The sequence below is a fragment of the Lathyrus oleraceus genome, chromosome 6, assembly GCF_024323335.1.
Source record: "Lathyrus oleraceus cultivar Zhongwan6 chromosome 6, CAAS_Psat_ZW6_1.0, whole genome shotgun sequence".
In the NCBI taxonomy this organism is placed as follows: Eukaryota; Viridiplantae; Streptophyta; class Magnoliopsida; order Fabales; family Fabaceae; genus Lathyrus; species Lathyrus oleraceus.
In genome coordinates, this window is record NC_066584.1 from 433878405 (window position 1) to 433950493 (window position 72089).

General features: G+C 35.9%; 5 protein-coding genes and 1 pseudogene across 7 annotated transcripts in view; 2 read left to right on the plus strand and 4 right to left on the minus strand.

Moving 5' to 3' along the window:
- The first annotated feature begins 32958 nt into the window (after positions 1–32958).
- LOC127093080 (RHOMBOID-like protein 2) lies at positions 32959–34605 on the plus strand. The gene is made up of 4 exons (XM_051031979.1): positions 32959–33370; positions 33640–33803; positions 33892–34306; positions 34392–34605. Exons 1-4 carry the CDS (start codon positions 33081–33083, stop codon positions 34507–34509), a joined length of 987 nt encoding a protein of 328 aa, XP_050887936.1. The 5' UTR covers positions 32959–33080; the 3' UTR covers positions 34510–34605.
- Positions 34606–34901: 296 nt separating this feature from the next.
- LOC127093081 (putative non-specific lipid-transfer protein 14) lies at positions 34902–35458 on the plus strand. Its single transcript, XM_051031980.1, has one exon. It carries the CDS (start codon positions 34904–34906, stop codon positions 35258–35260), a length of 357 nt encoding a protein of 118 aa, XP_050887937.1. The 5' UTR covers positions 34902–34903; the 3' UTR covers positions 35261–35458.
- Positions 35459–35925: 467 nt separating this feature from the next.
- Positions 35926–37213, minus strand: LOC127096109 (uncharacterized; annotated as a pseudogene).
- A 281-nt stretch (positions 37214–37494) lies between these two features.
- On the minus strand, positions 37495–38505 carry LOC127096110 (glutathione S-transferase T3). Its single transcript, XM_051034725.1, has one exon. The coding sequence runs from the start codon at positions 38503–38505 to the stop codon at positions 37495–37497; it is 1011 nt and encodes a 336-aa protein (XP_050890682.1).
- Positions 38506–52858: 14353 nt separating this feature from the next.
- Positions 52859–56157, minus strand: LOC127092151 (protein IQ-DOMAIN 23). Of its 2 annotated transcripts, XM_051030968.1 has the most exons (4): positions 55497–56151; positions 54103–54306; positions 53867–53941; positions 52859–53681 (listed from the first exon to the last, which is right to left on the minus strand). In XM_051030968.1, exons 1-4 carry the CDS (start codon positions 55899–55901, stop codon positions 53052–53054), a joined length of 1314 nt encoding a protein of 437 aa, XP_050886925.1. In that variant the 5' UTR covers positions 55902–56151; the 3' UTR covers positions 52859–53051. The 2 variants fall into 2 exon arrangements, with proteins under 2 accessions (XP_050886925.1, XP_050886926.1); XM_051030969.1 differs by lacking the exon at positions 54103–54306 and having other exon boundaries at positions 55497–56157.
- A 13551-nt stretch (positions 56158–69708) lies between these two features.
- Positions 69709–72089, minus strand: part of LOC127092670 (protein FAR1-RELATED SEQUENCE 5) — a 3896-nt gene continuing 1515 nt past the window's right edge. Inside the window, exons 2-6 of one of the 2 annotated variants that reach the window (XM_051031556.1) lie at positions 71569–72089; positions 70589–71481; positions 70300–70452; positions 70160–70219; positions 69709–70064 (exon numbers count right to left, since the gene is read on the minus strand). The exon at positions 71569–72089 is cut by the window's right edge and continues 870 nt beyond it. In XM_051031556.1, coding sequence (XP_050887513.1) covers positions 69978–70064; positions 70160–70219; positions 70300–70452; positions 70589–71481; positions 71569–72089 — 1714 coding nt within the window. In that variant the 3' untranslated portion in view covers positions 69709–69977. Of the gene's footprint in view, positions 70065–70159; positions 70220–70299; positions 70453–70588 lie in introns of both variants that reach the window. The other variant, XM_051031555.1, reaches the window with a different exon arrangement.

Sequence of the window (72089 nt, forward strand, 5' to 3'; positions counted from 1 at the left end):
TATATTTACTAATCTATTGAATAAATTATGAAATGGACAATAAACATGAATTTATCAGCGGCCAAGCGGTATGAGATTGATCTTTTAACATGATGATAAATATTGTGGGTTCAATCTTCCTTGTTATACTTTTTATTTGGTATAGTGGTTATACTTTTTATTTGGCATAGAAGTGAGTGCAGTAATGTCTTTTTATTTTACGAATACAAAATTATTCTTTCTAAAAAAATATTTTTTTTATTAGTGGTCCATTTTAGTATTTATCACGGGCCTCTAAAAACCCAGACCAACCCTGTGTACAGTGGATGTGCGTAACCATTTGCTGTAACTGTTTTGAAGAGTAGTGAAAGTTTGTTATTTCAATTCTCTCTCTTCTCTCTCTTCTTCCAGCTTCACCTTCTTCATCTTCTGCATCAACAATTGATATCTAGAGCTTTGGTTCAGATTCGTAGGAAAACACAAGGAAACACGAGTGAACGGTGAGACGTTGTGTGATTGATTTTGTTTCTTGATTTCGTGTTGAACTTTTTGATTGGAATCGTAATAAAATCATATTTCTTGATTCTGCGGAATTGAGAAACACTAGTGTTTGGTGAAATATGAGGGAATTGCGCAAGGTTGAAGATTAACGGAAACAGTAATCTGAGTAATAAGCTTCCAATGTTCGATGACAATTACTGGAATCAGTGGATGATTCATATGCATGTGTTGTTTGGCGCTCAAGATGTTCTTGATCTCGTCAACGACAGTTACGTTTTAGTTGCACTTTTGGCAAATACAACGGATGCGCTGAGGAATGCTCAGCGTGATCTGAGGAAGAAAGACCAGAAGGCTTTTTTCTACATCCACCAGTGTGTGGATGCGAGCATGTATGAGAAAACCGTTGATTCGACGACGACGAAGGTTGCGTGGGACACACTGGTACGATGATACAGAGGAGATGCATCATTGAAGAAGGCGAAACTTCAGTATCTACGTAAGTAGTATAAGAATCTCAGCATGAAGAACAATGAGAAGGTGCCTGACCACAACTCTGGAGTGATTCTGATCACAAATGAGATGAAGTCGTACGGAGAAACTCTCTCTGAAGAAAAAATCTTTAAAAATGTACTTAGATCTATTACTCCTCAGTTTGATTACATTATTGTAGCAGTTGAACATTCTAAGGATCTTAGCACCATGAGAATTGAAGAGCTGCAAAACAGCCTAGAGGCACAAGAGTTGCGTATGACTGAGAGAAACTCTAAAATTGAGGTAGAGCAGCATGCTCTGAAAGCAGATTCTGGTAAGAAATATCATAATCAATCTTGGTCAGAAGCCAGGAAGAAATCTGATGGTGTTCAGAAGTCAGAAACCTCAACTTCTGAAAGGCAAAAGAGTGCTCAGAATGGGAATGAAAAGTATGAAAAGAGGAAAGTTTAGTACTATTGTTGTAAGAAGTTTGGCCACTTCGCTGCTTATTATTGGTCAAACAAGGAAAGGAAGTCGAGAGAAGCAAACATAGCCAAATGAGATTCTGATGATGAACATGTGCTTTTAATGGCTTCTGAGTCTGATACTGCATCTCTGGAAGACCGGTGGTACATGGACACTAGTTGTTCAAATCACCTTACTGGAAATAAGAAATGGCTTGTTGAGTTTGAATTTGATAAGAGAACCAAGATCAGATGTGTTGATGATAAGTATGTGAACTCTGAAGGAATGAGAAATGTCATAGTAGTTCTGAATAATGGTAAAATTGCATTGATTCAGAACGTGTGGTATGTTCATGGCATGAAAAGCAATCTGATGAGTGTAGGTAAATTAATTAAGAAAGGATTTTCAAATAGAATAGGGAAGAAATAGAACATTCAAAGTGAATGTTAAAACTGCAGACACTGAATGCCTTAGTGCAACAAGTGTTGTGAAGGAAATTGAGTTGTGGCACAAAAGATTTGGTCATCTGAACTTCAAAAGCTTAGGAAATTTGAATTCAAAGAAGGTGGTACACAGAGTCCCTGCAATTAAGAAGCCATAGAATTCATGCAATGTGTGCACGAGAGAGAAGCAACCAAGACTGCCATTTGCATCTGAAATGCCTCTCAGAATCAAGGTTGAGAATCAGAGTGATTAGAAGCTGAAAGTTCTCAGAATTGATGATAGATGTGAGTATAACTCTACAAAATTTATAGGGTTCTGTGAGGAGAATGGAATCGAGCATGAGGTGAGTGCTTCATACACTCCTCACCACAATGATCTTGCTGAAAGAAGAAATTGAACTTTGCTTGATATGATAAGGAGCATGCTGAAGGAGAAGGAGCTACCTCACACCTTGTGGGGAGAAGTTGTTGCCACTGTAGCATATGTTCTCAACAAGTGTCCAACCAAGAAGCTGGAGGAAGTTATTCATTTAGAGAAGTGGACTGGAGATAAGCAAAGTGTGAGTTGTCTGAAGGTGTTTGGTTCTGTTTGTTATAAACGTGTTCCAGATGCTAAGAGAAGGAAGTTGAATGGCAAAAGCAGAGTTATGTTGCTTGTAGGGTACCATAATACAAGTGCTTATAAGCTCTATTGTCCTATCAATAAAAAGGTTGAATTCATCATAGATGTCATTGTGAAAGAATCATAAGTGTGTGATTGGAGCAAGTCTAAATTTCAAGAAGGTTTGCAGAGTTTGACATGTTGCAAGATACTTAAATAGACTCTGAAGGAGAATTCATTCAGTGCGCCATGTTAGTAGACTCTTAGCTAGTGAGTAATGAAGAAGCTCTCAAGAAGATTGTATGGTTGAAGGTCATGGAAGAAGAACTTGAACTTCTGAAGAGATTTAAGCTGTTGAATTGTAAGATTGTTGTCACACCTTCAGAAACCAATCACAAATTGGATTCTGATTCTGAAGGTGATGATGTACATGCTATAACTTTCAAGTAGTTGGTTGGCTCTCTAAGGTATTTCTGTAATACCATACCTAATATTTTCTATGCAGTTAGAATGGTTAGTAGGTTTTATGAGTAAACCAAAGTGGTCTCATTACCAAGTTGTTGTTAGGACTCTGAGGTATATTAAGGGGACTCTAAAGTATGTATTTTTGTTCCCTTCTTGTGAAAAGGCTAATTCAGAGTTGATGTGTTACTCAAAATCTGATTAGTGTGGAGACAAAGTTGACAAAAGAAGCACTTCTGGATATTTGTTTTAAGTATTTTGGAGGTCATATTTATTTGTGTTCCAAGAAGCAACCAATTATTGCTTTGTCAACCTGTAAAGTTGAATACATTGCAGGTGTTGTGGTTGCATGTCAAGCTGTTTGGCTTATGAATTTATTGCAGGATTTGAAGGTACAGGTAAACAAGCCTCTGAAGTTGATGATTGATAACAAGTATGCAATCAATCTTGTCAAGAACACGTTGCTGCATGTATGAAACAAGCATATTGATATTAAGTATCACTGAGAAGTCAGGTTCAGAATGAAGTGCTAGAAGTTATGCACCGTAGCACCCAAAAGCAGCTGGCAGATGTTCTGATGAAAGCAATTGATCAATTTCTCCACTTGAGGGATGAAATTGGTGTTGTTAGTTTTAATTAGCTGAATATGAATTAAGGGATGATGTCAAAAGTAACTTATATTCAATAGTAGTAGTAGTAGTTTTGTTAAGCTTAACCTAGCTAGTGTGGGTTAGCAGTTTGCCTACGTGGCATTATTGTTGTGTATATAAACAAGTGTAGTTGTCAATAGTGGTGTGTACAGTTGGTGTGTGTCATACCCCAAAATTTGCCCATTAATATTTTAAGACATTTTTCAGGGCATTCCGACTCATTTTTATGACACTGATCTTAAAGGAACAAAGGTCCAGCTCACGAATGGCCCAATCCAGAAAATGGCCCAAACTGGCATGTTCGCTACACGCTCGCCTAGCGAACGTTCGCTACACGTTCGCTACACGCTCGCCTAGCGAACGTTCGCTACACGTTCGCTACATGCTCGCCTAGCGAAGCTGACAGACAACAGAAAATTTCGGGCTTCATTCTGAGCCCATTAGGTCATCAAAGGAGTATTATAAATACCCCAACTCCAGAACGAAAAGAGAACGAAAAACCGAGACGGAGACGGCCGGAAACCCTGGCATAGCAACCCCGGAGAGTAGCCCAGAGAAGTCGGAGTGAAGAAGCCCTGACGGCCGCTCATCCGCACCGAAGTTACCGCCGCCCAACTCAACCCGATACCAAAAGTGACTTGCCAATTCAGCATTACCACTCCATTGCAAACAGGTTTGTGTATCATTATTGTTTTATGCTTCCAATTTGTAAATCTCTAAATACATAATACATCATGATTGAATTTTTGGATATGTAATTAGACTTTGCATGTGAATTCCAGTACGCCTGAATATCCTGAGTGTTTGACTATATTATTTCTGTAATTGAATGCAATAAGGCATGCAGCATGCTGAGATCATACTGTTCTGAAATTCAAAACCCGCAGCCGCTCGCTAGCACATCGCTAAGCGAGCATGTAGCGAGCATTCGCTAGGACCTCGCTAGGCGAGGCAGAGGCGAACGGGACAGCCGTTGATATTTGTTATGTCCTATGCGTAACCTGGTCTATTCTATGTTAATTATGCACTGTTTTGCTTGACATTCATGCTGCTGTGTTTTCTTTTGCGGTGTAATCCTCGATTGCACCCTGATTGGTATTCTAACCCGTTTGCTGAATTTTGTAAAGGTTCACATATCCCAGGAAAAGAGTGTTGTTTAGGCCTTCCACTTTATTTGTGGGATACCCTTATGAAGATCCACCCTAAATTGCTTAATTAATTTTAATGTATTAATTTTAATGTATTAATTTTAATGTATTGATTTTAATGTGGAGATTCATCCTAATCACCTAATTGACTTTAAAATATGATCTTTAAACATGTGATTTTGGACCTCTTTTTGCTGCCCTACGGTATTACGGTATAACGGTCATGTCCCGCGAATGTAGGGATACACTTAGCAAAGATCCTTCGGTTAAATCATCATAAAATAAATCATGGTCCCTCGGATGTTGCCTTCGAAAACACGATTTTGTCCCTCGATGACCCTTCGGTGTAGCCTACGGTTAAATGATGATCGTCCCTTCGAATGCTAAGGTATCCTTACAACTGTTGCCTTCAATGACCTATCGATGACCCTACGATGACCCTTAAACATCCAAAGGGTAAAATTACTTACTTCTCAATAGTAAGGACAGTTTTACCCTCATAAGGATAGGAAACGTTCATAACGACCTTAGGAAGGTATAACTCTCAATTGCTGGATCATAACCTAAAACATTTCCCACCCCTCACACTTTGCAAAATCCTAGAAAATCACCACTTGGTACACATTCACACTAGAATCATCACCAAGTTACATTTTTCTAAACCGTTTTCAAAATCAAACGAGATAAATACTTTGTATACATTCATACGAGAATCATTACAAAGTTAAACTCTCTTTTCGAAACATTTTTAAACAATTCACCAACACTTTTCAGACAAAAATATAAGTGATCCAGCAATTAAGAGCCCATGGATAACCATGGATACAAAGGGTGCTAATACCTTCCCTTTGTATAATGTACCTCCCGAACCCAAAATCTATTGAGGTCTTTCCTGTTCTTTTCCACCTTTCCTTATGGGATAAAAGAAAAGTCGGTGGCGACTCTTGCTATCCGCGACATTGCGATAAAAAGCAAAATACCCCAAGTCAGTTCACCGTATGACAGAACTGGCGACTCTGCTGGGGACACTTTAAAAAGAGAGGTTACCTTAAAAACAAGATCACTTATTCCAAATTGTCTGATTTACTTTTAAGGGATTGCTTGGGTATTTTTGAGTGAAAGATCCTACACCCGGATCTAGTGTACCTTAGGTAAGTAGCAATAGATCATCGCGACTATCCGGCGTATACTGGAATGGTTAAAATGATGGCTACGGTTAATGTGACACTTTGGATGTCCTGATGTTCCTCATGTTCACTTGAGAAAAAATTTGGCTTCCGCGTGGTGTCATTAAAGCATTAACCAGACCTTTAGAACCCTAATTGACTCATCCTGGCCATTAGAAAGTAGTGAGATAACTGACTTCGGTTCCGACTGGGGTTGGTTGAGACTCGATACTACACTCTTTGAGATTGGACTTTAGGGAAGCTTCGGTCAACCACTTGGTGTTGCACTGAAGTGGACTTAAAGGAAGGTCGGTGATTTGAGATCCTTCTAGAACCCGGTTACTATTCTAGGACAGGTTGAACCAACTAAACTTCAGTGGGGAGGGTACTTACCTATGGAACTCATGCAAGCCTCAAAAATTAGGAATGATTGTTGTGTGACTTGCTTATGCGTGTTATTTACTTAACATCATAACATCATAACATCATAACATCATAACATCATAACATCATAACATCATAACATCATTTCAAGGACTTAGGGATTTAACTTTGCTCTGTTTTGTAAGGCTATGGCTCCCAGGAAGACTATCCGGATTAATCTTGTAGCAATCTCTCCTCAACTCAAGAACTTAGTGTCAGAACTTTCCGATCATGCGCAGTTCATCAAGAGACATGGTTCTCTTCTCAATTTAGTTACCACTGGGTTCAAAGAAGATATGATGAGAGTTTTATTCCAGTTCTTCGACCCTAAACATCATTGCTTCACATTCCCAGATTATCAGTTGGTACCCACATTGGAAGAATTCTCCAGACTGCTTGGGATACCTATCCTTGATCAACTACCGTTCAGTGGTTTAGAAAAGGTTCCGAAGTCTGAAGAAGTTGCCGCAGCTTTACACATGACGAAGTCCGACATTGAAGCTAATTGGGTAACAAGGAGTGGAGTTAAGGGTTTACTTGCCAAATTCCTGACAAATAAGGCCCGAGAATTCTTAAAAGTTATGAATGTCCGTGCTTTCGAAGACATCCTGGCATTGCTAATCTATGGCTTGGTGTTATTCCCTAATCCAGACCAATTCATAGACATGAATGCTATTAAGATATTTCTCACTCATAACCCTGTACCTACCTTGTTGGGAGACATTTTGCATTCCCTCCACACTCGTACCATGAAGAAGCAAGGGACTCTCATGTGCTGCATACCTTTGTTGTCTAGGTGGTTTATTTCGCACCTTCCTCAGTCGGTCTTGAAGAACGAGCAGAATTTGAAATGGTCTCAAAGGATAATGTCTCTCTCCCACCCAGACATCTGTTGGTGTCCTCAGTTCAAGGAAAATGTTACCATCATTGACCGTTGTGGCGAGTTCCCTAATGTACCACTCCTAGGAATAAGAGGAGGTATTACTTATAATCCTACTTTAGCTCTGCGACAGTTTGGTTGTGCTCGAAGAGATGGTCCACATGAAATGATCATCGAAGGCATTGTGTTCGACTATGACAACGATTCCCAAGGCCTCCGTCAAAGATTTGTACGAGCTTGGGGCATGGTGAAGAGAGGTACGTTAGGACAGAAAAATTCTATTCCTATGGAACCTTATCTCAGACGGGTACGCGCCAGAGCTCGTGAACTTGTCATGCCATATCTTGCAATCGGACCTCAGATTGTCGAACCTGAAACTGAAGGAGGTGCTCCTCAGATCATTCCTTATCCAGATATGCCTACCAACGTTGAGGAACTAAAGAGATCCTGGATCCAGTTGAGAGAAGAAAGGGATACTTTCGAGACTCAGTTCGTCGCAGAAAGGAAGAAAGTGTTAGAACTTACCAGTCAGCTTAATGAGGAACGAAGACTCAATGCGTATCTTCGCCCAAAAAGAAGTCGCCCCTGGGAGACTTGAGCTTTCATTGTATTTTTATTATTATTCCTTTTGTAATGAACATTGATCAAAGAAATTAGCAATAAACATTTCTCTCTTGTTGGTGATTTACGCAAAGTTAAATTCCAAAAGTCCTTGAAAACATTTCATGCATTGCATAACATAACATAACACTGCATAACAGGTATTCTACAAGTTCAATGTTCTCACGGTCTTCATTACAAATAGAAAAATGGATCTCGAACAAACTGTCAAAGATCTCCAGACTCAGAATGCTCAATTCAAGGAGATGATGCTAAGCTTATCCAAGGGGCAGGAGGAGCTGAAGGCTCTTTTGCTCGAAAAGAAGAAAGACAAGAAAGCTGTGAGTTTCATTAACCCGGGAAGAAGGCGTAAAGGACAGGCCGCAGGAGTCAAGTTTGGAATCCCGAATGGTCCAGAAGAGGGGGTGGAGAATGATTCAGAGGAAGAGAATGCTGATTTCTCCAACCCTGAGGATGACGATGAAGATTATGAAAATGAACAGTACTCTCCAAGAGATGATAAGTACAAGTTGCTGGAAGAACGTATGCTAGCTATGGAGGGTCAGAAGGCGCCCGGTCTGGATTTCGAAAGTTTGGGTCTGGTCTCCGATGTGACCATTCCTCGCAAATTCAAAATCCTCACTTTCACTAAGTACGATGGTGCGTCTTGTCCTCAGATGCATCTGAGAGCTTATGTGAGAAAGATTCAGCCGCATACCACTGACAGGAAGCTATGGATCCATTTCTTCCAAGAGAGCCTGTCTGGCACACAGTTGGAATGGTATTATCAGCTCGAGAGCTCTGACATCCTCACCTGGACTGATTTAGCAACAGCTTTCTATAAACAGTACCAGTATAACTCTGAACTAGCGCCTACCCGGCTACAGTTGCAGAATATGACTATGGGATCTACAGAAAGCTTTAAAGAATATGCTCAAAAGTGGAGAGATTTGGCTGGCAGAGTCAAACCCCCTATGACTGACAGAGAATTGGTGGACATGTTCATGGGCACACTGACCGGCCCCTTCTACAGCCATCTACTAGGAAGTTCTTCATCAGGTTTCACTGAACTTATATTGACAGGTGAACGTGTTGAAAGCGGCATCCGAAGTGGAAAGATACAGGCGGCTACCTCTGCAAGCACCAAAAGGTCCTATCAGGGGAGGAACGAATCAAATGCTGTGTACGGTCAAAAGGGTCGTAACAAGAAAAACCGTGACCACGACATTGGAGCAGTTACGATTGCAACACCACCATCTCAAAACTTCCAGCCCAAACAAGACAGGCCAAGAAGGCAGTTCACCAGGATCAATATGACCTTGGCACAGGCACTGCAGGGAATGCTAAAGGCAAATTTGATCACCCTCAGAGATCCTCCTACGAATCCCAACACTACTTCTTCTCGTTATAACCCTAATGCCAGGTGCGCATATCACTCCGATAGCCCCGGGCATGATACAAACGATTGCTGGTCATTGAAGAATAAGATTCAGGATATGATCGAAGCTGGAGAAATTGAGTTTGAGCCTCCGGAGACTCCTAATGTCATCACTGCTCCTATGCCTAACCATGACAAGACCGTTAATGCTATGGATGACGATTCTCACATTTCCAATGTGGCGGACTTAACATCTCCTCTCCCGATCATAAAGAGGAATTTATTGCAAGCTGGTTTATTTCCAGGTTGTGCTGAAGATTGCAATCTCTGCATACTCCGGCCCGAGGACTGTTTGAAATTGAAGAATGGTATTCAACGGCTGATGGACGATCGTACAGCTCTCTTCGAAAGGATTCCTAAGGCGGAAAACCCTATTGAAGAAATATTTGTGATTGCTAGGTCCAAAGTTCCAGTGAAGATTACCGCTACCAGGGCGCCTGTGAAGATTACTGCTGAGCCCAGGGTTGCTCCCCTAATCATCACTGCACCTGGCCCGATCCCGTATTCCTCAAGCAAAGCTATCCCGTGGAATTATGGCGGTGATGTTTACGTCCATGGCGTGAAGCAAGTGGATAATGCTGCTAATACTAGTGGCATTGTTGGGACTAGTAAAATTACTCGAAGCGGAAGGATCTTCTCTCCAGAAATCTCACCTCCTGTCCTTGAAACTCGAGGAAAGGAACCAGTCAATCCTTCTCAGTCAGAGACACCGGTCGAAGTTACTCCCGAAGATGTTGCCAAACAAGAAATGGAAGAAGTGTTGAAAATCATTCGCAAGAGTGATTTCGATGTGGTAGAACAGTTGGGGCATACCCCGTCTAAGATCTCGATGTTATCCTTGCTGTTATCTTCTGAATCTCATGCCAATGCATTGATAAATTTCTTGAAGACCGCTCATGTACCTCAGGAGACATCTGTCGATCAGTTCGAACATTATGTTGCTCACTTGGCTGTTGACAATGGCCTAGGCTTTTCCGACGCTGATCTGACACCAGCAGGAAAGAATCACAATAAAGCCCTGCATATCTCCATTGAGTGTAGGGGAATCACTTTGTCTCATGTGTTGATCGATAATGGCTCTTCCTTGAATGTGCTGCCGACAACTGTGCTGGATAAGCTGGATTGTAAAAGCATTGAACTGAAACCTAGTGACATTGTGGTACGTGCTTACGATGGTGCGAAGAGTGTTGTCCATGGCGAAGTAGTCCTTCCTATCAAGATAGGACCTCAAGTCTTCAACACTACCTTCCATGTAATGAACATTCGTCCTGCCTATTCCTGCTTACTGGGACGCCCTTGGATTCATGGGGTAGGCGCTGTAGCCTCGTCTCTCCATCAAAAGTTGAGGTATCCCGCAAAGGGCAAAATTGTCACCGTGTGTGGAGAAGAAGAGTACATTGTCAGTAGTGTGCATACCTTCAGATACGTCGAGATGGATGGTGAATTCATTGAGACTCCTTGTCAGTCATTTGAAGTAGTTCCTCCGACCAATCCTGTCCTTAAGCCAACTTCCTGTGTACCCAAGGTTATTCGTGCTCCTCCTGCTATGATTTCTCTGAAGGACGCTCAAGCTGTGGTTGAAGATGGTGGTCGTACTGGATGGGGTCAATTGATCGACGTACCGTACAAGTCTGACAAATTTGGCCTGGGGTTCAGCTCTGACAAGAGTCAAATTAATGCTGTAGAAGATGCTGACAGCGATTGCGACCTGGATAGCTGGATTTTCCCAACAATTGGTGACGGACTCAATAATTGGAAGGCTGAATACACTATCCCGATTTCCTTTAGTCAGGAGTAATTGTTATTGTCTATTTTAGTGTTGCAAATTTTTGTTTTTGAACTTCTCCAAGCGTTGTGTCTATGCCCGGGGCACAATAGCTAGTTTGTTAAGGGTTTTGTCATTTTCATAAGCATATTCATATTCAATAAATCAATGGACTTTTTGCATTCAAATATTGCGCTCTTTATCTTTTCTGTCATCTTCCAAACGAGCTATGTTTTCTTACACACACTCACGTAACGAATTGCAGATCCATACCCACTCTGGATCCTGTTGACAATAGTTCTACTACTGTTCATTATGACTTTGAAAATCCGATCTACCAAGCCGAGGATGGAAGTGAGGAAGATTGCGAAGTACCTGGAGAACTTGCCAGACTGTTACTGCAGGAAGAAAGGACTATACAGCCACACGAGGAGTCAGTTGAGACTGTAAATCTGGGTACCGAAGTAGACAAGAAAGAAGTCAAAATAGGAGCAGGCTTGGAAAACAGTGTCAAAAGAAGGTTGATTCAGATGTTACATGACTATGTAGAGATTTTTGCTTGGTCTTATGACGACATGCTAGGACTGGATACTGATATAGTAGTACATCGGCTGCCAACGAGGGAAGATTGTCGTCCTGTTAAGCAAAAGGTTCGTCGCATGCGTTCTGAAATGTCTGAGAAAATCAAAGCCGAGGTGATGAAACAATTTGATGCAGGTTTTTTGGCTGTTACTTCTTATCCTCAATGGGTTGCTAATGTGGTACCAGTGCCAAAGAAGGATGGTAAGGTGCGAATGTGTGTAGATTACCGAGACCTGAATAAAGCGAGTCCCAAGGATGACTTTCCACTCCCGCACATTGATGTTCTGGTAGATAACACCGCTCAACACAAGGTGTTCTCATTCATGGATGGATTCTCAGGTTACAACCAGATTAAGATGGCGCCTGAGGACATGGAGAAAACTACGTTTGTGACGCAATGGGGCACGTTCTGTTATAAAGTAATGCCATTTGGTTTAAAGAATGCAGGGGCAACGTACCAGCGTGCTATGGTGGTTTTGTTCCATGATATGATCCATCATGAAATAGAAGTATATGTGGATGACATGATAGCCAGATCTCATACTGAGGAGGAACATCTCGATCATTTATACAAACTGTTCGAGAGGTTGAAGAAATACAAGTTGAGATTGAACCCGAACAAATGCACCTTTGGAGTAAGATCCGGTAAACTCTTGGGATTTATTGTCAGTGGCAGAGGAATCGAGGTTGACCCAGCCAAGGTGAGAGCTATTCAAGAAATGCCAGTTCCCAGTACAGATAAAGAAGTCAGAGGTTTCTTGGGACGCTTGAATTACATTGCCCGATTTATCTCCCATTTGACCGCCACCTGCAAACCCCTCTTCAAGCTACTGAGGAAAAATCAAGAGATGATATGGAATGAGGAATGTCAAGAAGCTTTTGACAAAATCAAGGAGTATCTTCAAAAACCTCCCATTCTGATGCCACCAGTTGAAGGAAGACCTTTAATCATGTACTTGACCGTGTTAGAAAATTCAATGGGGTGTGTGTTGGGACAACATGACGAGTCTGGCCGAAAAGAGCATGCCATATACTACCTTAGCAAAAAGTTTACCGACTGTGAAACAAGATACTCACTGCTCGAGAAAACTTGTTGTGCTTTGGCCTGGGCTACTCGCCGACTAAGACAATACATGTTGAATCATACCACTTTATTGATTTCTAAGATGGATCCTATCAAATACATATTTGAGAAACCCGCTCTCTCCGGAAGAATAGCAAGATGGCAGATGATTCTAATAGAGTACGACATCCAGTATACTACCCAGAAAGCAATCAAAGGAAGCGTACTAGCCGATCATTTGGCTCATCAAGCAATGGATGATTACCAATCTATGAATTTTGAGTTCCCAGATGAGGATGTCATGCTTGTTACTGATTATGAAGAACCTGGACCGGATGAAGGACCCGAACTAGGATCCCGATGGACTATGGTTTTCGATGGGTCTGCTAATGCATTGGGCAATGGTGTTGGTGTGGTAATCATTTCTCCCGAGGGTTACCATACGCCTTTCACTGCTAGACTATGTTTTCATTGTACCAATAATATGGCTGAGTATGAAGCATGTATTTTGGGACTCAAGGCTGCTATAGACCGGCGGGTCAAGTTTTTGAGTGTGTACGGAGACTCAGCATTAGTAATCAGTCAGATCAAAGGAGAATGGGACACTAAGCATCCGAATCTCATCCCTTACCGAGAACGGGTGATGACATTAATCCCATACTTTGAAGAGATTACATTCGAACATATCCCACGAGAAGAGAATCAGTTGGCGGACGCATTGGCTACCATGTCATCTATGTTCAGAGTCAGATGGGACAACGAAGCTCCCATGATCACCATTGGGCGATTGGATGAACCAGCACATTGTTATGAGCTTAATACTGATGAAGTGGAAGAGAAACCTTGGTTCCACGAAGTAAAAAGATATTTAGAAACTCAGGAGTACCCTGAGGGGGCATCTATCAATGATAGAAAATTCCTGAGGAAGTTCTCTGCTAAATTCTTTTTGAGTAATGGAGTATTATACAAACGTAACCACGATTCGACTTTGCTTTGCTGTGTGGATAAAAAGGAAGCAGAAAAGATTATGGAAGACATGCATGACGGTATTTTTGGGACTCATTCTAGTGGGCATACGATGGCCAAGAAGATTATGAGATCAGGGTATTATTGGTCTACCATGGAAGCTGATTGCCATCATCACTCCAGAACCTGTCACAAGTGCCAGATATATGCGGATAAAGTACATGCACCTCCTGTTCCATTGAACGTGTTGACTGCACCTTGGCCCTTTGCAATATGGGGCATTGATATGATTGGGGAGATTAAACCTACTGCTTCTAATGGACATCGCTTCATCCTTGTCGCTATTGATTACTTTACAAAGTGGGTAGAGGCCGCCTCATTTGCTTCTGTCACCAAGAATGTGGTGGCACGGTTCATCAAGAATAGTCTTATTTGTCGGTATGGTATCCCTGAAAGGATTATCACCGACAATGGTACTAATTTGAACAACAAGATGATTACTGAACTCTGCACGCAGTTCAACGTAAAGCACCATAACTCTTCTCCGTACCGACCAAAGATGAATGGCGCTGTAGAAGCTGCTAATAAGAATATCAAGAAGATCATACAAAAGATGACGGTGACGTACAAAGACTGGCATGAGATGTTACCGTTTGCTCTTCATGGCTATCGCACTTCAGTACGCACTTCGACAGGAGCAACTCCTTTCTCTTTAGTCTACGGAATGGAATCCGTTTTACCAGTGGAAGTTCAGATTCCCTCTCTAAGAATCATGAAAGAGGCGGGCTTAGATGAAGAGGAATGGATTCAGACTCGACTCGATCAGATAAACTTGATTGATGAGAAGAGACTTGCGGCTGTTTGTCATGGACAGATATATCAGAAGCGCATGACCCAGGCATTTAACAAAAGAGTCAAGAGACAGGTATATCGAATTGGCGACTTGGTAATAAAGCGTATCATTCTACCACAGGGTGATCCCAGAGGCAAATGGATTCCCACGTACGAAGGGTCGTTTGTAGTTAAGAAGGTATTCTCTGGTGGAGCCATGATACTAGCTACAATGGACGGCGAAGACTTCCCGCATCCCGTGAACGCAGACATAGTCAAAAAATACTACGCATAAAAGAGACCTGCTAGGTCGACGTACCTAGGCAAAAGTAAGGGCATCCCGGCGAACCAAAAAGGTTCGGGCAAAAATTAGGGATAAACATAAAAAATGTGCACCCGACAAGTCGAAAACCTGAAAAGGCGGCTTGGGCAAAAAGGGGTAGCCTGGGGGATTGAAAACCTGAAAAGGCGGTCCAGGCAAAAATTAGGGATTAAAGCGTATGACTATGTCCCGTTCTCAGACAGCTTCATCCAAGTTCAAAGGACTGAACAAGCTAATCACTTCTATCCGACAGCAGGAGATGAGAGGCTTGAAGACATAATGGCAGTAGTGGAATTAAAGTCAATAGGACGTTTTCGGCATAACTTTCTCTTTGTTTTCTTGACAATTTCCTCTTACTAGGATTTTTGTCTCCTTGTACACAAATTGCCTGTTTATAGGCCCTCTTTCGAAATCAATATAATTTTAGTTTAAAAAAAAAATGCTCTTGTTTTACTTTCTCTGTTTTGTTTGCATAAACGTCCATTGATTTAATTCGAATTAATATATGCATTTGGATATGATCGATGTTTACCAAAAATGCATGCATAAAATAGAAATAGCGATTACTACTAGGCTTCAGGATCGAGGAGAAGGTCTAATCATGCTTTCCAATGAATCCGTTGCTAATCCTATTCCCCAGCAAAGCCAGTCATTCCCAGAGGAGAGTGGCATTACTAGACAAATGGGTCATCTCTTCCACCCCCAGCCCGGCTTCTGTTGAACATTTCTACCATCAGACAGAAATCAAGCATCCCCGGCTAAGAAAGGGTCATCAATACAAATATCTCCGACCAGAAGACTGAGATTTATTTTCCCAGTAGAGTCCCCTGACACATAATTCATTCATTTCATAACATATACATGCATACAAATGTTCGCATTTATTTCAGACGCATAATTCATTCATTACATCATTTCACAGCACACGCATGCATACAACATTTGCATCTCATGCGTCATGGCATGGCATGGAGCTAATTTTATTTTTCAGGTTAATTATCCTCTTGATACAATCAAAACAAAGGTCCATTCAGACGGACATCCTTATCAATTACATTCAGGATTCAACTACATCTTTCAGATATACTCCATGTCAACATTCATTCTGACATCCTCCTAACGATGGCATCTATAAGCCCATCCCAGACATTTATTACAAATACAACATATACAAATACTATCAGATATAGCCTAGCGTACGGTTCATTCTGATTCAGCTCAACATATAACTCCTTCCACTCAGATACGATCTAACGGACGATCCATTCTGATCTTCAACTACTCCAACACGGTCTAATGTACGACCCAGTTGGACCTTCATTTCTCAGGTACTGCCTAGCATACGGTCCATCCTAATTCATCTCAACATATGACTCCTTCAACTCAGATGCGATCTAACGTACGATCCATTCCGACCTTCAACAACTCCAATACGGTCCAGCATACGACCCATTTGGACCTTCAAGGCCTCGGGTGCTACCTAGCGTACGGTACCTTCTGAAGTGTAGTCTGGCGTATGACTACCCCTTTATTATCAGATGCAGCCTAACGAACGGCTCGTTCTGCTACTCAGAGACGGTCTAGCTTACGACCCGCTTGGAGGTTCATCCCCTCAAATGCTACCTAGCGTACGGTACATTCTGAAGTGTAGTCTGGCGTATGACTACCCCCTTCATCATCAGGTACAGCCTAACGGACGACTCAGTCTACAACTCAGATACGATCTAGCATACGATCCATTCTGATCCTTCACCCCCAGTAACGATACAGCCTAACGAACGGCTCGTTCCGCAACTCAGATACGATCTAGCGTACGATCCATTCTGATCCTTTATCCCCAGCGGCGTATGACCCATTCTAACTCCCCAGTGAAGTCGACGGCCTAATGAATGACTCACCATACGGTCTGGCGTATGACCCAGTGACACCCATGACTTCAGATATCTTCTAACGTACGACGTACTCTGAAGCTCTCATCATCAAACTTCCTAGATGGCATCTTTAAGCCCATCTCCATCAAGACTAACTAATTGACAAGTGCAAATTTTTGGGGCGTTCTAAGTGTTCAATAATCTTCCACCTCCAGACCACGAATGGCATACATACCATTCTGACTCTCTCGGTTCAAGAATATTGAACAGGGGCAGCTGTCATACCCCAAAATTTGCCCATTAATATTTTAAGACATTTTTCAGGGCATTCCGACTCATTTTTATGACACTGATCTTAAAGGAACAAAGGTCCAGCTCACGAATGGCCCAATCCAGAAAATGGCCCAAACTGGCCTGTTCGCTACACGCTCGCCTAGCGAACGTTCGCTACACGTTCGCTACACGCTCGCCTAGCGAACGTTCGCTACACGTTCGCCTAGCGAAGCTGACAGACAACAGAAAATTTCGGGCTTCATTCTGAGCCCATTAGGTCATCAAAGGAGTATTATAAATATCCCAACTCCAGAACGAAAAGAGAACGAAAAACCGAGACGGAGACGGCCGGAAACCCTGGCATAGCAACCCCGGAGAGTAGCCCAGAGAAGTCGGAGTGAAGAAGCCCTGACGGCCGCTCATCCGCACCGAAGTTACCGCCGCCCAACTCAACCCGGTACCAAAAGTGACTTGCCAATTCAGCATTACCACTCCATTGCAAACAGGTTTGTGTATCATTATTGTTTTATGCTTCCAATTTGTAAATCTCTAAATACATAATACATCATGATTGAATTTTTGGATATGTAATTAGACTTTGCATGTGAATTCCAGTACGCCTGAATATCCTGAGTGTTTGACTATATTATTTCTGTAATTGAATGCAATAAGGCATGCAGCATGCTGAGATCATACTGTTCTGAAATTCAAAACCCGCAGTCGCTCGCTAGCACATCGCTAAGCGAGCATGTAGCGAGCATTCGCTAGGACCTCGCTAGGCGAGGCAGAGGCGAACGGGACAGCCGTTGATATTTGTTATGTCCTATGCGTAACCTGATCTATTCTATGTTAATTATGCACTGTTTTGCCTGACATTCATGCTGCTGTGTTTTCTTTTGCGGTGTAATCCTCGATTGCACCCTGATTGGTATTCTAACCCGTTTGCTGAATTTTGTAAAGGTTCACATATCCCAGGAAAAGAGTGTTGTTTAGGCCTTCCACTTTATTTGTGGGATACCCTTATGAAGATCCACCCTAAATTGCTTAATTAATTTTAATGTATTAATTTTAATGTATTAATTTTAATGTATTGATTTTAATGTGGAGATTCATCCTAATCACCTAATTGACTTTAAAATATGACCTTTAAACATGTGATTTTGGACCTCTTTTTGCTGCCCTACGGTATTACGGTATAACGGTCATGTCCCGCGAATGTAGGGATACACTTAGCAAAGACCCTTCGGTTAAATCATCATAAAATAAATCATGGTCCCTCGGATGTTGCCTTCGAAAACATGATTTTGTCCCTCGATGACCCTTCGGTGTAGCCTACAGTTAAATGATGATCGTCCCTTTGAATGCTAAGGTATCCTTACAACTGTTGCCTTCAATGACCTATCGATGACCCTACGATGACCCTTAAACATCCAAAGGGTAAAATTACTTACTTCTCAATAGTAAGGACAGTTTTACCCTCATAAGGATAGGAAACATTCATAACGACCTTAGGAAGGTATAACTCTCAATTGCTGGATCATAACCTAAAACATTTCCCACCCCTCACACTTTGCAAAATCCTAGAAAATCACCACTTGGTACACATTCACACTAGAATCATCACCAAGTTACATTTTTCTAAACCGTTTTCAAAATCAAACGAGATAAATACTTTGTATACATTCATACGAGAATCATTACAAAGTTAAACTCTCTTTTCGAAACATTTTTAAACAATTCACCAACACTTTTCAGACAAAAATATAAGTGATCCAGCAATTAAGAGCCCATGGATAACCATGGATACAAAGGGTGCTAATACCTTCCCTTTGTATAATGTACCTCCCGAACCCAAAATCTATTGAGGTCTTTCCTGTTCTTTTCCACCTTTCCTTATGGGATAAAAGAAAAGTCGGTGGCGACTCTTGCTATCCGCGACATTGCGATAAAAAGCAAAATACCCCAAGTCAGTTCACCGTATGACAGTGTGCGTAACCATTTTTAAGAGTAGTGAAAGTTTGTTATTTCAATTCTCTATATTCTCTCTCTTCTTCCATCTTCATCTTCTTCATCTTGTGCACCAACATGTGGAAGCTGGCACAACACATGACGAATAATTTTTGTTCTGGGGTTTGTGATTCATCTACAAAGAAGTGGGAAAGCCTTCAAATGGGGACCTTGAGTGATGACATGAGATTTATGCCTAGGAAAAATGTTGATGACCCTGACGAGGCTCCCAGTTGGAGCTAACCCCCGTTATGTAGCCACGTCGGAACCTCTAGTCAATCTCCTTTCTATAAGGCTTCTTTCGTGGAAGCATATGTATGTTTCCTTGGGTGGTAGAGTGATCCTCCTTAATTATGTTCTTAACATCATTCCTATTTTTTTCCTTTCTTTTCTAAAGATGTCTGTCAAGGTTTGGAAAAAGATAGTGAATATTCATAAGAGGTTTCTTTGGGGAAGTGTGAAAGGGGAGTCTAAGATTTCCTAGGTCAAGTGGGAGAATGTTTGTAAGCCCAAGAAGTTGGGGGACCTTGGTGTTCGTGACCTTCGATTGGTTAACTTGGCCCTCTTGGGTAAGTGGAGATGGAACCTTCTCTTCGGCACCTCTGCCATTTGGCGTGATATTCTTACTGCTAGATATGGCGTCACCCACATCTCTTCTATCTTGGGTGGAAGAATCGGTTTCCTTAGATCTGCTTCGCCTTGGTGGAGAGGGATCTCCCTTTTGGGCTCTAGAGTTGGAGACACTTTTGACTGGTTCATGGATTGGCTTTCTCTGAAAGTCGGTTTCAGTTTCCTTACTTCCTTTTGCGAGTATACTTGGTTTGTGGATTCCCCTTTTAGCCTTAGATTTCCTAGACTTTTCTCGATCAATGACCAGTCTTTTAGCTCCGTGGGGGAGGTTGGCACATGGGAGGCGAAGATTTGGATCTGGGACCTTAAATGGAGGAGACCTTTTATTTTTTAATGTGAGTTGGCCCTTTTCATTGATTTTCAATCTGCGATTAGGGGTTTCATCTCTATTATGGAGAGGGATATGTGGAGATGGCGTGAGTCGAGTGATGGATTTACTCTGTGTCCTCTGCTTATTCTCACCTTTTGGTGCGTTCGTTTCCCCCTGATGCCAAATTGGTTTAGTTGATTTGGCTCTCCTAACCATTTGGTATAGTTAAGCCCTTTCTAAAGTCTTAGTTTTCTCTTGGCAGCTTCTTCAGGACCGTATTCCTACCAAAGTTAACTTACTTAAGAGGGGTGTCCCTCTGACCTCCGGAACTATTTCATGTCCCTTATGTTCCCTTTTTGTTGAGTTTGGCTCTCATCTTTTTGCGACTTCTGAGTTTGCATCGTCCGTTAGGTATATGATCTTTAGGTGGTTGGGGTGGTACATTGTGCTTCCCGATAAACTTATTATTCTTTTTTAGATGTTTAGCACTCCTTCTGGTTGACGATGGTTTGACATGTCGTGATTTGGTCGATTTGGAAATCCCGAAACAATATAGTTTTCTCTGAATCTTCGGTGATTCAAAAAGAAATAGAGGATAGGTGCATCTTTTTGGCTTGGAAATGGCATCTTAATAGGTCAACTGACAATTCTTGTGTCTTCTCGGCCTGACTGGAGAATCATATCCTGTTTCTTAATCTTTAGAGAGGTGAGCAGATTCAACCCCTATTGGTGGTGTTCTTGTTGCTTCCTTTTGTGGTTCCATGGTTCTTTGGGCGGTCTTGTATTGGTTAGCTCTAGCTTTGTGTTTTATTTGGATCTTTTATTTGCTTTTTTCCTGTAGCTGTTTGTGTGTGCGAGTGAATTTTTTTGCTTGGGGGGATTTTTCTTTCTTGTATTTTTTTGTGTGTTGTTTCTTTTGTTGGTTGTTGGTACTCCTCGTGCCTTCCCCGAAATTCTCTGTATTATTGGCCTTTGTGTCTCTCATTTATTTATATCCTTTATCTGTTTGCCTTTAAAACAACTTAATCCCTCTCAACTTTCCCTATAAATTTTCAAGAGAATTTCTCTAATTTCATTCCCCCAATACTTGTTTGTAAAACTAAAACCCTAATTTTTGGGTTCAATTCTTCATTTCCACCTAATTTCTCTCCATCTTCCTAAGTGTTTTCCTAATGTTCTCTTTGCCCTTCCATGCGAGCCCCTCCATCCTCTCCCACTCCACGGCTCACTCTCACCCCTCTCACTCTATTGGTTATTTGATAAATTTTTCATCATAAATGATAAATGGCTTTAAGAATAAAAAATTGTAGCTAAGCACATGATGGTACCCAATCGGAAATTGTAATATGTCTATTAAATGAAATTATGTTGAAATAATTTATTTTAGATGCTTATGATGGTTATTTGGATGTGTGTCAATTATGTGCCTTTTCTTCTTGACTTTAGTGAATTTTTTTTGGTTTAATTCGGTTTCAGGTATGCTGTTTTCTTTTGCTTCAGCCCTGCGGTTCTAGATTATGTTACATGTAGCATTTCAACAAGTTTTCTATCCTTCAAAGTTCCATTTCATAACTTTTTTTCATGTATTCATTATTGTCCTTTAAAAGTCCACTACAATGATCACTTTGCTACAAGCAAAAAGGAGGATCAAGTTAAGCTACCATATCATGAAGTTAAGTCATCAAAAAGTCATGACAAAAAAATTCTGCATTTTTGCTAAATAAAATTATGGTTTCTTCAATGCATTTCAAAACAATTCTCTGACAGAAAAAAATCAGAAGTTGGTTCATGAGTTTACACCATTCAAAAGTCCTCTTTTTAACATGTAAAAGTGCTTTTAAATGGCCATGGAAGAGCTTAATCCTACAACTTTTATCCATGATTAATTCATCAAAAAATAGTCAAAAGAATCAAGCTAAAACATTTAAATTCAAGTTTATCAATAATGACATTTTTCCTTACATCCTAAATTGGTGCTTCTCCAAAATTTCAACTATTCTACCTCTAACTATCTCATTGCTCACAAAACCCTCAATTACATCATTACCCTTAAACTACCTAGACCAAATCAAAGTTTAACTAACTACTAACTTCCAAACTAACACAAATCCTAACTATCATTTTGGGGAACACTCTCAACCCTTGATAAGATTCTCCCTAGGATCACTATCCTAGGGCTAGAATCATTTCATCCATAATCACTCCCTCCCTTTGAAAAACTATAAAAACCTACTATTTTTCATTATTCTAAAACCATGAGTTCATAGTAAAATAATTATGTCAAAATTCCTCACCATCATCTAAAGCTCATAAACCAAGTTCATGGAGTTTCATCACTTGAAACTTCATTCGATAGAATATAAACTCCTATCATTTTTCCATAACCATCTTCATTCTAAACTTATCCAAAATGCAACATTTTCATCACCATTCACAAAATTCAGCATTACTTCTATCAAGAATTCAAGGGCTTGGATCAAATTCATCAAGGGTTCAATCTTTCTATCCTATATTCATCAACAAAAAATTCATCAACATATTTATCATCTAAAGTTTAATTCAACAAAGTTTCAAGCATCATCAATATTCAACAATAATTTACCAAGGCTTTCCATTTAAGAATAATCATTATCATCCACAAACATATGTTCATCAAAAGCTTGAAAATTAATTGGATTAAAGGAGTTTACTTTGAATTTTTTTGAATTTCTCGTCGGTAAATTCGTCGGCGATTCTCAACACTAATCGGGTCAAACCTCCGCTCCGTCAGTAAGATATTTCACCTCTCTTTTCCGTATTTTACATTACTGCTTCCGAATTGGTTAAAATATTTTATCGAGTACCTTGCCTGCAATAGCACAATCTATATTTTTCTTCAATTCCATCGGCAGATTCTCATCTCATTTATCATTAGAGTTGTATGTTTGTTGTCTGTTGTGTTCGAATAAAAGTTTACATCAAAGTTAGCCTCGAATAGCATGTAATTCAAACTGTAATTATGTCGAAATCGTGAAGATCTAAAAATGAGAACCATTAAACCGAGACTGAACTATACGCGGAAAATTATGCACTGAACTGGAAAATTCTGCACAAAACGCAGAAAATTTTACACTGAACCGAAAAATTCTGCACTACACATGAAAAATTCTGCACTAAACCGAAAAATTCTGCATGAACCGCAAAATTCTACACCCAAAATTCTGCAATGCACGCGTAAAAATTCTGCACTAAAAAAGAAAAAAATTTGGACTCATAAAATTTCATTTGAGTCACGTGTACATAATGTATTATTTTTCTTCAATTATTCCAATTGAGTTTTATATTGTTATTATATGAGTGATATATATGTATTTGTTGTTAATAACATAAGTCATATAAAAACACATGTAATTATACAATAGTTGTGTATGTAATTATACAATAGTAAGTATATGACTAACACTTAAGTATGTGACAAATTATCAACATATATAGCCAAAAAAAAATTATATTTTACTACATGTGCTACTTTAATTGGTAATAGGTTTAAATGATACAAATAGTTTTATGCTTTTGTTTGACTCATTTTATTCTTTTATTCATTTTTTTATTAGCAATATTATGTGACTAAATTTTATTTTTTAGGTGATTAATTTTGCTAAATAAGATGAATTAACTTTCAAGTGATTAATTTTGACAACTAATTTTAATTAGTTTAATTTTAGTTTTCAACTTGAGGAAATTCAGTTACTATGTGATTCATCTCCCCATTTTTATTTAGTCATTTAATTAATTCTTTTGATTGATTGATTAATTAATTAAATACATGACAATATTATGGATTATTCTCATTTAATATCATAATTTTCTCACGACATTTTCTCATCCATATAAGACTAAAACTCTTTTTTTAATTTCCATTTAATCCCCCTCAACTTTCCCTAAAATATTTCAAGAGAATTTCTCTAATTTCATTCCTCCAATACTTGTTTGTAAGACTAAAACCGTAATGTTTGGGTCCAGTTCTTCATTTTCACATAATTTCTCTCCATCTTCCCAAAGTGTTCTCCTAATGTTCTCTCTATCCTCCCATGCGAGCCCCTCCATCCTCTCCCACTCCACGGCTCACTCTCACCCCTCTCACTCTCTATTGGTTATTTGATAAATGATTCATCATAAATGATAAATGGCTTTAAGAATAAAAAATTGTAGCTGAGCACATGATGGTAATTAATAATTTAGTATAATCAAATAAAAAAAGTGAGTATGATCTATATATACTCTCTCCATATGCATCTTTCAACTAATAAAAATCAAATAAAACAAAACACTCAGCTTAGATACTTCTCTTTTCTTTCCTCTGAATCCCATTTACCTATTTCTTATTTACGTGGAATCAAAAGAGTGCTTATTTTTTGTTTTTAATGAAAGAACTAGAGGGCTGTGTTGATGTAAGAAAAAATAATGGAGTTTGTTGTGCAGCAAGGTCATTCTTATGCTGAGACACATATATATTTAGTTGTATTTGTTGTTACTGTCATGGTCTTTGTTTTCTTCTTGGTTAAGTGTTCTATCTACTATTTTTGAAAGGTAAACAAACACTCATTCATACTTATTATATGATTAAAAGAATCCTCTCACTTTACTATATTTTTGGATTTGGAACCTTTAATCAATTAACCACACTCATTTTAAACTATTTGCATGCTATTTTGTAAGATAGATAGGCAACAGATGTTTCTATTACCCCAAATCAGACAAATATTCAAGTTTATATCCTAATGAAGATAGAAGAGAGGAACATTAGAAAGTTATTTATTTTAGATATGTTTTTGTGTATTTTTATTGTTGTAGTATCTATTTTGATGGTTGTTATTATATAATTGACATTACTTTATTATTTTCATATGTTTCTAAAACTTGCTTTTTTGATAATATAATTAAAAATTTCTTTGATGTTAGTGTAAATCTTGTGCGATGCATATCGAAAGTATTATCAAAATTTGACTATTAAAAAAATATTAAATAAAGGAAAGAAATATTTGTAAAAAAAAAATAAAAACATATACAAACAGCTAATTTCGTCCTATATCGACGGAAATATGTGGCGGATAAAGTTATTGAATAGTGTAATTAGTCGTTGCTATAGCCTCAAAATTTTATCCTGTCACAAAAAAATTGTCTTTGGTACAAGATATTGGAACAGAAAATTGTCGTTGGTATAGAAAATTATAGATGATGGAAGCAAATGTCAGTATGGTATAAGTCAGTTTTTGGATCTTTACCAATGGAATTTTGCAGTTGGTACATGTTAAATTTCTTGTACTGAGCCGTGTTAAATTCTTTTGAGGGAAAACTTCGTTCATTGTAGTCCTTCCCAATTTAAGGAATTAGTCTCTACAATTGCGTATAGAGAATATTTTATTTCTATCAGAAATTCTTTTATTATAGATCCAATAAACCATCTGCTATTAAATTGTTACTATCCTTCTTTTCAAATCAAGATCTAAATTAACGATCTTTAATTCTAAGAGATATTTTAAGTGTTCTACATTGAATGAGATGGACGAAACACATCTATAAAATAATCTTCATCTTATAAGATTATTTTGTAATATCATCTCATATAGTGAGACTTTTAAGTTTCATTAAAAAAACTAAGATGTTAAAAATTAAACCATACCCTTTATTTTAATGTATGTTTTATTTTTCGATGAGAAAATTTTGATTTTGAATGACTTAAATATATTTAAAAACAAGAAAGGATAAAATATGTCTTTTATTATAGGAAGATATTTCTGGAATTTTTTACATTTTTGTGAATATAAGATTCTTTAAAATTACCATTAGAAATGATTTTGAATGACCTCAATATGTTTTAAAAAAAGGATAAAAATATGTCTTTTATTTATAGGAACATATTTTTGGAATTTTTACTTTTTTTATATAACATTTTTTTAAAATTTCACATAACTACAATTGTTTTGGGATATGATCTCCATATATTATTTTTATAAATCTTGTATATTGAAAAAGAAAATAGGTACACAAAATAGGGGGCTAAGCCTTACCCGTGAGCAAGCAAAAAGGCCAAAAGGTTAAGTAAACCTAAAATTTGAAATACCTAGCCTATTCAAAACAAGATATTTTCTAATGTCTAAAGGAGGATTATTCCACCAAATAAAGTGAGTAAGAGATAATCCTAATTTGGCTAAAATATCAGCATAGTGGCTAGCTTCTCTAAATATTGAGTGAGCATAAAATGCATTGACTGAGCTATAGATATATTGTTGCACCATCTATTGTATCGTTGTCAAGACACCATTTGCGGGTTCTTGAATGCTAGAGTAGCAATTTCGCAGTCTATCTCTAGTTAGAGGAAATTCCAGTTTCTCTCATAGGCATTCTCAATGGAAAGAATGATGTTCATGAGCTCAGTAAAGAGGGAGTTTCAAGCTCTAAGGTTGTCAGCAAAGTAACGTATGCATGCACCCTTGTTATTTTTGTAGATGCCAGCACAAGAGAAAATGACATAATTTCAAAAGGATCCATCAGTGTTACATTTTCTCCAGGGAGCCATAAAGGGATTCCAAAAAACTTCTCTGATCTGAGAAGCTCTAGGGTGGTGTTCTTACACTTGAAAAGCTTTGAGAATCGAAAAATACAGAATAGAAGGACCCGTTGCAAGCATCATATCGTTACTTGTGAGAGAAACATAAGAAATGATGCCAGATATTATTGTTGTTTAGACATTTTCTTATTGTTGAAACTTAAGTTGTTTATATAAAGCCAAATACTTTTAAATAGCCAAGATTGCAGCAGCTATAACCAAGGAACATTGAGAAGCCCGTTCTTTTTTACAAATGTTCATAATTGAGGAGAATGTGGTAAAGTCAATTGTGTGTTGGATGATGCATTAAAACCAATTCAGTAGATATTTGGAGAAGTGCAAGACACAAACAATTATGTATCATTGGAAACCAAAAACTAAAGTTCAATCTTTCATTGGCACCCTCATAAATTAAAAGTACAATCCTTCATTGAAAACAAAAATTTAAAAGTCCAATCTTTCATTGGCCCCCAAATGAATCAAAGCTCAATATTTTGTTGGCACCCTCACAAACCAAAATCCAATTGTCATCGATACTCCAAAAATCCAATTTTTCATTGGCACATCAAACACTAATTAATATGGGTATTCCAAAACCCATATTTGCTTAACCTTTCATAAGAAAGAAAATCAAGCCCCACAAAAAGTATAGTCACCCATTTGTGTTCCTACATGCATTAATCGTATCACTTCATGTATCATTTCATGCGTAACATATCCAGTGAGGTGGAGCATTACACCATACAAATCAAACATGCATATATAGCATAAGCCAGGATCTGAGATCCTTCGTGAGAGTCCAGGCCAATCCTCAGTCGAGTCAGTGGTATTTATCTAAGTGAGTTTCTACCCTGCATATTTTCTCATTGGATATCCCCAATGAGCCTATTTGATGATGATAATTGTAACACCCTAAACTCTGAAACTTATGTATTAAGAATTATACAAGAATTTAAGGTGTCACCAATGACAAACCTCTAAAATCATTCAACGGCTAATAAACATGCAGCGAAATATACTAACATCATACAACAACTGTCATTGCACACTCATATTCACTTAGGATGTCATTGTGGCGGTATCGATCATAATTGGATAAATAATCATAAACTCAACATTTCGTCTTTAAGACTCATTTAAATAAAACTTCTCCAAAAACAAGAGTCATTAACTCAACTCTTAAACACTTTGTCATACCCTAAAATTTGCCCTCCATTTTTCACTTCTACCTAATTTTTGGTTTGGGATTTCATATGCATATCCATTAGCATCATAGTAGATTCATTTTCATTAAGAAGAAAAAATCATGGATTCAAAGGTCTTGATCACACAAAGCATTGAAGGGAGGTTGAGTCCTAAGTCAGGGTTCTTCCATGACATGCTCGTATTGGTGAGTCCTTCATCTTGGTTGTCTTTATCATGGAGCATGGCTTGAAACCCTAATTCTTGGACTATGGTTGTGGTCATGGCATTGGTGATTTGGATATTGGATGGCAAGCATCATCATGATCAATCAAATCCCTAAAACCCTAAATTCTAATTGTGGCACTATCATCCCTTGTGTATGCATCTAAGTTTGAGGATTCATCTGATTCATTTGGTCCATTGTGAATGATTCATTTGCTTGATTAGAATTCATTCAAGGTCTTACTTGTTTATGGTCCTAATTGCTTGACTAAGGTTCATGGCATGGTAAGATCCATTTCATTCTTGTTCATGTTCCTATTGCTTGATTGAGGTTCATCTGTCCAATTCTATTTCAATGGCATAATTCATTTGGTATAAGGGCATTGTGGTGTATACTTCACTTCAAGGTCTACTTCATTCATTCCATTAAGTGATGTTTCATTCAAATTAATTCCATTAAATACATGATCCAAAATCCATTATTCAATCCAAGTTTGTTTGCATTTCAAATAAAGGGGATTTCATTACAAAATATCATTAAAACATTACACCATAAGTCATTACATATTATTCCATACAAAAAAATACATTTTTCCACCTAAGTTGACTTTTGGTCAACAATTGACTTTTTGGTCCACTGATTATTTTGCCCATCCCAAACCTTAATTCCTTTTCACTTTTCCACAAGTCATCTTTGTGAATCTTTAAGGTCCATTTTCTTTTAATACTGCATTCACCATGTTCTCATGTGTCTTCATGCTTAGGCCTTATTCAATTCAAATCCCCACTTTTGCATACGCTACAAAACAAGCCAATGTACCATGCTACATCAGACATTCATCATGCATATTTTCACAAACCATGACATGTTCAAAACATCAATCTGATAGTCCATATACATTATTCATCATAACCAAAACTCAAAGCATTCACAAGCCATAACATTTATTTCATCTATCACATACCAACATTCAAACCATGTCAATAGCATAACCATCATTCAATCAGTGCCAAGACATTTAAGCATCGCAATCCTTAACAGCCCAAGCAGACATCATCACAATACATTTATTTCTTCACAAATTTTCGTTGTGTCAAACTATGTCTCTTTAATATGTAGGCCAATAATCCTCCTTTGCTACCACGGGAAAGGTATTGTTGTACACATTTCATATGTTTATGACTTTGTAAATGGCGGATAGTAGGTTGGAAGGATCCTGGCGAGCATGTGAACATGTCGATATGACATGGGTGCATGGCATACGAAAGGCTTGAAATTTTCCTTAAGCGCACAAACCTCGATCTATTTCAACTCGATAATATCCCATTGGCCTCCCCTTATTATGATCCATTGTCTCATATACATTAAACCAACATCTACTACGGTCAAACATTATAACCACATGTGTGTTAGATTTGGCAGTTTCCTCCTTAATAAATTTCATACAACTTTTATTGAACAATTGCCCCGATTGTAACACTGAACTCCATTTTGAACCTCTGGTCTCAAATAGTGACCCTAACCTAAAATAGGTTGCTCTCACCAACGTGGTTATCGGTAGGTTTTTGATTCCTTTGAAGACAAAGTTCATTGATTCCACAATATTTGTTGTCATGTGGTCGCATTATTGACCGTTATCGAATGCCCTGGTTCACTTCTCCACTAGAATATTATCGATCCACCTTAACGCATATGCATTTATCAATCTGATCTATTAGAGGTAGTGTTGGAACGATGGTTCTGTTAATGCATACCCTGCGTTCACAACTTTTTTTCGAAGCGTCTCATCTTTGATCTCCCACATGAAGTTTTGTGCGATATGTCTAATGTAATAGATCTGCGTAAAAGAAGGATCTTGTCAATTGTTATCAAGGTTATTCTATGCACTCTCAACAGATGAATGTCTATCTGAAATAAAACATAGGTTGGGTTGCGGAGCAATGTGTAATTGGAGATTCCTGAGAAAGAAACCCCCATCACTAATAATCTCCACTTCAACCAGAGCGAAAGGAAATTGAAAAAATATTATTGTTGTTATCTTGTGCCATTGCCATGAGTAATGTTCCTTTATGATTCCCATACAACCATGTTCTATAAATTTAAATAATAAATTTACAGAACGCAAAACCTTTAATGATCGATATGCCAAGAAGAGTCGATGGAATATTCTATTTCCACTAGCACAAGTTTTGTTTGGGGTAAATGTCGATAGTATCTCCAAAATTGCAGCAGTTCTTATAGCATAATGCTTAAGTGCCACACAATATTGTGGAAGTTCTTCGTACGAATCTTCTCAATTTCCATATACTCGTTCACATACCTTAGTCCTCAGCATCCATGAATTCTATGTAAAGATATGTGAGATCATTGTACTCACCTTCAATGACATATCCTTGCTAATGATAGGCAATATTTCTTGGCATATTATTTAGGAGCTTAATTTACGATGATCCTTCATTAGATTGGTGATAATGCAAGTGTGAGGTGGATCCATATAACTTATTTCCCAAGAATCACTTCTCTTTCGGTAAGATGTTGCCGGCCAAAACATGCAGATTACGTTACGACACGAATTGACCAAACCCAACAACATTGCCAACCCACCCAAACCCAACAGCCAACCCCGCCACATTACCATACCGTATACACCCAACAACCAACCGAACATGATTATGAAACTACATACAGCCAAACTCGCAACCAATTCTTGTCACACACCCAAACATAAAACCAAGAGCATGACTCATACCACTAATAATCATATGTTGCCGTCATATCTTACCATAGCACCGATGAGGCATATGATACCATCATATCCTACCATAGCACCCAACAAATATACACCCAAACATCACACCACCAAAGCACCCAAACATCATACCTCCAAAGCACTCAACCAACATATGCCTATCAAACACCACAACAACCATTGCTTCGTTTCCAAAATGAATCAATGTTCCAATTCAACCAACCAACCCAATCACTTATAATCCAACCAACACGGCCCAACTACGACAATATGGACACCAGACTCGATTACGGTAGTGCATATAACTGACAAGAGATGCTAGGTTTCATTGATGACACTAATGTTTAGGGACCTTGCTCCAAACACCTCGGGTGAATCCTGGGAGGCACCAAACACCTCAAATGAATCCTGGGAGACAACAACCACATATGGGAAATCGTGTGCAACCTCAACAGCAAAGGACAGAATCGAATTGTGGAACCGATGACCGTTATGATCATGCGCATCGTTAAAAATTATTTACAAAGTTTTCCGCGTGTAATTCTATTTAAATGTAACAATATTAGTATTTTCCTTTTATGTACAATTGTTTTATTTTTATATATTTATAACTTTAACTTAAAAAAAACACAATGCATGCATGTGTCAGAGGGAATGACACGTCTTCTTAAGGCATGCATGCATCATAAGCATTAATGTCACGTCCATAAAATGTATGTGATTGGACTTGATGCTTGAAGTCAATTTAGAGGGCATTCGCCACGGCTATTGGCGCATCCTCTTAGATGTGATTTTATTTTTTTCGAAACATGAGTATTTTGATATATAATTTGAAATGTTTGTTATTTGAAAAAAAAAATCTTTTTCCAATTTGTTTTTGGAGTGTTTAATTAGAATATGAGAGTTTTTTTTAACGTTGTTTTAAGAGATTCGAGTGGTGCTTTATTAAACTCATTTAAATCTATCTATTACCCCGCTTCTTCTCGTTTTGAAGCTTTGGGAATTTTACTCGTAAAAATTTGAATAATCTCGATATAATATAAAGAGGAATACTAAGCTGTTGTTGATATTTGGTGTAGTAAAGAAGAAGTTGTGTATGGCTGTGTGTATTCATGGTTAAACACATAATAAAGAAATTGTAATAGAAGTGTTGGTAGAATAAAATGGAAATAAAATGAAGACAAGGCCAGTGATGTTTGTAGTGTGATAATGATAAAATGCAAGAGTAGAATTAGAATAACCTATAAAAGGATTTCAGTACAATAATGAAAACTTCAAATTGATAGAGTTAATTTTATTTTACTAAAAGACTTTTTGTTTGATTTCATTATAATTTTTTTAAATGTTATACCCAATACACTATTCTAAATACATCTAGCTATACGTACAGTACCATAATTTCAAATGTCTTAAAAAATTCTAAAACCAATAAAATTTAATATATATATATATATATATATATATATATATATATATATATATATATATATATATATATATATATATATATATATATATATATATATATATATATATATATATATATATATATATATATATATATATATATATATATATATATATATATATATATATATATATATATATATATATATATATTATTTCATAAATTAAATCATTATAAACCCTTTATCAAGTATCACATAAATCTCTCTATTTTTCAAACTAGTTTTCAAAGGATTTACCTCCAAAAATTCATATCTTAATCTGAAAAATAATATATCTCATCATTTAAGTTTAGATAATAGATAGTGAGTTTGATAATCTAATATTCCTATACCTAGTTTTATATAAATTATAAGATATATTATTTTCAAATCAAAGTAAGTTCCAGCTAAGCTTTGCCATATATAGAACGAGTAGACATTAATATATATTCTCTTTTTTGGTAAGCCAAAAACTTAATATATACTCTAAACTAAAATATAATTAATACTCTTTTCTCATACTCGTCACTTAGTTAGTTCTCTTAAGTCTTAACACGCTTTCATTTGATTTTATTATAATTTTCTGTTTGTCCCTTTTCACTAGAAATCACATAACCCAAAAATATAACTAATATTAAGAAAACAATTTACACATGTAATTAGCATAAACCCATTCAAGCACAAAAGGGAAGTTAACAACGCGAACACGGTCACAATCCACTGCTACCACCACTACATACACCTAACCAAACAACCCAATCAAATTCATCCACGTCATCAACAATATCAAACTCCTTAATCACGTGACATTCAGCCAACAACGTTAGTCGCAGGTGTTTCAAAGAGTGTTGTCTTTTTAGGATTCAAATTGCGGCAGTTAGTAACACGTCACATATTACAATGATTAATGATTAATTAGTGAAATGAATTTGGGTTAATCACTCCACTAATTGTTGTATTTAAAACTCATCCATTCACCAACCTCTTCACGTTTTACAACCAAGTTTCATACTTTAGATATTGTTTGTTTTCTAGAACAATGAATTCTAGGAGAGATGTTGAAAGAGGTGGTGGAGGGACAAAGAACACCTACACTTATTCTGCAGCAAACTCATCTGCATATGTTTATGTTGCTGAAAGTCGTAGGAATCCATGGCTTGTACTTGTTTGTGTGCTTGTTAACTTTGTTGTTTTCATTGTGGCCATGGCTATTAACAATTGTCCCAAGGATAATTTTGGTTTTCAAGGTGATTGTGTTCCTGGCTTCTTTGGGAGATTCTCTTTCCAGCCTTTGAGGGAGAATCCATTGCTTGGTCCTTCTTCCTCAACGTAAGAGATTGAAATTTGTTCTATTTTACTTTTGTATTGATGCTGGCTAATCTATTGCTCTTTAGTTCGGTGAAGTAGTCTAGTGGCTTGAATTCATCCGATAAATAAATAAGATGTTATGAGTTCGAACTTACGTCCTGATAGCTCCTGATAGCAACTGAGAACTTTATTGTTTTTTATTTACATAAGAATGTTAATAACATATTATTATGTTTTTAAAGTATACTTAAATGATTTGAAATGTTTGGTTACTTGATGAATTTTTGAAGATTAACTAAGATGGGAGCTCTTAAATGGGAAAATATTGTGCACCAGCATCAAGGGTGGAGACTCTTCACTTGCATTTGGTTACATGCTGGAATTATTCACTTGCTACTAAACATGACATGCCTTATTTACATCAGCATTCGCATCGAACAGCAATTCGGATTTCGTAAGATTTTTCTTCTTTCATATGAAATTTTGATTTTATTGATTTCAGTAACATTATCTAACATTTTTACTTGTCCAACTTATGACAGTGAGAATTGGATTGATATACCTATTGTCTGGATTTAGTGGAAGTGTACTTTCTTCTCTTTTTATCCGAAACAGCATCTCCGTCGGTGCTTCTGGTGCGATTTTCGGACTTCTTGGAGCAATGTTATCAGAACTTCTTACAAATTGGACTATATATTTCAATAAAGCTTCAACTTTGCTCAATCTTCTAACTATCATCGCCATCAACCTCGCGATAGGCATTTTGCCGCACGTTGACAACTTTGCGCACATTGGAGGGTTCGCCACCGGACTTCTACTCGGTTTCATTTTACTTCCGCGTCCTCGATACAGTTGGTTAGAGCAGCGTCGTCTTCCTGCTGGTATTCGTCTCAAATCAAAACTCAAAGCTTACCAATACATCCTAGGAATTGTGTCTCTAATTCTGTTGATCGTTGGGTAAGATTCTTTATACTGAAGTTTCTGTTATTGTTCCGAAGCAGTTGTGTATGTTAAGCATTGGAACTTATTCTTTTGAATGCAGATTATCGATTGCGTTGGTGATGCTGTTCAAGGGTGAGAATGGAAATGATCATTGTCATTGGTGTCACTACCTAACTTGTGTGCCAAGTTCTGAATGGGATTGTGACAATGAGAATTAATCTGAGATAGCTTATGTTATATATGGTTTTAACTAGGAATGTCTTTTCTTCTATGTATATCTACAAGATTGTTAAACATCAAACATTCACGTCTTATTTCGTTTGTTTATATTCACGCCTTTTTTATAAATAAAAAATATAAGAAGGATTTGAACAGAAGATCTTTAGTGTGTTAGACTTGCGTGACAACAAATAAGTGCCAACAAATAAAATTGTATGTTTTAATTATATCATCTGAAAATAGGTGTGTTATATCATGTCATGATAAGTTGAAAGTCATTAAAAATTCATGTGAGTAATATAAAACCACAAGTTCCACGTTGCGCACCAACCAAGCATTTTCCTCTTATATCTAACTTTATAATTGATTTCAAAACAAAGAAGCATATTCAGAATGGGAAGCTTCAAGGTATTAAGAATGTTTGGGATTTTGATGTTGCTATTTTCACCCCCATTAGTGTTTGCATACATAGAATGCACCACAGTTGCTCAACTTTTTTCTTCATGCTCTATTTTCATCCGTTATGGAACTCCAGATCCAATTCCAGGGTCTCCTTGTTGTGATGCCATGTCAGGATTGAGTATAATTTCTAATTCAGGTAATAATAAGCAACCTGTTTGTAGATGTGTTTTGGGCCTAATTGAAAATTATGGGCCAAATTCTACAGCTATAGGTGTCTTGCCAGGTTTATGTGGTATCTCTTTGGGCTTCACAATTCTTCCCAATTCAGATTGTATAATGCCCTTTTAGTTAATCAATTTCTTATGGGTTTAGCCTTAAATTTAATTAAGTATTGTTGTCATTAATTAATCCTGTTTTTATAGTCATGTAATTTGTTTTCACTATTGTGTTTGTGCTGGATCAAGAAATAATTGTTGAAGAATTTAGAATATCTGGGAATTTTTATAGATTATCCATCTTAAAATAATTTATCATGTTTCATTTGAATTCATCGGGTAATATTTATTCATAACTGTAATTAGTGGATTATCCCAATAGTGACATAGAATGGTGACTCTTTTATTTCTATTTTTTATGATACACTCACCATGGTCTGACAAACATATTTTTTGAAGGCAAATTCACTTAGAGCATCTCCAACCGTGAACTCATTTTTGGGTTCTTTGTGGGACCTATTAAGCCACGTCACCTTGAAGTAACTCAACTACTTTTTCACTCCAATGATGCAACTCTGAAGAACTCAGATTGGATCTCATAATTTTATTTTATATATTAATATTTTATTCATATTAAATTTTATATTAATTAAAATAATAATTTTAGTGTTTTAAATTAAATTTGATATAAAAAAAAAATTAAACTTATAATTTAAAATGATAATTAAAATTAATCTCAAATACATGATATATAATTAAAAACAAATAAAATAAATAACATCACATAATTAATCAAACTTAAATTTCATCATCTTCATGTCCAAAACGTTCCCAAATATATTCGACTAGATCTCCTTGAAGTTTACGATGAACTTGTTTTTCTTGAATACTTGCTCTTCTTTGTAGTCTTGTTGCAAGATTCGGATGAGGACCGCTAAATGCTTCAGTTGTTGAGTTATTGATATCCACATTATCATAAGAGTAATCAAAATTACCTCCATATGTATGTCGTTCATCTTCCACAATCATGTTGTGCAATATGATGCAGGCATATATGGTATGCTTGAGAGTGTCCATGTGCCAGGCACGCGCTGGGCCACGTATAATTACAAATCGAGATTGAAGCACTCCAAATGCTCGCTCCACATCTTTTCTAGCCGATTCTTGATGTTGAGCAAATAATTTTTTCTTTTCTCCCTGTGGCATTGAAATAGTCTTGACAAATGTAGCCCACTCGGGATATATACCATCTGCTAAATAATATCCCATATTATATGGTGTCCCATTGATTGTATATTGCACATTGGGAGCACGTCCTTCCAAAATATCGTTAAACACGTTGGATTGGTTTAGCACATTAATGTCATTGTTTGAACCTGCAATACCAAAAAAAGCATGTCAAATCCATAAGTCTTGTGATGCCACTGCTTCAAGCATGATTGTGGGCTTACCATGATCACCTCGACAAAATTGTCCTTTCCATGCAACAGGATAATTTTTCCATACTCAATGCATACAATCGATGGAACCCAACATACCTGGAAAGCCACGTGACTCTCCCATTTGTAAAAGATGTTCAACATCATTGTTGTTAGGCTTTCTCAAATACTCAGCGCCAAATACAACATTGACACCCTTAACAAATCTTTCTAAGCACTCAATTGAAGTGCTTTCACCGATTCGAACATATTCGTCTACAAGGTCAGCAGGAGACCCATACGCCAGCATACGAATAGCAGATGTACATTTCTGCAATGGTGAAAGACCCATTTTACCAGTTGCATCGACCCTCATTTGGAAATATTCATCATGATTTCCAAGGGCATCTACAATTCGAAGAAATACATGCCTATGCATTCTGAACCTTCTTCGGAATTGAACATCTGTGTATACTGGGTTTTCCGAGAAGTAGTCATTGAATAATCGATTGTGCCCTTCTTCACGACCTCGATCTACCGTTGTTCTTCTCTTTGGCCTAGAGGAACTTCCAGATCGACGTTCATTCTGAAGTTGTTCTTCTTCATCACTGTCGTCCATAAATTCTTCTTCAACCAACTCCCAAAATTCTTGATCGTAATTATCTGAATTGTCTGAATCCATTTAGTGAGTAAAGAATGAGAGAAAAATGAGAAGAATAAGATGAGAATGAGAGAACAATGACATAAGTGGTAGTATATATAATGGTTTAAATAACGGCTAGTTTAAATAACGGCTAGTTTGAATAACGGCTAGTTTGAATAACGGCTAGTTTAAATTAAAGTGGTAGTTTGAATAACGGCTAGTTTAAATTAAAGTGGTACTAATGACCATTTTACATAGGTGTTGATAAATTAAAGTGGTACTAATGACCATTTTACATAAGTGATACTAACTACATTCCATATTTTTTTTCATCTTATTACAATATTTTTCATGAATATCTCGTTGACTACCGTTCATAGTAGAAGTGTCTTTCATCATCATTTGCACTACCCTTAATTCTAGCTCGTCCTCCTTAGCTTGTGCAAGTCTGTCCATTGTTATTGCTCTTTTATTCTTTGCATCTTGCGTTGCATTTGGAATTTTGGATGCCTTACCCTTCCTTTTTGCTGCTTTTTGTCCCATTGGACGCTCCATTGGTGATGATGAGTTAAACTCATAACTTGAAGTTGTATCTGGGTTCTCCGATGATGCCCCACTAGCATAAGTCTCTGTTATTTTTGCAGAACTTCCAATCGATTCTTCGACGATGCGCCATTTAGCTTCATCTTTTAACAATCGCCATGCATACTCAAGATTGAATGTTGTACCTTGATCCTGAGCAAAAATAGCATGTGCATCTGCCATGACATCGGTCTCGGATGTCCCACTTTTCTTTCCTTTAAGAGCAATTTTGTAACACCCAACAAATTTTTGAACCATGCCATTTATTCTATGCCATCGACATTTTAACTGTCCCCCTAACTTTTCCCGCAATTGCCCACGATATTGGTTATAACTAGCAGCAATTCTTAACCAAAAACTCTCAGCCTTTTGATCAACTCCCACAATTGGATCCTTTGAAACATTGAGCCATGATTGGATAAGTAGTATATCCTCTTCCCTTGTAAATTGCTCTCGAGATCTTTTTTTAACGACAATCCTTTCTTCTTTTTCAGTACCAACTTGAGTAGAAAATGGTGGGACTTTAGTAGAAAATGGTGGAACTTGAGTAGAGAATTCCATACTATTAGAATTCATTTGAGGTATAGGATACATATTTGGATTGTTTGGTGACGGAAGAAATATGGCGGGGTTTGTTGGCACCGGTGGAATTTGAGAATTTTGAGGATTAGGATTTTGATAATTTTGCATGTAATTGAAAAAAGCTTGTTGATAATGAAAATGATTAGGATCCATTTGGCCTAAACAATTGTAATTTGAAGTAAAAAGATGAAATTTTGAATTAAATATTTTGTAAAAAAAATACTAATGAGAAAAAATTATTGTAAAAAAATTAAAAGTATAGGAATAAAATGATGAAATTGTGAGAGAGAAATTTCAAATTGAAGAGAAAATAAAAGTGAGAGAAATTTGTGTTGGTAAATTTTTGGAAACCAAAATTATATTTATAATAAAAAATATGTTAAAATAAATAAATAAAAAAATAAGTAGTCGTTGAATGCTACTTTCTAAATAAAAAATAAATAAAAAAAGAAAGTAACCGTTGCATGACAGGCTATTTTTTAAATAAAAAAATAGAAGAAAAAAAAAATAATCGTTGCTTCATGAAGCATCGGTCTTGCCAACATGACGAACTCCATTCATTGAAAAGTAAAAGAACCACTTCCACTTGGCAAATTGGCTGAAAAACCATAGTACTGCTGTTGCTGGAGATGCTCTTAGGAACCCATCATTTCTCTTTATCCATGCTTTCGGTGTTTGTTTTAATATAAACAGTGCCTTCAATAATTTGTATGCTTTGTTTTGTGGTTCTTTACCTCAACACTAGGAGGATGTGCAAAATACACCTATTCACCTTAGGATTATTTAACAATGCGTATTTTACATGCATTTGATATATGGTCTAGTTAGTGACGTTGGCTTTGGCAAACCCTAACTTAATTGTTTCTTTTCTGACAAATTCTTTTAAAGTCAATGTCTTCTCTTTTTGAAGAAATCATTTTTCTACAAATTTAGGGAATGTTTGAAACTGTTTTAAAAAACAGTTTTATAATTTTTTAAAATTGAAAAATAAAAAACTTGTTTGATACATTTGTTTCTCAAAACTATTTCTAAAAACACTTTTAAAATTCAGTGTTTTAAAATTTTAAAACTGAAACTATCAAAATATATTTTAATTTTCAATTTTCAATTTTACTTTTCAATTTTTAATTGAGGTAAACTGGAAAAAAAAGAGTTCATTAATCACATTATAGTAATTAGTCGCAATATTTTTTAATCGCAATATTTCACTCTCAAATATATATATATATATATATATATATATATATATATATATATATATATATATATATATATATATATATATATATATATATATATATATATATATATATATATATATATATATATATATATATATATATATCCAAACCAACACTCAAATATAATTTTTACAAATATATTTTTTATACATTAGGTGAATGATATATTTTATCATTAATTATTAAAAATATTTTAATGAACTTAAATATACATTAGCTGAATTTTTATATTTTCAAAAAATATATCACAATTATTTTTATTTAGTAAAACAGATTTTTAAAATATAGATGATCAAACAAGCTATATTGTTCTATTTAAAAAAAACAGTTTTTATGAGTCATACTATCAAACATTTTTTTCACTTTTTAATTTTTAAAACAGTTTTCAAAAATTGAATTACCAAATGAATTCTTTTTATTTATTTTTCTCAAAAATAAATCTGCAAAATAGATTTGTAAAACAGATTTTAAAAATTAAATTGAGAAGAGATTCAAACATTCCCTTTTAGGATTTAACTTCACCTTTTATATTCATTTCTACTTCACCTTTTATCGCCTCACTTTTAGGATTTAACTTCACCTTTTATATTCATTTCTACTGCAACAAATAATATATTTTATTATATCACCCCGGTTATACAAATAATGAAATAAAACTTTTAAAATTTAGTATCCTCCTTTTCTTATTTTTAAATTAAAAATTAATAAGATTTCACTTCCGTTAGAACTCCCAATCAAATGATAAAGTGGCACGAATCATGTCCAACACTGACAAGTTTGTATTTTACTTATAATAAAAATAAAATGGTGGCTTCCTTTTTTTTTATATTTTTAACTTAAAAACAAATTATATTTTCCTTCAATTGGTCATACAATTGTACAATTTGTATTTTACTTATAATAAAAATAAAATGGTGGCTTCCTTTTTTTTTATATTTTTAACTTAAAAACAAATTATATTTTTCTTCAATTGGACATACAATTGTACAATTGAAGGGAAAAATGACAATAGTCATGAGTTTGTTTCTCATGGCTAACACTTTTACATTTTTTTTTAATAGAAAAACTAATCTTAATTTTTTTAATATTTAATAAAAAAGTTGGTTTCTTATTTTTTTATTTATTTAAAATAAATATGATTTTTTTTTACTTGAGAGGTTCAACAAAGAAGAAAATGGATCCGTTAAATAAAATGGTGATTTGCTTTTATTTAGATTTTAAATTTTAAATTAAAATAAATAGGATTTCCCCTCGGTTGGGGATTCCAACCCATTGGAAAAGTAAAAGTAGCGTTATTTTGTCTTCTTCATAATAGAGTTATAGCTTGTTTCATTAGTTTTTCCTTAACGAATACCATTGAGCCATAGCAAAATTCATCATCTCCTCGAAATACTATCTCTAATAACGAACGGAGCATCATTTCTTCACTAAACTAAATTTGATAACATTATTTCTCCACTTAAGCAAACTTGATAACACTATTTCATCCACAAACGAGGTTCGGACCTCCACCATATCTTCTTAAACTCATACGAAGCAAGGAAAGGAGAAAGAAACTCAAAGAAGGGAACTCGAACAAGACATGCAAGAAAACATGAAACTCAAACAAAACTCATTTCTTTGACTTCTTCATCACATTTCATATACGTAAAACATCTCAACCATGCATGTAACAGTAATGTTGTTGTTGTTATTGACATATTTTAGGTTTAATATTGTTTTTGTTGTTGTTGAGACTCTAAATCCATAAGGTTTAATGTTGTTGTTGTTGCTATAAGTGATTGGCATAATTTTATAGACAACATGTAATGTAAAATGCCATGACATTATGTTGAGACATTCAGTCCCTATGAGCTCAAGACAGAAGGCAAAGATGTGGAGGAAAATGTCCCACACATTGAGGAACATCGTGCCTCAAGAGCCAGTGGCACATAAATAAATCTTGCGCCTGATTTGTTTCCTTATTGGGTGATTGTTTATGCGCTTATAGGAATAAGAAAGGAATTCTCGAAAGATCGGTTATCAAGACCAAATTAGATTGATAGAGAATTAAATTATGATAGATTTTAAATCAAATTAAATCGAATTACTAAGTTACGCTTTTTGGTTTTACTTTATCCGTAAGTTTTTTTGAAACCCTAATGGGCCATGCAACTGGGTTATTTTTTGTTTAAGAAGAAACTCTCGATACAGAAGACTGAAACCTAGAGATATCCTGCAAGACGTGTTGTTGTAGTTTCAGTCTTTGTATTTTCTTGTTTTTGCTTTGTAAAACTATATTTGTTTGAATCATTCATATACAACAGAATAAAGTTTGTTTTGAGTTGTATTAGTTTCATTGTTCAAACTATTTTCTAATTGCTCAAACACTAGGAATAGTGGTTAAGAGAAAGTGAGAAGGGTATCATATTTATGGGGAGTCCTAAATAGAAATTCATAGGTAGTATTAAGAAAAAAGGAATTGAACTAGAAGAGGTCATATAAGACCAATTTGTACTTTTACTATTAAGAGTAGATTTTTTTTCTTGGTTTAACACCCTTCGGACATATGTGACTTTGCACCGAACTGGGTTACCAACTTTGTATGTTCATTTTACTTTATTTTCTTTTTAAGTGTTCTGCATTAATGTTGTCATACACATTCTTCGACACATTGTGTTTGACATATTTCCAAAAGGAGAACATAAATTCAATTGGCATTAGAGCAGACACCCTGTTCTGGTTGGGTGAGCTCTAAGGAATTTATTATTTCTATTCAAAATGGATAACGCTAAAGAAGGAGGATTTGTTAACTGATCACATATTCTAAATGACATGAACTATGACTATTGGAAAGCTCACATGATTGCCTTTATCAAATCCATGGACAACAAAACTTGGAAGGCAGTCATCAAAGGATGGACACCCCTAAATGGTTACTACAGAATATGGTACTCAATCCCTAACGCCAGAAGCAATTTGGTCCAAAGAAGAAGATGAAAAATCACATGGAAATTCTTGTTCTCTCAATGCCATATTCAATGGAGCTTACAAAAATGTCTTTCGTCTCATCAACACATGTACTGAAGTCAAAGAAGCATGGTAGATTCTCAAAATTGCGCATGAAGGCGCCTCAAAAGTGCATATGTCAAGAATTGATGACACTCTGTCATTATGTAATATTGATGAGCATTTTCGACAAAATTGGTGAAATTATGAGCAAAAGTCAAGCTAAATGATGAAGAAGTGAGCAAAAATGACTAGAGGTAAAGAAAGTTGGGACTTTAAAAAAACGAAGAAAAAAAAGACGATTTTCCTTTGTTTTTCTCGCGGTTGCGATTCTTTCATCGTGGGCGCGATAAGTTCAGATCGCGATCGTGATGCTTACTAACACGTTAGAGATTATGCATTTTCCTGACACGCGTGGGCATCTTTTTAAAGGGAATTTTGCTACTTTTATTATGGCTACGAATTTGAGGAGAGAAAGTGACGACAAGGAGCTTTTGTAAGCGATTTTGGAGAGCATTGAAGTTATTGGAGAGCATATTTTCCATTGATTTTAATGAATACTTTTTGTAAACTCATGGTATTTTTTATTTTTACTATAAATAGCTAAAACGTTTTAGATTAGGTCTTTAGAGATGAACCTGATTATACTATGATGGATCATATGATTGTTTGATATTACTCTTATCATGGCTACGAATTTGAGGAGAGAAAGTGATGACAAGGAGCTTTTGTGAGTGATTTTGGAGAGCATTGAAGTTATTGGAGAGCGTATTTTCCATTGATTTTGATGAATGCTTTTTGTAAACTCATGGTAATTTTTATTTTTAATATAAATAGCTAAAACATTTTAGATTAGGTCTTTAGAGATGAACCTGATTATACTATGATGGATCATATGATTTTTTGATATTACTTGACTATTTTTATGTTATAATTAGTATTTAATTGTCCGTGTGTTCATTGCTCTTTGTGTGTTGATGAGCGGACAAAGTGATTTGAGTTGAGTAGATATTATTGACCGTGAGTCTACCATCTAAACTAGGCAATTGTTTAACTTAGTAATTAACTAGGAATGGGTCTTTATAAGTTTTGGATGTATAATTAACGAACTTAGAAACACCTAGCTTTGCTTTGAATTCGCCTAAAGAATTAGGGAATTATTGTTTAAATTAGTGAGTTGCGCACCAAAGAATTAGGTGAAGTGGTCATGTTAATTCGTCGTATAATTCTCGCATTATTGTTTGTCACCTGATACATATTCATCAACAAATATAATTATGGGATTCAAAATAAAGACCTAATGGCTTTTTTTTATCGAACTTTACTCCGAAAGTTTTCTCATACTTGTTTTCATACCAATCATCTTGAAACAAACCCCTTTGTTTATTTTAAGTTGCATTAGTATAACCTTGTTTAAATTCACAATCCTTGTGGAGACGAATTATTTATTACTTCGACGAGACTAGTACACGTGCTAGAATTGGTGTCATTGTTGGGGATTATTGATAATTTCAACAATGGAATATTTATGCGACATTTGAAATTAATTTTTTATTTTTATTTTAAAGTTTCAATTTTTATTTTTGCTCTTATTATGTTTTGTCTGATGCAATGCTACAAAGGTATTATTTGTTTGTTTATGCAAGCTTTGGATTTGTCACTAATACCATTGGATTCAGAAATTGAAAGAAAAACGCATGCAATTCGGAAGGCGAAGCGAGAAGCACTTTTAGCTACGGAAGTACCTAAAGAAGATAGAGAATAGATGTAAAATCCACCAAGATATACAATGGATGATTATTGCAGGAGGACTAACTCTGGACACATCTCCTTGAGATTTCAACAGACTAACCCTATGACCTTTGATATTAAAACATTTGTGCCTTCAGGTTTAAGAGATAACCCGTCTGACGAGTAAACTATCAGAGACCCGTGGGAGCATCTTGCTGTATTTTATGAAATCTGCTCAATGTGTAAGTTGACATATGTCACTGACGATTAGGTAAAATTATGTTTGTTTGGTTTTTCTTTGATAGGTCACGCTAAGGATTGGCTACAATGCATTCCTAACAGAACTATTAAAACATGGAAGGAATTGGAAGACAAGCTTATGGAAAGGTACTTTTCTAATGCTCATTTCATAGAAATCAATGCTGAAATTTCAAACTTTAATCAAGGAGAATCTGAGTTGTTATTTGATGCATGGAGAGGTTTAAAGTATTACTCTAAAGGTGTTCCAATCATAATTGGGTTCTATGGAACATATGACACACTTCATTAGCAGTCTAAAAACTCCAAAAAAAATTGCTTCTTAATGCCTCATCTAGAGGTACCTTAAGAAAATAAAATGATGATGAGATAAAGGCATTGATTGAAAACTTGTGCCTGAATGATTATCACTCAAGTGATCAAGCTGTGAAACAAAAAGGTGTTCTTGCGGTTGATTCACACACAACATTATTATCTCAGATGGAGGTACTTTCTAAACAATTATCGGCGTCCCAATTAGCCCAAGTGAATGTGCGTCAAGTTCAAACACTCGGGTGTGATTTTTATGGGGAAGGATGTAACACCCTAAGACCCTAGCGCACTTCTTTTTTAAATTGTGTGATAAACATGAATTAGTGTTTGATTCTTAATGTTGAAATTCGTGTACCATCATATGTAAAATTTGGAATGTTGGTGTTCATATCAATATGTGTAAATATGATGAATGTATTGTTGAATTGTGAATGAATTGATGAGAAAAATTGTGAGGCATAAATTTTGTCATACAATTGTGTTTTTATGATAAATTAATCATGTAAAATGTTTATCCATGTTAGAAAATGATTGGGTGGGGTTTATAATGGATAGAGGATGTAAAACATGAGTTAAAATAGGATTTCTAGAAATTTTCCAGAAACCAAACGTCTGGTTCCCCGGGAACAATCTATTAGTTCACCAAACTTAGCGAAAAATATTGGCCAGCAAGCTTATATCAATCTATTGGTCCACCCACAACAATCTATTGGTCCACCCACAACAATCTATTAGTTTCCCTGAAACCAATCGATTGGTCCACCAGCAGCAATCTATTGGTTCCCCTGTTGTTTTAACGATAACTTAAGTTTCGTGGCTCCATTTGAGGCGTGATTTGAAGTATTGGAAATCTAACTCGTAGGACTACCTTATAGTATCATTCCAAGAGGTCAAATAACTACATGAAAATCTGAATGTACTGCTTTTCTTGTGGTTTTTATGGATGAGTATCGCTGAATTGTATAAAGGGTTATTATGTAAAGTTATGAATTGGTGATTATGATTTCATGTTATGAAGGTCATTATAATCATTTGTGTTGAGGTGTGTAGTTCAGAAGTGTGGACTACTGTGAGTTCTATATTACATGTTGTTATGGTTAAAAGTGGAACCATAATTGTTGTTGTTGCATTATTTGTATGTCATGCATCATATTGTGTGAGTGTGTTGAAATAGGTGAGTCATGAGTTCAGAAGTGGAGACATGTTATCGTCTGAGGTTTAAAAATGGGGACCCGATTCGAATCAGGGACCATTATTAAGTGAACGAGATCAGTAACAAAACTTTGATGTCCAAATTGGTACCACAGGCATTGAGTCGAGATAGTTGGTTGCATTGCATACATAAACGCAATGTGATTATTTCATTATTGTGAATAAAGCATGTGAATGATCATTGTGTTGAATACACTACCCTTGTTTTGTTTTGCACCATTAATATATTTGAGTGTACTTCAACCTCTTTCTTGTTTGTTTGGTGTTGCTTTGTACGTGGTTGTACAAATACTCAAGAGGAATAAGTGGTTTGTGATTTGGAAGATGGCTTTGGAGCTTTTCTTCGTTTATTTTATCATTTTACCGTTATTTAGTTGGTTTAATGCTCTAATATGTAACATCGGATACGAAGCATTTTCATTTGTTTTGAGTTAATCGTTGGATCATGTTACTTTAATTAAGTATTTTAATTTGCTGAGATAATTGAAGTTTATGTTAATTACTTTGAGTTCCACTGCGAGTTTTGATTTTATTTGGAAAATATGTTTGTTATGTTTGAGTAGCATCCTAAAATGTGAGTTTTATTCTTTAATTTATAAGTTGGGGTTTTATGGTGTTACAATCATCGCTATATGTTAACTGTTGTAGATGAACATAGTCTTTTTTTTTGGATTTTCTTAATGAAACAAAAATATGAATCTTCCCATCTTATTAAATATTTTATAACCAATGTGAAAAATCAATTTCAAACTTATGTTAAAACCCTAAGATCTGATAATTCCATTGAATTCACACTTCAATCTTTTTACTTGAATCGGAGTATACATTATCAAACCTCACATGTTGACACACCCCATCAAAATTTCATTGTGGAAAGGAAGCACCAACACTTCTGGGGGGTTACTCATGCTCTTCTTTTTCAATCCCAGTTGCCAAAATAATTTTGGGTTAATGCCCTATATCATGTTGTGTTTTAATTAATAGACTTCCTTCAAAATTATTGAAGTATAAAACACTTTTTACTTTACCGTTTCATAAACATCCTGATCGTAACACCCCAAATACAATATATCTAGAATCATCATATTTGAAATGTTATACGTTAATACAGATACAACCAACATCATTTAATTGACATGAATTCATGAGAAAGAATATAGTGCATACAAATACATCATATGTGTGATACAAAATAAAGATCACTACACAACGAAAACATAAAATAGAATAATGATATTCAAGCTCTTCAAGACATCTTTGCTTTTCCTTTCGCGGAAACCTGCTCATCTAAAAAAAATAACAATAACATGGGATGAAATATTTCTATCTTAGTGGAGCCATAAGCCATATGTCCACTCGACTACTGGGATATCCAGAACTATTACGACACTACTTGTCTTAGCTCTTACAAGACTAAGCATGAAACAAGGGGAATTGAGGTAAGTTAACCTCATATCATTCGAAAATGATAACATACTCTCCCTTACGACCAATTTACGCCAATGAGAGACTGATGGCTTACAAGGAGACACCTATCAACCAACGCTTACCACATCAAGTCTAGATTACGGAATAGATGACTTCCAACTAATTTTTCCTGATTACAGACTACACTTATGAGCAACGTATACCGCTAGCTAGTCTTTCGCACATAGTTCAAACCATCTCTTCTAAGACTAATCTCATCACATACTTTTTATCTAGCAGTGGGAATGAATATGTACTCAACTTTCCGAAACTAACTTAAACCTAATTCAAACTAGAGTTTCTCACATAATCCAATTTGTTTTGAAATAATCTTTGAACCATTATCACATGAGTCACACAATTCTTCTTTCAATTTATGTCATTACTTACCCTAGGTTGAATTCAAGCTACCTTGATTCTAGTAGGAGCAAACAATGCATACAAGGATGATCAAAGAACATACAAAGAAAATCATGGATTAGGGTTGGAAAGAATAAAAAACAAGTCAGAGATGGGTTACGGTGATGTCAATTTATATTGATTGTTCCCAATTATTTTTAATGTCAACATTCACTTCAATATTTGAATTTTGTTTTGATATTTAGGTACATACATTGTTTTTGTATAAAAACAAATAAATAAAATGTTCATGGATTATTAGATCCCTACACTATTCAATTTTTAGGGAATCAATCAAGCGTGGTTGAAGCTTACATATAAAATCGATTAAGAGACTTGAATAAAATTTGTTTTCTAGTACCATATCTCTATTAAGTATTTATGAGTTTGTGTTTTCTCTTATTTAATTAGCATTAAATTTTTTACCTATTACTAATTATTCTCGTAAGCATAATAGCATAATTATGATATGTTCCTTACAAAAATAACTTAATTGAAGGATGAAACGTGTAATTCACACTTAAATTTATATTTTATGTGACTTTTATATATATATATATATATATATATATATATATATATAAAGTAAGTGTATTATTTGTTACATTTATTTATCTATAGTAATATGTGTTTTTTGTGTGTATTATTACTCATTATAGAAAATTTATTTGTAGTCAGGGATACAACCAGGAGGATATAAGTGTGGATACTATGTGATGAATAATATATGTCATTTTAGCATGATATAAATAATGTATAATTTTACTACAAGATGTGCGTAATTTTGGTACATAATATATAGTTTTGTTTTACAAATAATGTGTTATTTATGTTCCGTTAAAAATGTGGTACAAAAATTGTCATTTAGGTTTTGTCAAATAATACAAGTTATATCGAAGAAATATGTAAAAAAAAATTGAAAAATTATATTTAAAAAAACAATGGAAAAAACAAAAAGTGAATTAGTTATACTCCAAACGCGCCATTTTGAAAAAACAAAAATGCAGTTGCTAAGAATCGAATTCATGATTAGTGTCACTTTTGACTTTGGTTGGTAGGTCTAACCGAAGGAAAAAATAGCACGCTTTTCAGTTTCTCACCTTGGTCAGTAGTTTGAGGGTAGAACTAGTGTACTTTCCATGACACCTTACGCTACCTCGAACACCCAACCTTGGTGAAAGCCTTTTCGTAACCGAGGTAAAATGTAGTTTTTGCAGTAGTAATTCATGTCAATTGGCTTATTTCTTTATGGCATGTTTACTAGTTCTCAAGTCTTTACTCATATAATTCTAGGTTCTCCTTCATTGTATTTATCCATTTAGGATTCTTCAATGTAATATTTATGGTTTTATGTATTGTGAAGGTTAAAGTCTTCTAAAGATTTTGATGATGACAATTGAACAAGGAAAAGCAAAATCACAAGTATCATCAACAAGCTCAAAGCAAAGTGTTCATGTTCGTCTTTGAATAACCAAAATGAATCAAATCAATCAAATAAAAGTAACTAAAGATGTGAAAGCTTGTTTGATCATGCGTTTAGTGTTTTTATCTTATAATTAATAAATTGAGTGCAAATTATGCAAGAGTATCTCTCACAGTACTAAGACAATGCACACATGCACTAAAACTCTTTAAACTCTTCATATTTTTCTCAAAACTTCTTAAAACAAATCTTTTTATGTACTTAAATTATTAAGAAGAAATTTTGATCAATTAGGAAAAATAAACTCAATGACCAATTGACTAGACCCTTCATCTAATTGATTAAGGCACAAATTCCTCTCCTAGTTGATGAGAAATCCTTTTAGTCAATTGAGGTACCTAGTAGATTAAAGTTTTCTTTTTTTGGCTTTGTCTAATCGATTAGGTCACCTTTTAAATTTTATTAGACATCGTCCAAACCCATGAATTGTTGTCTTTTTGAGTTAATTTTTTTCCTATATAAAAGAGTGATTTTCTTACTTCTAAATCACGAATGTTATGAACTATCTACTCTTCTATCTCACTCATTCTCATTTTTTATCAGTTTTATTTACTAGAAATTGTCTTAGTGTTAAGAGAATGAAAACTTCATCTGAGAGCTGTATTTTTCTATTGTTGTATAGAATGTGTGCATTCAAGAGCTTAGTCCTCTTGGATTGTTGCAATAGATTTGAAGGTTGCAAGTCAAACCTATAAAAATCATTGTGTAAGGTTTTTGGGTTGGACTTGTGTAAAAGTTCAAGTTATTGATACTAGAAATTTCAAGAGGAAACTCACCTCAAAAAACACTTCTTTCACTTCTTCAACAAACCTCACCTCAAAAAGCATCTAACATCCATCATCTCAATTCAACCTTCAATCTTCCAATAGGTAACTTTGTTTTTGTTTACTCTTAGACAACCATATGACTTCTCTTATCTATAACTTCATTTCAAAAATGATACTTACATCAATTAGACATTAACACTACTTATCTTAAAAATGTCCCTCTTGTCTCCATGTTCCTAATAAAATTCTTGTTTGCAAACTTAACAAGTCCATTTATGATCTTAAACAAGTTAGTAGACAATGGAATAAAAAAATAACATCTAAACGTTTTGAATTAGGGTTTTCGCAATTTAAATCGGATTCCTCTTTATTTATAAAAAATTACAATATTCATTTCACTATCATCCTTATATATGTTTATCATCCTTGTATATGTTGATGATCTTATTCTCGTGGGAAACCACATTTCAGAAATAAAACATATAAAATTTGTTTAGATACTAAATTTAGTATAAAGGACTTGGACAATCTCAAGTACTTCCTTCCTTGGCTTTGAGATTTCCAGGTCCTCCCTAGGCATAACACTCTGCCAATACAAATACAACCTAGACTTTCTCTCACATTTTGGATTACTTGCAGCTAAACCTGCATCTACTACAATGGATTTTGGCCAAAAAAATTGACATTGAAATTGAAAATGATCAACCACTGTCTAATCTCACACAATTCAGAAGCTTTATTGGTAAACTGTTAATTTTAATACATTCTAGGTCTTATATTAGCTCTTATGTTTATAGGTTAAGCCAATTCCGGTTAGAACCAACAACACACATGCAGTCAACGACAACGGTTTAGAGATACATCGAGAATGCACCAGCCTTAGGACTTTTCTTCAAACATGACTCAAGTCTTAACTTAACAACAGGCTTCACAGATTCAGATTAAGGTGTCTTCCCAACAGATTCTATTTCGGTTTTGTTTTTTGTTTTTTGTTTTTCTTTATGCATAATGCATAATTTTACTTTCTATGCTAAATATCAACAAATTCAGATTTGAACATAGAAATGACAGAAGATTCATACTCAATTATTTTGCTTCCATGTTGAGGGTTTAAATGTGATGTTTATGATTTAAGCATGTCTAAATCAATTTAGAAATCATGCATTAAGCCCCACCGTATATTATTGTATTGTACTGTTTTATATTGATGTTTGATGGTTGTTTGATCTGTCAACTAAGGTCTCTCTTTGATCCTATGATTCCCTTTCTGTGTCTCCATCAATTATTAAACAATTCATGACTATACTTTCAAAAAATGGACCTAATGGCATGGACATGGAACATGTTCAATAAAGAATCCTAGTACTATTGTATGATTCACCAATGTCTGTCCTCTACATTGGTCCTGCTCTTCTCAATGTACGGTATGTCCAGGTGAAAGCATTTACCAATTCCCATCACATGCAAACTGTTGCTCTTTTACACTCTTTTTGACTGTTGAACTACGAGTTTAACGGTAGAATTCAAATAAACTTGTTTTTTCAGATCTTATAGTAGAATAAGATTGATAAAAGCAGTAAAAGAAAGGTGCTTCCAAGTGAGATTGTTTTGTGGGCCAAAACTTGATCAGAGAGATGAACTACCGTTCTACCAATGCCAGAGTTTCGTCACGTAATATCAACAACAGAACATCACAGTGGTACATGTGAGTAATGGTGTCATGTTTCTCTTTTACTTGTGTCAATTATTTTGTCCTTTTTTGTTTCATATCCATTTCTGATTACATGGACCACCAAAAGGCTAAGCTATATAAAGAAAGAAATATAAGATCTAGCATTCGAAAACTCACATCATATATATCAATTACAGATCTCGATCTTCTCTAGTAGTTCAATCTCGACCATTCATTTTGGTCTAATTCGAAAATGTTTTTTTATTTGTGTTATAGTTTAAAATTCAAAACATACGAGTATTAGGATAGGATAGGCAAATCCTAGATAACAGCGCGAAGTAAACGATCTAAAACATGGGATAACGTATAGCGGAATGACCGTTATTTGATAATTTTTGGACATATTATGTGAATAATAATTATAAATATGAGAAGTGTAAAAGGAAGAACAAAGTGTTGAGATATATGAGTGTGAAACTTGTGATTTTTCTTTGGAACGACTGAAGTACAAAAACGTCGGTGAAGGATGGTTAGGGTTAACTCTCAACTTAAATTTGATTGAAAAATAAAAAATTACCTTCAAAATGTTATAAACTTAAGAACTAATTTCAATTTTTCATATGGAAAAAGAATAGCAGCTATAGTGTTCTGCATATTGTAGTGCTGTTGGCAACTATTGACTACTGTTAAGCATACAAGCATGGATCCCAAGAAGAAATGAGTTCATTAGTCCATCATGAATAATTTTGCAAAGAAATGTACTATTTGTATATAAAGTGAAAAAGCAAATTTTTATCATTTACCTTTTTGAATACTTTAAATCAAATTGACATATAAAGTATAACTTTTTTGTTCACTTTGGAGGAAAAACTCATCCTTTGGTATGAAAATGCTAGCCACTAGTTAGTTTCATGTTAGTCACATTCCAATATAGGCAAAATATTCAAACCAAGTTATGATTTACAAATCACCACACTTGAAAAGTCAACAAAGTAAATTGTGATCATATATGGACAAAAGACTAGTACACACGAGTACATGTAAGGAAAATGAAGTAGTTACATTTTAAAAAGCTGACACACAAAAAAACAAACAAAGGAAAACATATCTGTTTTTTTCTTTTTTGTGAAAAAGGTATCTTGGTACACAAGCATAACACATGCAATGTGTCACCTTAAATTGTTACTTCCAATTCTATTGAAACGGCTCAAAGAAGGTGAGACTCTATTGCTCCTTGAATCAGAATCTTGGTCTGAATTTGTAGACCCTACTTCCCAAAGACCTTGAAAAGGTCTTCTAGAGGAAATGTATCCCTCTAACTCATGCCGTTGTCTTGGTGCACTTTGCGATCGAACTTTAGCCCTTGAGGATTCGGTGTTCGCCATGAAATTAGGGTAACCGGAGTAACCGCCTAAGAAACTCCATGAACATTCACTTCTTGTAGGTGTAAAAGGAGTACCTCTTCTTACACTGTTTCCGGTTTTTGAAGACGCGGAGAATGTTTGTGGACTATTATCAGCCGTGCGTGATGCTGTTTCTTGGTCTTTTCCTTTGTGAAACTTGAATGAGGGACTTTGGTTTTGAGGTTTTGTTGAATGTTTCGATGGGGACTCGTGTGGCTTCCATGTATCTACTTCGAGAATCTTATCGATTTTATCGTCATGAGAATGTTTATGCTTGAATGAAGTATCTTTGATTTGGTTACCGGAGTTATCTTGCATCCAATGGTCTAACCAATTGGAGCCAAACCTTTGTCTCTCCGACTCAATCTTCCTAAAATTTGCATTGGAACTACATCTCTGCAAGTTTAGAAACAAAATCAATTGAAGCGCGGTAATTTAAGTGTATGTTTACTATCACTGTGAGTTTGACAGAATCACAACGAATCACGTGATTTCGCGAAAACTAAAAGTGTGTTTGGAAACTTTGGAAACGGGTGGAAACACATTTTCACTGTTTTATCTTGTGAAGAATAGTAATGTACCTTAAGGATGGAAGATCCACCGAATTTCGTACTACAGACACGATGTGAGTGCGGGTCCTCATATTCTTCGGGGACCTGCAATTAAGTACACAAATTTTAAATATAGAAAAGAGCGAGTTTAACAACCACAAATCATTATTTTCTTAGTACTAGTAATCATTCGATTTCAATGTTAACCATAATTCAACCTAAAACAACATACACAAGCACAATATATGTTAGTGCTTGGTACTTACAGGGTAATGACAAAGTGAAGACTTGAAAGAATGCAAATTATCCGAAGACAAGTGGTGCGCGCGAGTCGCACGTGCCTGCGTCTGAAGTCGCACCAATGTTTGCATGCGCCTTAGCATATCCGCACTTTGCTTTCTCACAATATGACCCCTAACCAATGCTTGCAACTTCACCAATGCTTTTAGTGCTCTCAACGCCCTCCTCGCCTTCCAAATTAGCGACATTAACAAAATCAAATCAATTGGTTTCTTAAGGACAAAGAAAAATTATACCAAAAGCCATCATTTAGAAAACTTCATAAAGAAGTTTACTACTAATTTAAGTTAAGAAATGACAAGCAAGGAAAGTTCAACCTTCCCACATTGGCTAGCAAAAAGTTAAGTTCATTAGTTAAAGGATTGCAATTTGCAACCTCTATCTAATAGTATAGTGTGTTAATTAGTGACATAAACTATAACTACTTTTTTCACGTTAATGTTATAAATCATAATAAAATCATTAAACTAAAAGTAAGTTGAAAAGTCTATTTTTCCCACAAAGGAATGTTTTTAACCTTTTGAATTGGCAAAGCAAAGAAAATGACATGAGGAGTAACAATACCCATACGCAAGCAAATACAAAACAAGTGGTTACCAACTTGGTCATTACATTGTGACACTACATTAAGGAATAGCAACCCTACATATGGGGCCATTACCTTAAACGTGGTTGATGATGGGTTGGCAAAGGGCCACAATAGGGCCATTTTTAGTTTGCCTCATCTAAAGGTAACTATCATAACTCTTTGTCTAGGGTGAATCTTCCTCACAACACTTTCACATTTCCTTATCTAAATATTATTAATCCCTGATCCTCATTGTAAGAAAATTTTATTTTTTAAATATATGGAACAAGATTTGATGAGATGTAGTGTATTCTAGTGTGGAGGGGACCAGTACTACAGTTGTCTATGGAACAATTTGCTTTCACTAGCTATTAGCTACAATAATTTTTTTTTAGACACACCTCCCCGATGTATGCTAAAATGACACCGACTTTACATTTAGTTTTTAAATATCGTTATCGGAAATTTTTAAGGATAAACAAAAAATTGTATGTAAATATCATATATATTCTTATGATTTTTTACTATTACTAAAAATTAGAATGAGAAATTGTTTATCTTGTTTTAATTTATTTTAATAGATCTCAAATGAGATTAATCCATATTCTAAAATTAAAGGGATGTCGGTTCTATTTTAATAGAATTCAATAGACTTGAACATAATTTTCCAACCAAAAACACAATTCTCCTAAACAAATGTGATTACCGACTATGATTCTAAAGGAATAGATATCATTGTAAATTGCGGAAAGAAAATCAAAAATGTAGAAAGATTATATAATATACACTTACCAAATAACCGCGGAAAGCTGATTGAATTCTAACGGCGGCGGTTTCCTCCGGCAACCGTGTCTGGCCAGTACGTGCTTTGGAGCTACTCCCCACGCCGTTGCTTGTCAGTCTGACAACCTCCGCAGCGGCATGTGCGGTGGCGAGAGCGGCCTCGGCGACGGCTGCAGTAGCGGCAGCAACGGCAATTGCATGTTTGTTCCGTTCTAAAGAAGTGGAGGGGTCAAATTGGGTGAAGGCGGAGGATGGTGGCGGTTGTGGCGGTGGGAGTGACTTTCTCCTGCTGCTCTGTTTGGCGAAGGTCCATCTTTTCTTGGTGTTGTTGTCTTTGTCAGATTTGGTACCTGAGCCGTCAGCGGGAGGAGGACACGGTTTTTTGGCGGCAAAGAGTCGCCGGAGAAAGCCCATGGTTCAAGTCATTGACGGTGATTGGTTATTTATTTGACTTTTGAAAGAAGGTTTAGGAAAATTTGAATTGAATTTAGTTAAGGTGAAGAAGTGAGGATGAAAAAGTAGTTGAAGAAGTGTGAACGCTTCGGGTTAGAGTTGAAGAGTGTCGGAGACTCGGTCATGGAATGGTTTTTTATAGTCCAAGTTCAACCCCACGCGCAATTTACATGGCTCTTCTTATTGACAAGTGTGGATGAAAACGAGTCTTCTATATAGTAGTGACATTTGAATTATATGGTACTCAAATTATGAAAGCTTTTTAAATTGTAAAATTATCCTAGTTAATCAAACTTGTCTTTATGTTACAATTTAATATCTTTTGTTTGATCAATGTTTCTTATTTATAGATTAAAAGGGAGAAAATGGAGTTTTACATTCAAAATCCTTAGGAAACGCAAAAATATTCCCAAAAAGGTGTATTTAAACACTAATAAGTGTTGGTGGCAACGGATCCAATTCTTTGGGATTATAAGAAATATGAGTTCATATATTATAAATTCAATATTTTATTTATTTATAGATGTTATATATAGAAATTAGAATTGACACATGTTGAGTTTTAAAATTAGTGACGTTGATCTTCCGTATGGTGACGTAGAGTGGGCTTATAAGATTAATACTCGAATGTTTAACTAAGTTACAAAGTCCCAGATGAATATAGCGAAAAGTGAAGATCAGAAAAGTGTACCTTAAATCTCAAATATGTTGATTATATATGTTGGATTATCATGGTTGGACAATGTATGATATGATCCTCATATTGGCCATTTGGTCGACCCATAATAGCTTCCCCCAGACTTATCGGGTGTGAATTTCGTTAAGGTATTGATGAATTTCTATTTTGGTGTGGTCGGGATTACATGCCAACACTGTGATTTCTAAGTCACTGGCGATCCTAAGTGGGAGGTATTTAGAGTTATAATTGTGCGTACTTTAATATAGAACCTCTGTTAGTCTTTTATATTAGGATTTTAAGAATTGGGTCCTGAGAACCTTCTGTTGGGAACACCTTTTTCAAAGGACAGATATTCTCAGATCCTGATTCATCTTAATCAGAAGGCCAAACTTGTTTCACAAAACTTTTCACACTCTTGAAATAGAATTTGTATGGAGAGGATTTTCTTTCGATTTTGTCTTAGCCTTTAGGTTTTTTTTACTTTTTCTTTCACAAAATGTGACGGGACTTTCATAATCTTTGTTACCTTTTCCTTATGCCATATGGCACCTACCATTCAGAGGGTGGTGATCTATGAACATAAATGTCATGATTACTTTTTGGTTCCTAAAACTGTCATTATGGATTAATGATGTGCTCTCGAATGGATTAACATTTGACCATTGGCGAGTGTAAGATCTTGAGGATACATTGATTGTCTTTAATTGGATCTCTTCTTTTTTCACCTTATTGATTCAATCTAAATAGTATATATAAAGGTTAGTCATTTATATTTCTTCTTATTACTTCTTTTTCTTAAATTCTCTTTGCTCTATCAAAATGAGTTCTCCTTGTTTCTTATGTTCTTCCAAGATACCTCAATTACCAAAACACCTTCTATCGTCTTTGATTATATTCAGACCCTCTTTTACTGGTATGTTTTTTTGCATTACTCTATTATTTGCCTCTATTTAATTTTACTTTTGTTATGTTTAAGTTTGTGATGACAACTCCTAGTGCTTGAGGCATTTTTAGTAGGAGAGAAATAGATAGAATAAAGAAATAAGGATTGTATTATTGAACTATGATTGTACAAACTGAATTATAAAATATATCTATTTATATACAACTAAATTGTATACTAAGTAACAAACCCTGGCCCCTAATTAACTTTGGGCTTGAGCTACACAACTTGGATTAGATCACAACATACCCCTTATAATCCAAGTTGTCGAACATACGTTAATCATAGTCGATCTGAATTATTCCTAATTTCTTTCTCAAATTCAAGAATTTGTCGATCTTCAATCCTTTTGTGAAAATGTCGGACAATTGTGCTTCACTTGAGTAATGTCTTACTTCAAGTTCACCTTGACTTACCTTATCCCTTAAGAAGTGAAATCTAGCTTCGATGTGCTTACTCCTTCCATGCAAAACTGAATTCTTCACAAAAGTTATGGTTGACTTGTTATCGATCTGCAGCACCAGAGGTTTCTTCACTTTGGCCTCAATCTCTTCCAACACAGATCTGATCCAGATTGCTTGACACACAACATAGGATCCTGCTATATATTCAGCCTCACACGATGGCAATGCCACCACAGGTTACTTTCTCGAGCACCATGAGATTGGGGCACCAAATACTTGAATGAAATAACAAGTTATGTTTCTTCGATCTTCCTTATCTCCACACCAATCAACATCTGAATAGCAAGTAAACATAACTTCTTTGTTTTTCGAGTCTCGTTAAAATAGAATTCAATAGTTTATCGATCCTTTTAAGTATCTCAGGATTCTTCTTCCAGACTTCATGTGTGACATCATTGGTTTACTCATGTATCTGCTCACTAATCCGACTGAGAAACCTATCTCAAGTTGACTCTTGCACACATATCTCAGAGATCCAACAATTTGTTTGAAAAAAGTTGCATCAAATTTGTCTTCCTCTCCATGCTTCTCCAACTTTAAATTTGGTTTGACAAACGAAGATGCAGGAGTCGAATCATCCATCCTGAATTTATTAAGTATCTCATTGACATACTTTCTTTGATGTAGCATCATACCTTGCTTCGACATTTGAAATTCCATGTCTAGGAAATAATACAAGTTTCTCATATCCGACATTTCAAATTCCTTCTTCATCGGCTCTTTGAACTTTGACGAGTTCTCCAAGTTATTTCCAATTACTAACAAGTCATCAACATATAAGCAGATGATTGTTATATCTTATTCCACAACCTGAACATAGACACCATACTCAAACTTGCATTTGACAAATCCCAATTCGACTAAGTATGAGTCGATCTTCTTGTTCCATGCCCTAGGTGCTTGTTTGAGGCCATAGAGTGCTTTGTGAAATTTATACACTTTCTTTGCTTCCTCTTGTATCATAAATCTATGAGGTTGTATGACATAGACTTCTTCTTCTAAGGGACCATTCAAAAATGTTGATCTCACATCTAAGTGAAATGTAGATCAGCCTTGCTTGCATGTCAAGGCTACAACCAATATGATAGTCTCCAATCTTGCGACAGGTGCATATACTTCAGAGTATTTGAGTCCTGATCTCTGAAGAAACCCGCGGGCTACCAATCTTGCATTATGTCTTACTATCGACCCATTGTGCTTCATCTTGAACACCCACTTCGCTTTGATAGCTTTTGTATGTATCGGCAATTCGAATAACTCACATGTGTTATTTATTTTGATTACTTGTAACTCTTCAAGCATAGCAGACTTCCATTTCATATTCTTTAAAGCCTCGCTATAGTTGATTGGTTCAACATCTGCAAGTAACGCAAAATGAACTAATTATCCATCTGGTGTGACTTCATCATCTCCAGTCACTTCGTAGTCTTGAAGTCTTGATAGACGAACTCTAGTTCTTTCAGGTCTATGACTTGTGCTAGCCATACCCTCTTAGACTTTGATTGTGTATAGAATGTCAGCAACTGCTTCAACTGGAATATCGGTAATTGCTTCGACTTTGACTTTATCGATTTCTTCCTCGACACGATAAGTCATTGATGGCTCGTTAATTGGATCACCATAATTCCAATCCCAGACAAAATTTTCATCAATAACAATATCTTCACTCATCACAATATTCCCATTGATTGGATTGAATAACTTGTATGCTCCAGTTTTGTGATATCCTACAAAAATCATAGGTTCACTCTTATAATAAAGTTCCTTTCTTCTCTCATCAGGAACATGCTTGTAACAAATATAGTCAAACACCTTCATATGACTCATTGATGGTAGTTTTCCATTCCAAACTTCTTCATAAACCTTGTTCTTCAGCTTCTTGTTAGGGCACCTGCTCATAATATAAACAGCAATGGAAACAGCTTCACCCCATAAGGATTTTGGAAAATTCTTCAGCTTCAGCATGCATCTCACCATGTCCAATATGGTCATGTTTCTTCTTTATGTTATTCCATTATGTTGAGTCTTTTAAGGAGAAGTTACCTCGTGATCAATACCATGTTCTACATAGAATTCTTCCAACATCTTTGATGTATATTCGCCACCTTCATCTGTTCGCAGAACCTTGATCTTCTTTTCACTCTGGTTTTTTACAAGTATTTTGAATCTCTTAAAGATAACAAATACTTCGTCCTTTCGCTTGACCACATAGATCCAAAGCTTTTGACTATACTCATTGACAAATAAGACAAAATACCTATTTCCACCAATGGTATGTTCCCCAAATAAGCCACATACATCTAAATGTGCTACTTCTAGTATACAAGAGGATCTCATTGGCATAGTCAAAACGAAAAACTTTTTGGATTGCTTTCTGACTAAGCAACATTCGCAGAGTTTGTCGGGCATCTCAAGACTTGGTATACCAATTACCATATCTTGAGTAATCAATTCATTAAGTGATTGAAAGTTCAAATGTACAAACCTCAAATGCCACAACCAACTATGCTTGTGGTCGACAACATTTTTTAGAGATTGTACTTCAGTCGAACTGATCATGGTCTTGAATGTCCTAGTCTTCGACAAAGCAGATTTCAAGACCAAATTATTCTAAGTGTCGAACTGTTCCAAGGCTCCATCTTTCATAATCACTGAGAAACCTCTTTCGACTAGTTGTCCAACACTTAGCAGATTACACTTCATTCCAGGTACATAGAATACATCTTTGATTATAGTTTTTCCTCCATTGCTCTTTTGAATAACTATGTCGCTAGTACCTTCTGCTTACAACGAGCTATTATCACCAAGTTTGACCTTGCTCTTCTTCGACGAGTCAAAATCTGCTAACCACACTTTTCGATCAGGCATGTGATTCAAGCAGCCCGAGTCGAGGAACCGGATCATAGAATTGACATGGTCATCTGCAACTGCATCCATAACCATCATACCTTCATAATCATCTGAATTTTGGCGTGCAAGATTCGCTCCTTCCTCCTTGCATTTTATAGCTCCCTTGTCTTTATTGTACCAATAATCTTTGGCCAAGTGACCCCACTTTTCACATTTATAGCATTGTTGTTACCTCGAATTTTTTACACAAGTCTGGGTTGTACAGATTTGGAAATTTTTGAAGACTTTGATGATTTGGGTTCTACTTAGGTTGAAATGGTCATTCGACCATGAGATCAAGCAATTTTTTTCGAAAAATTGATCCTTTTGATTGATGTCGGTGACTTTGGTCGAATTTCCAAGCAGTTAAAGACTATGAATTTGTTAGTTTTTGGACTTAGTAGAATTCCAAGTTTTCAATATGATGTTACTATTCACGCGGTCGAATGAGGCGCAAGCGGATAAGATCAAACATTTATTCTAGAACACATGGAATCCTGTCGAGAGCGAATATTGCATGGAGACGAAGACGGGGCGTGATTTGTTGTGTCAACCGTTGCAGACAATTATGGTAGGACTAGTATATAAATATTGTTCACTTGTAGTTTTAGGGGTCCGTAATTTTACACAAATTCTAAAAACTTGAATTATCCTAGTGTTTAGTGAGAAAATGGTGTTCTTAGAATGTATGTATTTTCGTTCCACTTTATGAATTAATTTCTTTACTTTAAGTCATTTATTGCTTTTGAAGTTATTTTCAATTTTTTTTACTTTCGACTTTAAATGTCAAACGTGTTTCAAACTCACAATGTTTGCACAATATGTCCTGAGATCTTTTCGAGTTTACTCCTTTAATTGAAGTCAAACTTGTTTTATTTATGAAATTTCACAGTTAACAACTGCACACCTTTTTTCTCTTTATACTTCTGATAGGAGTTTCCTTCTTCTCTTTTCGAGGATTCATAAGCCTCATCATCGACCTTATGCTTTTGAAGGTTCGACTAAGACTTCTTGCTCTGAGTCTTGTCTCATTTGCCTTTGAATTTGTTGGAACCACCATGCTTGTTCCATGCCTGAGCTTGTAGTGCTTGTATCGAATCTTGAACCCATTTCCTTTCGACAGTCATAATCGCATGCGCCTCTAGCGATCCAACCAAATCTTCTAGTTTTATGGTTCCAAGATTGTTGGATTCTTAAATCTACGATAACGTGATCAAAGTGAGAGGTCAACGTACATATTACCTTATCAACTATCATCTTATCAGTTAGGGTTTCATCATAACCTTTCATGAGATGGACAAGATTATGCACCTTCAACACATAGTCTGCAATCATTTCATTTTCTCCCATATGCAACAATTCATATTGCCATCGTAAAGTCTGTAATTTGATAACTTTGACTTTCTCACCTCCTTCATAGTAATTGACAAGAATATCTCATGCCTCCTTCATTGATTCAACATGAGAGATCTTGTCGAAATTCGACGAATCTACCGTCGATTGAATGCAATACGCATCCTTGCAATCTTTCTTCTTCGCCTCACTGTTCGCAACTCTCTGAGCATCAACTGCATTCTCAGCAAGCTCAAGGACACCATTAGTAACCACTTCTAGGGTTTCATGAAAGTTGGATAAGGACTTCATCTGCTTGTTCCATCGGTTCCAATTTTTCCCGTCAAGAATTGGAAAAGAATTCAGAATGCCACTAGTATCATTCATATTTGCAGTGATTGATTAACAACCCATGATCCTGGAAACACGATCACCGACGTGTGATTCTTAAAAACATGATCAAGAATCTAACAGAATCTCTATATACCAATTTCTTAGTGTTGGTGTAAGCCCTAGAGGCCAATACTTTTGGTACTTGTGTCGAATTATTTATTAATAATAAAAGGTTTTTTCTTTATTATGTTTGTTTAATAAAGTCCCTAGAATAGCTAGTCTATTTAATGTATCAAGTGTGACTTAATCATGAGATCCCATAAAAACATAAGGACATTATTCTTAAAGTATCCGTAGTCGAGCTTTGTTGTGAAGTGGGATAACATTAAAGCATTAAGACTATTATGTATATAGACTGATGATCAGATCTCATGGATCATGGATAAGGAGTTATCAAGTCTTAAACATAGGTATGAATATTAGGAGTAATATTTATACTGGATTGACCCGCTATGAGAATACTATATAGAATGTTATGCGAAGTGTCATAAGTTATTCTCATGGTGATAATGGTGTATACCACCCTTCGACCTGAAACCACTATGGACCCTAGATGTAGAGTCGAGTGCCTTATTGTTGATCAAACATTGTCCGTAACTGGATAACCATAAAGACAGTTGATGGGTACTCCACGAAGCATGTTGAGGGATATGAGTGACCTAGATGGAATTTGTCCATCCTGCATAACAGGATAAATGTCTACGGGCCCAATATTGAACTGGACAATGATGACACAATCTATGCCTTGTGTTCAATATAGACATAAGGGCAAAAAGGGTAATTATACACATAAGTATTATCACAAAAGGATTTGTCAGATCACAAAAGGTGGGCCTCCTTGAGGCCGAACTTGAAGCTCAATGTCATTATGATCAAATTATATTTGAATACCTCACATCTTTACTTTCCCTTATTTGATGGGGTGTTTCAGGAAATGAGGGTGTGTTTTCCTTTCTCGAGGTTTGAGAGATAGGTTTTTTGATACCGTAAGTGGCATCATCATAGTTACATTTAATCGTTATACATCTATTTGCACCTTCCAGATAATGTATCGTTATCTAAACATATAGGAGTCCTTATGAGCCTTCTTCTCTTTATTTTATATTATATAGGATTCCAATTTATTTCCTCAAGGATTGATTTCCTTTAAACAAACTTACCAAATATTTGAAGTTTTTACCGAATCTCTCAAGAACTTCAAATTTTGTGCAGCCTGGAAAGGTTGACTTTCACTTGACCATATATAAAGTAGTTCAGGGGATACCTCTTGGGGTTGATGTGCTTGTTTGTGAAGCGCCCATCCCACACTATTGGATTCGGTCACACTTCGAGAATCCTAAGGCATAGCATTTTTTTCCTAATGAAGTTGACTTAGTGAACTCGAGAAGACGTGTGTATTGAAGATTCAACAATTCATCTATGTTTTTTAGAAAGCCACTTACGTTGAAAGTATTAGACTTTGATAAAGAGAGCATATTAGAGAAGAATAGAGTTTCTTATTAACTAAATATTCAATTGAATATTAAAAGAGAGAGATTTATTTATACCAAGCATAACATAGGTGCCAACTCAACATAAAAAATCTGAGTTTGTTACACAGGTCTCAGTTCAGAATAACTGATTAAGATCTCTTATCTATATTACTGCTAGCTTAGCATACTTCTATATTACACTTTAATACTCTAACATTTTCCCCTCAAATGGTGTTTCCTGGTGAGAGAAGACACTTTCCTTGTTGGAGTGTGGTTTTGTCTACCACTTTGAGGCTATCTCTGAGTGTGAGAAACCTGAGAGCTGATAAAGGTTTTGTTAAAATGTTTGTATTTTGTAGGTTGCCTGAGATGTGCTTGATAGAGAAAGTGTTGATCATTTTTTCCCTGAGGAAAAATATGTCCAACTCCAGGTGCTTAGTTTTAGCATGAAGTATAGGATTATGAGATAAAGCCACAGTGTTGGGGTTGTCACAGTAGAGAGTATGAGCTAAAGTTGTAACTTGTAATTCTGAGAGTAGTGATTGAATCCATAGGACATCAGATGCAGTGTTGGCCAGACTCCTATATTCTGCTTCAGTGCTTGATCTGGCTACTAGGGTTTGTTTCTTTGACCACCAAGAAATTAGGTTTGGTCCAAGGTAAATGCATGACCCTAATGTAGATTTTTTGCCATCAGGGTCAGAGCCCTAGTCAACATCAGAAAATGATGTGATGGAAGTAGGCTGCAGAGGCTTAGAGGTTTGAAACTATAAGCCATGATGTATGGTACCTCTGAGGTATCTAAATATTCTTTTGACAGCCACCCAGTGACTCTGCATAGGTTGAGCCAGAAACTGGCAAGCTTTATTGACAGGGAAACTGATCTCAAGTCTGGTAATGGTAGCATATTGTAAAGCTCCTACCACTGACATGTAATAAGTAGGATCTGAAAGATAGTCTGATCCCTGCTTGGTGAGTTTCATATTAGACACAACGGAAGTAGGGAGACTTTTAGCCTCACTCATATTTGTTTTTGTCAATAGATCTCTAATGTACTTGGTTTGAGATAGAAACAGGCCCCCTTGAGAAGTTTGAGAAACTTTAATTCCTAGAAAATGGTTAAGATTGCTAAGTTGCTTTAAGGAGGATTGAGCATTGAGCTTGGTCACTAGGCTTTGAATATGGATAGGAGAATTCCCAGTGATAATAATGTCATCCATATAGACTAACATGAAGATAGTTTATGTAGATCAGGTTAAGGTAAACAGTGAGGGATCACACTTGCTGGTAATGAACCCAAATTGACGTAATGCAGTAGAGAACCTTTTAAACCAGGCCTTAGAGGCCTATTTTAACCCATAAATAGCTTTGTTAAGCTTGCATACTAGTGTAGAATCAGTTGTGACTAACCCTAGGGGTTGTTGCATATAAACTTCCTTAGTCAATATGCCATTTAGGAAGGTATTGTTGACATTAAGTTGAGTGATTTTCCACTGCCTGGATAGGGCTAAAGTTAAAACAATCCTGACTGTGACTGGTTTGACCACTGGTGAGAAAGTTTCCTGAAAGTCAAAACCTTGAACTTGGTGAAACCCTTTGGCCACAAGTCTGGTCTTGTATTTCAGAATGGAGAATTTTGTTTGATCCTAAAGACCCATTTACACCTAATAGCTCTTCTATTTGGAGGGAGAGTGGTGAGAGTCCAGGCGTTGTTAGTTAGAAGAGCATTATGTTCAGCTTTCATGGCTTCAAGCCATTTGGGATGCTTGAGGGCTAGTTTTTAGGAAGTTGGTTCAAGTTCGGTCAATAGTAGGGTGGGTTGAAGTTTAGGTTGCACAATGCCATCTTTGGCCATTGTGATCATAGGATGAGAATTTTGAGGATGAGGTATAGGTAATTGTTCTGCAGTAGAAGCAGATAATGAGTAGTTGGAGGATGCTTCTTCATTAGACTGAAGAAGAATAGTAGTTGGTAAGGGAGTCACATTAGTGGAAGATAAAACAACAGGAGATGGATGGAAGAGTGGACTATGAGAGGTAATGGGTGAGTCTTGTTGAAGAGGAGTGGAATGGGCTAAGTTATTGTGTTGTGAGGTATGAGGCTCGATATTGGAAGGTTGAGAAGAACCTAGAGAGAATAATAGAGGAACCGGAACAAAAATTTGAGTAGGAAATGAGGGAGATGTTGGAGACTTGGGAAATAAGGATGTGTATGGAAACCTGATTTCATTGAATATGACATCTTTAGAGATGTAAATCTTGCCATAATGTGTCATACACTTGTAAATGTGGTGTGCAGAATACCCTAAAAATAAGCATTCCTTAGTGTGAAAGGAAAATTTGTGAGGGTTGTAGGGCCTGAGGTGTGGGTAACAGGCACAAACACTTTTAGAAAAGTGTAGTCAGGTTCAGATTGATACAGAGTGTTGTAAGGTGATTGCATAGCTAAGACCATGGTTGGCATTCTATTGATGAGATAAGCTGCTTCTTGAAAAGCATGATCCCAAGATTTTAGAGGTAGGGATGCTTGAGCCAAAAGTGTGAGCCCTGTTTCTACAACATGTATGTGCTTTCTTTCTACAAACCCATTTCGATGATGGGTGTAAGGACAAGTAAGTCTGTGTATAGTACCTTGTGTGGCAAGTAGTGAGGTGAGGGGTTGGAATTCACCTCCTCTATCAATTTGAATTGTCTTGATATGACAATTGGACTGAGTTGTGACATATGCCATGAAGGTAGTGAATGTGGAGGTTACCTCAGATTTTTGTTTAAGTAAGAATATCCATGTGTACTTTGTAAAAGCATCCACACATGTAACCAAGAATTTTAACCCAGCAATTGAAAGCATGGGTGCAAGACCCCAAACATCAACAAATATAAGATCAAATGGAGCATGATATTGAGTAGTAAGTGAGTAGATGGTAACCTATGAACTTTACCCAAGCAGCAAGCAGTGAAAAAAATCTAATTTGGACTGATGAGGAATATGGATATTACATTTGGATAAAACAGTCTTAAGGACCTCGTGATGAGGGTGCCCCAGTATGTTGTGCCACTGAGCATACATGGAAGGTCCTAAAGTAGTGGTATTAGGAATTGTACAGGAATTCAAAGATGTTGAATGTAAATTTCCACTAGTGAGTATGTGCATACAAGGTGATATACTAGAAGAGTAACAAGGAGCCTTGAGACTGCCAAAGGAGTATAGTCCATCCTTCCAAAGGGATCCTTGTAACAACACTTCAGATGTAGCCTGGGATTTTAGAATAAAGAAATCAGGATGAAATTCAAAATACACTTTATTATCTCGTGCAAACTGACTCACTGATATAAGATTCTTGGTGATCTTAGGTACCAGTAACAAGTTATTCAATGTGAGTGTGACATGTGGTTTGTGTGCATATGAAAAAGCAGTGTTACCAATTGAGGTGATAGACAGACTTTGACCATTACTAAGCATGACTTGGTCAGTTCCTAATGTGGAAACGTTGTTAAGGAAGTGATCTGCAGAGTTGGTAACATAATGTGTGGCGCCTGAGTCTGCATACCACTGAGAATTTGCAGCTTGACTTGTGCTTGTGTCTGAACCTGCTAGATATGCTTGAGGTTGTCTGCCAGTAAATGAAGAATTTACAGGCCTAGGTATGAAGCCAGGTGTAGGAGCACGCCATTGAGAAGGAGACATCCAATATTGTGCCATCTATGGTGATACACTTGCAGAGTACCATGGATTCTGAAAGTTGGATGCAAGTTGAGGTTGTATTGCTGGATTACGCCACTGATTAGGTCTAGTAGATGTAACATTCAGTCTGTAGTAGCAGACCTTAGCATCATGTCCAATTTTAGCACACATTTGACATTGCATTTTTGACCTAACACCATTACGACCATCACCTCTAGAGAAACGACCACCGCGACCACCACGATTGCCATCAAAGTGAGGTGGAGGATCTGAAACTGATAGTTACGGTGTAAGATCAGAAACAATTGAAGTTGACGAATCTTGAGCTTGAGGAATCATACCTTGCGTAAGATTGACGGAGAGTGAATCATGAGATACTGCACGTGTTGATCGATCCAAACACGCTTCATTAGAGAGAAGTATAGTTTCTACGACGACGATCTCACATGGTTCATCACGATATTGGATGATTAAAGCTAGGGCTTGATACTCTGGTGGCAATCCATCGACGATTGTCTCAAGCTGGTCTCGATGCAAGACTGGATCTCCGATCGTTTCGAGAATGTCCACAATCTGTTGGATGTGCATTATGTACTGAGCAATTGTTCGATCTCCTTTCTCCATGCTTCACAACTCATAACGTAGTTGACGCAATTTCGCGTAGATCTGAGTTCGTTGGAACTGATTAATGGCAGTTCGCACTTCATGCGCGTGTACGCACTTGACACAACGCGTGGCAAATCCGATTCTGACAATGTGGTGAGAAGTCAGGTGAAGAAAAAAGATTTATCTTGATGCCATTGTTGATAAGTCGAATTTTCAATATCAGAGGCACAATTGGCCGTTTAGAGATATCGCTGAGGAATCACCAGATTAACCAGGTGACAATGTTGTTTGTGAATTCGAATGATTCCTTTGACTTGTTTCTTCCATGAGAGGAAGTTGTGGTTGTCGAGTTTGATGTTGATTTGTTGTGCAAATGTTTTGAATCCAGTCTTTAGTGATGAAATGGTTGCGTTTTTCAGAGAAGAAGTGGTTTCGCTAGCTCATGATACCATACTAAACTTTGAAAAAGAGAGCATATTAGAGAAGAATAGAATTTCTTATTAACTAAATTCTCAACTGAATATTACAAGAGAGATACCTATTTATACCCAGCATAGCATAGGTGTCTGTTATAGATCTCTTATCTATACTACATTCAGCTCAGCATATTTCTATATTACACTCTAATCCTCTAATAGAGAGGAAAACAAAGGAGGAGGTTAAGATAAAGGACCTGTATATATATACTATGTATTTGGTGATTGATCCAATCTATGAGGATATGATTGAAATATCTGGTTTGTTATGCATCCTCAACCGCAAGTCCTTTGTTATTAACAACAGATGGATGAAGTTGATTGTTTGATTGATAGGATATAGATTTTGGTCTTATATGTCTTACCCTTATGCAAAACTTGTGTGTAATTCAAATAATAATTTTGTTGAATTTTTATCAAGAATTTGCTCTTTGAAGTTGTTGGGAATGACCCTTCAATGTTTAAACTTATTGTTTGTATTACTCTTTTCTTTCACTAATAGTTGAAGCAGTCTGTTTCTTGTCAACAAAAAAAAAAGTTAAAGTATCACAAACAGATTGATTTGTAGGTCTAAATCATATAGAAAATTCTAATTTTTGAGTTTGGATGCATGCATATTCCATTAACACAAAACCAGTGATTGTAGACAAGAGTGTTTAATTATACGTTAAGTTCATTTTATTATAACCCTCTTCATTTAATTCTTCACAAGAGTGTTTGATTTTACTTTAACAAAAATTAGTTAATCTGAGTATAAAATAATTTATATTTAAATATGTTTCAAGTTAGAATTAATTCTAAAAATAAAATCAATTTAATTCCAGAACATGTTCTATGTTAAACAGAGTGTTCTTTTCAAATGGAGCTGTCATTTAGTTGTGCTATTTCTTGCTTAGGTTTCATTGCAGAAGTTGTGTATCTATATATCTTTTAATATCTAATTGATGCATATTTAGTTATTTACCCAAAAAAAAAAGATGACTATTTTTCCGATGCTTATGCGCTACGACTTAGATGACTTAACTAGAACAGGCCTTACTGTACAACAAAAACAATGGCATTGCCAATTCAGGATATGTTTCAACCGTTGTCCTGGAATTCGTTACGCAGAGTCGGACCTTCTGTATCTATGGTCACAAAGCAAGAGACATGATTCTGAATGAGGATTTTGGATATCAAGATCCATCCCCTACAACAAATATACACAAACTAGATGGATTTAGTTTACCTCCATAAATCTGAGTAGGTGTCGTTCAAATTATGAACATTAAGTAAATATTTTACCTGTGGCGTCTGATTATTGATTGGCATGGATTCATGGTATGTGTTCGGGATTATAGGCTCCTGAGTAAAATGTTCATGACATGTTATGGAAAGTAGAGTTTTCTAAATAAAAAGAACCTAATGACTGGAAAGATTAACACCTGTGATAGTTGAGAACCACAAGGAGGGTTCTGTTGGTTAGAAAAGAAGTTTGGCGGTGGAAACAGGTTAGTATCAGATTGATGGTCCAACACAAGATCAGGCTGTTCATACATACATTGAACCACTTGATTGGCTTCAAAACCAAATAAGTCCTATAACATGGATGAGAAAATCAACAACTTTATGAAAATTGAAGAGTATCAAGCTTCATAATCTCTATATCTAATAAAATATAAATAGAAGATCACAATGATATAACACCATATCAAATAAATGATAAAAGCTTACCTGCAAAAGGGGATTTGGTGTCCCGGATTGAGGTGAAACATATGGAGACGCGGGGCTTGAGATGCAGAGAACAGTATTTGGAGGAGGTTCTACATTTAAAATTCTATCTGAATTAGTTTGATTATAATTCACCGTTGTTTGCCACCTATCTGGTGTAGCGATCCTGGCAATTTCTCCGCTTACTCTGTTACTTTCATCCTGATTCTCAGTTGCATGTCCATTCGGAAAGATCTCTGCTGGCTCACTTTCTGAAGCATCTATATGAATACTACTTGAGGTGATAACTTGAGCTTCATCACCTTTCGATGTCAAGATTTTCTGCACTCCTTCCATCACTTCATCAAGTTGCCTCGCGGCAAATTGATAAGCCTCCACAGATTCAGAAGCTCTTGCTGATAAATTGACAAGTCTGTGACACAAATCTTTGTAACAGCTTGCTACAACCATCTTAGGGTTATCTTGCATTTTACATTGCTTAAGCTCTCGAATATTTCCCAATCTTGCATCTTTTGTCCATCTCTTCAAGATATATCGAGATGGAACTACTTTAATGTTCCTATTATCAAGAACTTTCAGTGCATGGCTACACAGAAAACCAACATGCTCAAACTTCATACAACTGCAGACAACTGTATCATCTAAAGAATTGAAGGTGACACTGTATTGTCTTGCATGGCCAAATGTGTTCACTTTATACTCAAACAAAGATCCATCTTTGTTATGTAGGTTGACAAGATCATTCAAAGATTTCTCGTATCTTTGCTGAAATACTTCAAATGCTCTTGGAGTATAGGCAACGCTGGCATGTTTCAATATAACCACATTGCCCATTAGCTTTGGAAAACATCTCTTCATTTCATCACTAGCTTCTATTTCTTTATAGCGTTGCTCATCTAAAACCCTTTCAAAATGGTTAAAAAATTGAACTACATCAAGGTCGGGATTTAGATAATTTCTAAACTTAAGAGACAGAATCTCACCTAAATGAAAGCCTTTGGTATCTACAAAAAACGTATTCTGACCAAAGAAAACAGCCCATTTCTCCCTTTCTCTATACATCCATCTCAGCCATTCATTTTGATGAAGATTATATTTCTCCAGCATAGCCTCCCAAGCATGAGTAAAATCTTCCTCATTCTTGGGACCATATATACAACACCTTAGATCATTTGCAAAGGATTTAGCATCTTTAACGAAATGGCCGAGGTGTTTCACAGTGTTCTCATACATCTGCCATACACATGTGTACTGATTTGTTTCAGGTAAAACAGTATTGACTGCTTCAATGATTGCAGCATCTTGTTCTGTGATAATGGCCTTTGGCTTTTTCCCAGACATTGTGTCAATAAAAGATCGAAATAGCCAATTAAATGATTCAACGGTCTCATCATACAAAAAAGCAGAAGCAAATATTAATACTTGTTTATGATGATTAACACCTAAAAATTGTACAAGTGGCCGAAGAGCTCTGTTTGTTCTGCAAGTTGTATCCAAACAAACA

Excerpts from the sequence above, each read along its gene's own strand:
- LOC127092151 (XM_051030968.1), bottom strand. The coding sequence starts at position 55,901 with ATGGGCTTTCTCCGGCGACTCTTTGCCGCCAAAAAACCGTGTCCTCCT. Across the intron at positions 53,942-54,102 it reads CTTCACTTTGTCATTACCCT|GTCCCCGAAGAATATGAGGA; the intron begins GTAAGTACCAAG and ends ACTTAATTGCAG. Across the intron at positions 53,682-53,866 it reads GTGGATCTTCCATCCTTAAG|AGATGTAGTTCCAATGCAAA; the intron begins GTACATTACTAT and ends CTAAACTTGCAG.
- LOC127093081 (XM_051031980.1), top strand. The coding sequence starts at position 34,904 with ATGGGAAGCTTCAAGGTATTAAGAATGTTTGGGATTTTGATGTTGCTA.
- LOC127096110 (XM_051034725.1), bottom strand. The coding sequence starts at position 38,505 with ATGGATCCTAATCATTTTCATTATCAACAAGCTTTTTTCAATTACATG.
- LOC127093080 (XM_051031979.1), top strand. The coding sequence starts at position 33,081 with ATGAATTCTAGGAGAGATGTTGAAAGAGGTGGTGGAGGGACAAAGAAC. Across the intron at positions 33,371-33,639 it reads CTTGGTCCTTCTTCCTCAAC|ATTAACTAAGATGGGAGCTC; the intron begins GTAAGAGATTGA and ends GAATTTTTGAAG. Across the intron at positions 33,804-33,891 it reads CGAACAGCAATTCGGATTTC|TGAGAATTGGATTGATATAC; the intron begins GTAAGATTTTTC and ends AACTTATGACAG.